Source organism: Anomaloglossus baeobatrachus, chromosome 1 (genome assembly GCF_048569485.1).
Source record: "Anomaloglossus baeobatrachus isolate aAnoBae1 chromosome 1, aAnoBae1.hap1, whole genome shotgun sequence".
Classification (NCBI taxonomy): Eukaryota; Metazoa; Chordata; class Amphibia; order Anura; family Aromobatidae; genus Anomaloglossus; species Anomaloglossus baeobatrachus.
The window spans coordinates 147,516,167-147,588,255 of NC_134353.1; positions in this window are offsets into that span (position 1 = coordinate 147,516,167).

The window sequence follows — 72,089 nt, forward strand, 5'->3', positions numbered from 1 at the left end:
GGCGCAAAAAATAAGCTGTCACTGAGCCATAGATCCCGAAAAATGAGAACACTACGGGTCACAGAATATGGCGTAAAACGTGCGCCACTTTTTTCGGTCAAACTTCCGATTTTTTTTTTAACCCCTTATATAAAAGTAAACTTATACAAGTTTGGTGTCTACGAACTCGAACTGACCTGAGGCATCACACCCATACATCAGTTTTACCATATAGTGAACACAGTGAATAATATATCTCAAAAACAATAGTGCTATCGCACTTTTTTTGCAATTGTTCTGCATTTGGAATTTTTTTGCCGTTTTCCAGTACACTATATGGTAAAACTTATGATTTCATTTAAAAGTACAGCTCGTTCCACAAAAAATGAGCCCTCACATGACCATATTGACTGAAAAATAAAAAAGTTACGTCTCTCAGAAAAAGAATGGCAAAAAAAAAAACCGGAAAGCGAAAAATAGGCCAGTCATGAAGGGGTTAAGCAATGAGGTAGAAAAAACGAACGAGCACTCACCAGTTTTGCTGTATGATGACCAAAGTATTTTATTCATACTTGGAGATTACATGCTGCGGCAAGCGGGGAGGGGGTGAGACAGGACAGCACGTTAGACGACGGCCGTTTCGCCCCTTAGGGTGGACCTTCGACGGGTCTAACCTACTTTAGAGCTATTAATACAATACAGAAGTTCAATAAACCCATCTTTTTGAATACCTTAGGACTCTAACAACAGCTTCAAAATACAACAGACTTGAGTCAGTATAAAATTATGCATATTTTTATTTTATTTATCAATAATATATACAGAATGTTTTTTTATATTCCTTTTTCAGAGAAAAATATTATTATTAAAATATTGTGCTCAGTATTATAGTAGGTTAATCCCAGTCAAAAAACAAGGCTAGTCCATGGGGTCCATTATAAAAACTGCTCAAACCATCAGTGCATACAAGTAAGCACAAGGGATAGTTGTGGTAAGAGGAATGACATTACTTAAGTCCTCTACCCATAATCCCTATGGTGGAGAAAAGTCTATATCTTAATTAGTAAAGGGATTATTCCAACTCTAATTGTCATCAGTGTTGGATTTATATATGAAGTTCCAAGCGTTTCCTGGATCAAACAATGGTGGTGATGCAAAAATACCGTGAATTAAATCTCCAATTGTTATTTTTTATGAATTCATCTAATTAATCACATCAAGGGCATCAAGGTATTCACAACACCAGTAGATCAACTAAGATATTATAATTTTTCTAATCCCCTGCTGCTCATATTGTTTCCTGAACAATGGCTTGTATGTCATGCACATATCACCTCATGTCCCAGGTGTAGCAGGGAGTGGAATCAAGGAAATCCCCCTGCTTCCAAAGTGCTAAGTGCACAATGCATACAGCCAGAGTCAGGTCACTAATTGAGTCAATACACAATAGCGCTCATATGCATATGAGGATTAAACAGTTAAATAATTGAAATTCAATAGACTTATTATTTACCCATAGTGGAGGTGGACCACCCGGACAGCTCCCCGACACATGTTTCGCAACTCGCTTCTTCAAGGGGGCGTGGTTTCTGGGCGTTCCCTCCCTGTCCTAAATACAGCGCTGCATAGTGCCATGTGACGTCCTCCAAACAATCCGTTGTGTTATATCACAGATGTGCGGTGATTAACATGAGTCATGCATTATACATGTATTCTATTGGATGGAGGAGGTCACATGGTGGTGATGATGGTGATGTCACCACTCGTGCATGTTAATGTATGAATACACGCAATTTCCGCCAACCGCGCCAACCAGAGCATGCGCAGGAGAGAGTAAATACTGCCCTCCCACTCCATGGTCCGGAGGCGCGGAACTCCCAGAAAAACCACGCCCCCTTGAAGAAGCGAGTTGCGAAACACGTGTCGGGGAGCTGTCCAGGTGGTCCACCTCCACTATGGGTAAATAATAAGTCTATTGAATTTCAATTATTTAACTGTTTAATCCTCATATGCATATGAGCGCTATTGTGTATTGACTCAATTAGTGACCTGACTCTGGCTGTATGCATTGTGCACTTAGCACTTTGGAAGCAGGGGGATTTCCTTGATTCCACTCCCTGCTACACCTGGGACATGAGGTGATATGTGCATGACATACAAGCCATTGTTCAGGAAACAATATGAGCAGCAGGGGATTAGAAAAATTATAATATCTCTGTTGATCTACTGGTGTTGTGAATACCTTGATGCCGTTGATGTGATTAATTAGATGAATTCATAAAAAATAACAATTGGAGATTTAATTCACGGTATTTTTGCATCACCACCATTGTTTGATCCAGGAAACGCTTGGAACTTCATATATAAATCCAACACTGATGACAATTAGAGTTGGAACCAGGGGCGTAACGACCGCGGTCGCAGCGGTCGCCACTGCGACCGGGCCCGCAGGGTTTTAGGGGCCCGGCAGCCGCTCTGCACAGCCGGCTCCTCTCTGTAACAGAGGAGATGCGCTGTGTAGTGGCCGACTACGCGACCGCCAGGGGGCCGGCCTGTGAGTCAGGGGGCCCGGTGTCAGCAGGGGGCAGAGGGGCCCCCTGACCTGGAGAGACCCACCAGGCGTTTCTGAGCTGCGGCAGAGCAGAAGCGCTCCTGCACAGCAGACGAAATCCATCCTTCCAGGACCTGCGATGATGTCATGCCCATGTGAGTGTGTGGGAGGAGACACAGGATTGCCGGGCAGAAAGCATCAGAAGATACGGATTCCTGAAGGAGACATGGACACATGATGACTGGTAATGAGAAAAGAGGGGGCACGAGGGGGAGGGGAGTGCAGGGTGAGTGGCATATGAGGGCTGCAGACTGTGACAGAAGGATGTGAAGGGGTGCAGAGTGTTTGAGAGGGGTAAGTTGGGGTACAGGCATGGTGAGATATGTGGGGCAGGGTGTGTGACATATGGGGGTGTAGTGTGTGTGCTATGGGGGGTGCAGGCTGTATGGGGAGCAGTGTGTGTGACATATGGGGGCAGGGTCATAACTACCGTGGTTGCAGGAGTCAAAAGGAGAAGAGAGGTACTTGTTTTTTTATTTTGCTGGCTCCATGACACATGGAGGCCTGGAGGGGCCTTGCTGCATGACACATTGAGGCCTGGAGGGGCCTGGCTGCATGACATGGAGGCCTGGAGGGTCCTGGCTGCATGACATGGAGGCCTGGGGGCCTGGCTGCATGACACATGGAGGGCCTGGGGTGGCTGGCTGCATGACACATGGAGGCCTGGAGGGGCCTGGCTGCATGACACATGGAGGCCTGGAGGGGCCTGGCTGCATGACACATGGAGGCCTGGAGGGGCCTGGCTGCATGACACATGGAGGCCTGGAGGGGCCTGGCTGCATGACACATGGAGGCCTGGAGGGGCCTGGCTGCATTACACATGGATGCCTGGAGGGTCCTGGCTGCATGACATGGAGGCCTGAGGGCCTGGCTGCATGACACATGGAGGCCCTGGAGGGGCCTGGCTGCATGACACATGGAGGCCCTGGGGTGGCTGGCTGCATGACACATGGAGGTCTATGGGACTGCATAAAAAACATGAAGGACACCTTATACATGGACTAGGGGTACATTATACATGGAGGAGTATGGGGCTGCATAATACAATATGAAAATTGATGGGGCTGGATTATAATACATATAGGACTATGGGGGCTGCATTATAATATATGGAGGACTATGGAGGCTACCTTATACATGGACTATGGAAGTGCATTATAAAACATGGAGGACTATGTGGTGCAGTATAATATATGGAGAACTATGGGGTGAATTTTAATACATGGAGAACTATGGGAAATGCATTATAATTGAAGGGCTACTTTATACATGGAGGATTATGGGGGTGCATTATAATATATGGAGGGCTATGTATCTGCATTCTAATATATGAAGGGTTATGTGAGACCCTTTATACAATTATTTGGAAGGCTATGTGGGGGCTGTTATAGTATTTTGAGAACTTTATACAGGGGGGACAAAGATACAAGTATGGGATGGAAATGTTTTGTGCTGAGGGAAAAAGGCTCTTTCCCTCAGCAGCCAACTTTCCCATGCTCTGCTATACATCTCTCAGCACCCAGCTTTCCCATGTTCTGATATACATCTCTCAGCACCCAGCTTTCCCATGCTCTGATATACATCTCTCAGCACCCAGCTTTCCCATGTTCTGATATACATCTCTCAGCACCCAGCTTTCCCATGTTCTGATATACATCTCTCAGCACCCAGCTTTCTCATGCTCTGATATGGGAAAGCTGGGTGCTGAGGACAAGATAAATATCAGAACATAGGAAAGCTGGGTGCTGATAGAGGGATTTCAGGGTGCTGTGGGTGAGAGCCAAGTGTCAGCGTCATTATCCTGTACCCCGAGTGTCAGTGTCATTATCCCTTACCCCATACCTCCCAACCGTCCCGGATACAGCGGGACTTTCACGCTTTACGTTGTTTGTCCCGTTGCCACGATCGGGACGGCCGGCTCCCGGGCTCCGCCCACCCACTCTCTCTCCGCCTCCCTGCTTTTCCCTCCTACCATCCCAGTAGACGTGGCATAACAGAGAGGAGCGCTGCCTGTGCTGCTGCTGGTACAGTAAAATCTCGCCAGCGCTGATTTCCCTCCCTCCCCCCCCCCTCACCCCCGGCCGGAGCCTCTCTGTGCGGTCGGCCGGCCGCCTGTCTGTGCGGTCGGCCGGCCGCCTTTCTGTGCGGGCGCCCCCCGGCCGCCTGTCTGTGCGGGCGCCCCCCGGCTGCCTGTCTGTGTGGGCGCCCCCCGGCCGCCTGTCTGTGCGGGCGCCCCCCTGCCGCCTGTCTGTGCGGGCGCCCCCCGGCCGCCTGTCTGTGCGGGCGCCCCCCTGCCGCCTGTCTGTGAAGGCGACCGGCCACCTCACTGTGTGGGCGACCGGCCGCCTCACTGTGGCTCCCTGCGTGTCCATGCTGGAGGCCCGCCGGCTGCCTGCGTGTCCATGCTGGAGGCCCGCCGGCTGCCTGCGTGTCCATGCTGGAGGCCCGCCGGCTGCCTGCGTGTCCATGCTGGAGGCCCGCCGGCTGCCTGCGTGTCCATGCTGGAGGCCCGCCGGCTGCCTGCGTGTCCATGCTGGAGGCCCGCCGGCTGCCTGCGTGTCCATGCTGGAGGCCCGCCGGCTGCCTGCGTGTCCATGCTGGAGGCCCGCCGGCTGCCTGCGTGTCCATGCTGGAGGCCCGCCGGCTGCCTGCGTGTCCATGCTGGAGGCCCGCCGGCTGCCTGCGTGTCCATGCTGGAGGCCCGCCGGCTGCCTGCGTGTCCATGCTGGAGGCCCGCCGGCTGCCTGCGTGTCCATGCTGGAGGCCCGCCGGCTGCCTGCGTGTCCATGCTGGAGGCCCGCCGGCTGCCTGCGTGTCCATGCTGGAGGCCCGCCGGCTGCCTGCGTGTCCATGCTGGAGGCCCGCCGGCTGCCTGCGTGTCCATGCTGGAGGCCCGCCGGCTGCCTGCGTGTCCATGCTGGAGGCCCGCCGGCTGCCTGCGTGTCCATGCTGGAGGCCCGCCGGCTGCCTGCGTGTCCATGCTGGAGGCCCGCCGGCTGCCTGCGTGTCCATGCTGGAGGCCCGCCGGCTGCCTGCGTGTCCATGCTGGAGGCCCGCCGGCTGCCTGCGTGTCCATGCTGGAGGCCCGCCGGCTGCCTGCGTGTCCATGCTGGAGGCCCGCCGGCTGCCTGCGTGTCCATGCTGAATGGGTGTGGATGGGGAGTGGATATGGGCGTGACTGTGAAATGGGTGTGGTTAGGGGGCGTGGCCTAAAAATTTGCCGCGGCGCGCTACGCGCGCCGCAAACTTTGTCCTTCTTTTCCTTCTTTAAAAGTTGGGAGGTATGCCTTACCCCAAGTGTCTGTGTATGTGGAGGGGGGGCCCAGGTCTAAACTTTGCACCGGGGCCCATCCAACTCTAGTTACGCCACTGGTTGGAACAATCCCTTTACTAATTAAGATATAGACTTTTCTCCACCATAGGGATTATGGGTAGAGGACTTAAGTAATGTCATTCCTCTTACCACAACTATCCCTTGTGCTTACTTGTATGCACTGATGGTTTGAGCAGTTTTTATAATGGACCCCATGGACTAGCCTTGTTTTTTGACTGGGATTAACCTACTATAATACTGAGCACAATATTTTAATAATAATATTTTTCTCTGAAAAAGGAATATAAAAAAACATTCTGTATATATTATTGATGAATAAAATAAAAATATGCATAATTTGATACTGACTCAAGTCTGTTGTATTTTGATACTTTAGAGCAATGGTGTCTCCTGCCATGTATGCTGACATCTTTTTCTGGATTCTTACCTACTGATCACTGTCATACTTTATCATTGGATGTTTGTACTCATGTTTTAATTCCTTTTCAATAGAAATGCATTTTAAATATATATATTTTTTCTGATTAATATACTGGGATTTTTTTTCTCCTAGTGTTACTGTGGGGTTTTCCCCTCATTACATTTGATTATTAATTTTTGTTGCCCGTCATATTCCCTAACTGTTTATTGATTTTTATCCTTTTGATATTTTTTAATCATTGTCTATTGTCTGGTGTTTATTTTATATGATGGTAAGGTATACATTCAGACAATTAAATTAAATTTGAAATCTATGTAGTGAGTGCAATTCTTCTCTCTGGTTTGTAAATTTTCCAAACAAATAAAAGTTTAATTTACAAAGAAAGAAAAAAACTTTGCCAATGTAGTTTCCAATTTCACACAGATAGTTAAGAGGCAAAACTTCATTAGTCTTCTTACACATGTTCATCAATCCATAGCATATATACAATAGTGATAAAAGGGCACATCTTTCCTGTACTCAGCTCATTTTGGGCTGTCAATTATTCAATAACGACCTTTTTTTAAGCGATATGTCCTATACATCCAGAAGCAGCACTCTGCAGCACAAAATGAGATGAAATGTTATTTATTTTAATTAGGTAATTCTGCTATGCTGAGATTAATTAAAAAATAATGATAGGAGGAAATTGCTAACTATTGTACACTAGCTGTAAAGATTATTTGAGAACAGCGTATCATTTAGTTTATTAGAAAATAAAGTCTGTGACCCACATGAGGAGCAACGTCTACAGTATAATCTCTGTTTATTGTTAGCTAGTTTCCCGTTTCCAAGAGAGACATTCTTTTCTATCTCATTGTGAAACATTCTCCTTCCAGAGCTGCTAAAATTTTGGCTGCTTTGTGCACTGAAGTATTAAACTCAAAGCACAATGAAGGATTGTAATATACAGTTTGCGGGCACATTTCACCCATTGCTTCTGAATCTTTACAGCTAGGAAAAATGTTCTTGATTTCTTTAAAGGTCAGCTTGCCATTTTTATTAAAGGCGACAATGTCCAGCCATGTTTTTTCCTTGCAATTTGCAAATAAATGAAGAAACACAACAAAAGTATGGCATAGAGTGTAAGCCTTACTGTTGAAGCAAAGATATTGGTTTAGCCATATTCAGCTTTTTCAAAGCAGTGAATCGATTTCTGATGCTTACGTTTTTGTTACTTAAAGGGATCCTGTCTCCTCGGAAACACTACCTTCAGATATAGGGCTAATCTGCAGGTGGATGGTGTTACAACGCTGTGTGGTCGTTTTATTGGAAATGCATCTACTGGGAGAAAATAAACTTATTTCCCTTACTCCACCTATTTCCTTTCAGGAGCTGCTGGCTTTTAGTCATTGGGGATTTCATATAGCAGCTACAATTACTCCGATGACTGTACGCTCGCAGTGTCACTTTGACTGACAGCTGGCTCTACAGAATTTCTCTGCAGAGCAACATGTCAATCAAAGTGCTGGCACAGCATTGTAAAGCTTTTTATTTGCAGATTAACTATGTATTTGTAGGAAAAATTGTTTTTTCCCAAGTGACATTTCCTTTGATACCATCTTCTCACTATAAGAGGTTATATGCTGTTTCCAGTAAAGTAAGATATGACAAACAATTTAAACAAATCACTATATAAATACATTACATAAGTCCATTCAATTGTAAATTAGGAGAGTACTAGAAGAAAATAAGGATTTATTTGACCTTTCTTTCATGTCACTTACTATATGAGGTTTCATGATCCAGGATCGGTATGCCCCGCTCCAGGGTTTCCTAGACCCGGCCTGGTCATGTCAGGGGTTAACTCCCATCAGCCTTGTTCTGATTTCAGGAGACACTATATCTGGGCGCTGCACCTGCATTCCAGTGCTGGTTATAGTTTTGCTCTGTAGCCTGTGACTGGCTCTGGTGTGATTTCCTGTTTAATCTGACTCCCTGATACTGTGTCCTGACTTGTACCCTACCCCGTTCGTCCGTCTGTCCCAGTCCCTGACTTCCCTCTCCTGTCATTTGTTTACCCATCCTGGTTCATCCTCCCTCCAGTGTTTGTGTCTCATCAACCTCCGATCTTGCCTTCTGTTCCCTGTGCCCTTTGTGTTCCCCTCTACATACCTAATCTCCCAGACCGACCTCAGTTCTGTTTTATGACCTGATCTTGATCCTCCCTCTGCACTGACTTGACTTCTTGGCTAGACACTGACTGCTTGACTACTCTCTTGCCCCCTGGTGGTTCGCCTGTGAACTGCCTGCTGAAGTTACTCTGCTGTACTTCAGCCTCCTTTCTGTTAAAGTGTTTCTTTGACTCTCCTTCACTACACTGCTGCCACCTAGTGGGGAATATGCTGTACTACTTCTCACCAGCCCTTTGTACAGCGTAATATGAGGGCTTGTGTTTTACATGGTGATCTTTTTTATTACCAATTTGGGGTATATTTTTTAGACACGTGAATTAACAAAAAAAAGGCAGAAAAGTTCAAAGATTAAATCAGCTCACTACTCCTAGAAAGTCTTGTTGCAGTTGCTGCATGGAATGTCCAGTTCGGCTAACCAGCTTGATATGAGTCAATTCAAAACAGGCAAGGATGAATCTAGCATTCATGGCAATAGGAATCCAGAAAAATAGATTACAAGCCTGTGAGCTCGAAACGCGTAGACTGTGTCTACTGCCAGGTCGTGAATTTTTTCCATTTTAAAAACTATCAATGAATGTGATGTCTTTAATCTATTTTTCTGGATTCCTATTGCCATGAGTGCTGGATACCTCCTTTGCCTGTGTTAAATTGAAAATCTAAATGTCAGGACTGAGGTTTCTTGTTGTTCATATATATGTATAGCAAATTCTGTAAAGGTTAATTCCTTTTATGTTTTGATACTTTTGAAAGACTGAATTTTTAGGTATTAAGCGATACCGAATATGTTTATATTTCAAATTTCTTTAGTTTAAATGTTGGACAGGAAAAGTTAGTCGTATTTTTATATTTTTTAATCAATAATTAAAAATGTATCTGTAACTTTATTTTTTTGGTCCACTTATTGTACTTGAGCATGTTGTCATCTGATAGGTTACATATAGAATAAATCACATTATCCTATAAAGCTCAATAAATACTTACATAGGGCCAAAATATATTAGTGGCACTCCCAAAAGACAAAGAAACCCAAAGGAAATAGAAGCAGAAAGCTTGAATAAAATTTAATGACGTCTATTTATGTTTCAAATCATTTTTCTTTTGAAATTTTCTTAAAGGGAACCTGTCACCACTTTTTTGGCGTATAAGCTGCGGCCACCACCACCGGACTCTTATATACAGTATCTTATAATAATACAATATACTCATGTACCATCACCTCACCCTTCCTTTCTATATCCCACACTGGTCCCAAATTTTCCCACACTCCATCTCTAATGATATTTCTTAAAGGAAACCTGTCACCACTTTTTTGGCCTATAAGCTGCGGCCACCCCCACCGGGCTCTTATATACAGCATTCTAACATGCAGTATATAAGAGCCCAGGCTGCTGTGAGAACATAAAAATCACTTTATAATTCTTACCTAATGGTCGTGCGGTGAGCCTTATGGGCGTCTCCATTCTCTGGTGCCAGCGCCGCCTCTTTTGGTCCTCCTTCTTCTCTAGCCGCAGTGCATGACACGTCCGACGTCATACACACTCGCCGGCAATCAGGTACTGAGCAGGTGTACTTTGATCTGCCCTGAGCAGGGCAGATAAAAATATTGTAGTGTGTCTGAACAGGATCGGTTAGTGTGTATGACGTAGACGAGTCATGCACCGCGACTAGAGAAGGACGAAGATGGCCGAAAGTAGAGGCGCCGGCACCAGAGAATGGAGACGCCCATAAGGCCCACTGTACAACCATTAGGTAAGTATTATAAAGTGTTTTTTATGTTCTCACAGCGGCCTGGGCTCTTATATACAGCATGTTAGTGTGACGCCCTGGGCAAGCCAGGGGTCACAGGTCATAACACCACCACACCCTACACCCCAGTTAGGAACACCAAGGCTAGCCTAAAATCCTTGTTGCCTTCCTCCAGGGGCTGATGTCCACACCAGGGGGTGGGCCAGGTGGTTGGCTCCGCCCACCGAGGAGTTCACAGCCCTGGAGGCGGGAAAACCAGGCAGTGAAGTTTAGGAGGAGGAAGTAGAAGGAAGTGGTAGAGGAGCTAAGGAGAGAAGCTGAAGTAAAGGGAAAGCGGCAGTTAAGACAGCCTGAAGCTGGTCCGGGTGTGTGCCCCGGACTGAGACAGCAAGGTCAGCAGACGGCGGTGACTGTCTGCAGGGGTGGCTGTTTGGAGGTTGCCGAAAGGACCGCGGACGGGTGGTGGCCCGGCGGTACCGGAGCGGTATACGAAGAACAGTCAGCACCAGTGGCAGGGGCCTTTCGGATCCCGGCAAGGCTAGGAGTCGCCGTGAATTTGCCAAATCCGTTAGTGAAGGGGACCTCTGGGTCTCCCAACAAGCAAGTCCCGATTGAAGGCAACAGTACAACCGTTACAGAGAGACACCGCCACCGCCAGGGCACCAGTTTCTCAGGGCCAGCGCTTGCGGGCAAAGTAGGGCTCCTCCGGCACATATCCAAGCCGGGGAGCGGGTTACCGGTGGGAACCCATCGAAACCATCATCATCTTAGGTGCAGGAAAAGGGAGCGTCACCGTCACCTACTGGGGAAAAGCAAGTGCAGCCGTCCGTTGGAACCGTCTTTCCAGCCGTGTGTTTTACCGAGAACTGTGTCATAGTCTCAGGCTGAGTGAGTACCACAGTGCCGCAAGGCACAGCGCTGCCCCCGCGTCCCTGCACCCCACCAAGCCCTGCATCACCCACCTCATCACTGGGCCCCGGGACAACAACCCCCTACCCACGGAGGGGAGAACCAACAACTTTGCTGCTCCCTGTCATCAGTCCCCGGGATCCCCATACAGAGCAGCGGTGGTGTTAACAAATCACCACAACCGTGGGTGGCGTCACGGACAATAAACTATCCCAAAAACCAATCCCCTTTCACTCACGGGCGAGGAGCGCTGCTGGAGTCCCCGGGATCCGGCCCATCGCTCGAGCCACTGAGTAGCAGCAGCAGGCCGCAGCAGCCGCAGCGGCAGCCGGACCCGAGCAGTGGGAGAGCGCGACGTCCCCTCCTCCGCCCGCGACATTAGAATGCTGTATATAAGAGCCCGGTGGTGGAGGCCGCAGCTTATAGGCCAAAAAAGTGGTAACAGGTTCCGTTTAAGAAATATCATTAGAGAAGGAGTGTGGGAAAATTTGGGACCAGTGTGGATATAGAAAGGAAGGGTGAGGCGATGGTACATGAGTGTATTGTATTATTATAAGATAGTGTACATATTAATGCTATTATAAACTAGTAACTGTTTAAAATCAATAAAATCAAATTTTCTTAAGGCCATGTGCACACACTGCATTTTTTATACAGCTTGGGTCCAATTTTGTCACAAATCTGCATGCCTATTCTTATGCCAGCAAAGTCAATGAGAATTCTGAAGTGCAGTGCACACGTTGTTTATTTTTCCCTTGCATATTTGGTGCAGAAAATAAACTGCAGCATGTCAATTCTTTAGTCATTTTTGCAGTGTTTTTCCACCCCAAATGCATTAAAAACACATTGAAAACGATGCAAAAACACAACAGAAAAACGTGCGTTTTTCTTCTGCCATGAGATGCAGATTTAGTGCTGAAATTTCTGCAACCAAATACTCGGCATGCGCACACAACCTAACAAGTGAATTCCTAGACGGGTTGATTGCATAAAATATTCAAGTGGGATCAAAAATGTTTTGCTTGGAAGAGAATAATTTGAAGCAAGGGGAAAATATTTTAGAATATGTCTCCAAGGAGTTGTTTCAAAGAGAATTATTATATTCATAATGAATTGTTTGAATGTGAATTGATAACTTTTCAATCAGACCAGAAAAGGCTGGGGATTCTTTTTTTTTCCAGTTGGTCACTATCAAAATTCTGTCTAAAAATAGTATATGAGATATTAAAGCACCACTTCGGTATTTTTTTTTCAGGTTGGTGCTTTAAATCTAAGGGGTACTTTGCACACTACGACATCGCAAGCCGATTGTAGCAATGCCGAGCGCGATAGTACCCGCCCCTGTCGCAGCAGCGATATCTTGTGATCACTGCCGTAGCGAACATTATCGCTACGGCAGCTTCACATACACTCACCTGCCCTGCGACGTCGCTCTGGCCGGCGACCCGCCTCCTTCCTAAGGGGGCGAGTCGTGCAGCGTCACAGCGACGTCACACGGCAGGCGGCCAATAGAAGAGGAGGGGCGGAGATGAGCGGGACTTAAACATCCCACCCACCTCCGTTCTTCCCCATAGCCGGCGTGAGCCGCGGTGACGCAGCTAAGCTGATGTTCCTCGCTCCTGTGGCTTCTCACACAGCGATGTGTGCTGCCGCAGGGGAACGAGGAACAACATCGTACCGTCGCTGTCTCTCAATTATGAAAATGTCGGACACTACACCGATGATACGATGACGATGCTTTTGCACTCGTTAATCGTATCAAAAACACTTTACACACTACGATATCGACAGCGACGCCAGATGTGCGTCACTTTCGATTTGACCCCAGCGACATTGCAGCTGCGATGTCGTAGTGTACAAAGTACCCCTTAAGGCCCCTGTCCCCATTCTTTTACTCACTCTCCAGCGGCCTCATCCATTTTCGGCATCATCTTGTGCCAGTAATTTCTGACTGTCAGGAAAGCAGAAGTTACATCACAAGCGCTCAATGCAAGTCTAGAAGAATCAGGACGAGGTTCTCATAGAGTTACATTGTGTTGTGACCTCCGACACGCTCCCTGAAACACTGGAGCTGCTTGCAGGTCGACGGAGACCGACCGGAGCAAAGTTGGAAACAGATGAACATGACCGCAGGTGAGCATAAGACCATGGGCAGGGAACTTACATTTAAAGCAACAATCCAGTCATGAAATAAAAAACGCTGGAGGGTACTTTAACTGTATTAGATCCTTACCACCAAGCAATACAATGCAAGCCAAAACATATAAGAAAGAATTTTTAAATATTTATTATCAAACATATAAAAACCAGATAAAACAAATGGACCGACCCAAGTGACGGATGGAATTGATAAAGGGGACCCAGCACCAACATTATAATGATAAAGGACCCACAAGTCTTAAGCTGATTAAATTATATAAGTAACAACCAAAGAATAGATGCAACAATAAAGGACCTATATCAAATTAATCAATAGGATATACGTTATACATTCACTAGTGTGAGAGCCTATGTAGGCAAAGGTAAGGCATCATTCATTATACAGATAGTAATACAATTACCAGCATGCAAGGTCTAAGTAAAGTGACAGTGCGTTGTCCCCACGCACTGACGCACGTTTCGCAACAACCGTGCTTCATCCAGGAGTGATCAGATGGTAATCCAGAGTTGGCGTTGCATGTGACAAATGACACAAATCTGGTGTATGTTAATTGTATCCGGGGTAACGGATGAAGCAGTCCTGATAGGTTATGTCCAGTGAGGGATCATGTGACATCTCAAGTCTCCAATATCATAGTAAACCCCGCATCAAAGTATTAGCGCGTTGCTAAGGCAACCACCCGAGATCACATTGGAAAAGTGGGATGAGAAAGCCTGAAACGTCACATCTGGAAATCAATCATGTGATGTCCCAATCTCCAAGTAATGGTAAACCAGCGTAATATGTAACCGGGGTAGTCGTACGTTGCTGTGGCAACCACCTGAGATCATATCTAGAATCACAGGATAACATAACCCCATACGTCACATCCGGGATTCAATCATGTGATATCCCAGGTTGCCAAGGCAACAGTACACAAAACGTCTTACCAGCATGATGTGTAAAGGTAACGTGCGCTGTCATCATAAGAGTAAAATGCAACATCCGATTCACAATACTAGCTGGTAAATAGTAGAAAAAACATATTAAAAGATAGTTATGAATTGATTAAACACCAAACACAAAACCCATATATTCATAAACCCCTACTAAATCCAGAACACATAAAAGTAGAAGTTTTTATATATATATATACAGTGGGTACGGAAAGTATTCAGACCCCATTCAATTTTTCACTCTCTGTTTCATTGTAGCCATTTAGTAAATTCAAAAAAGTTAATTTTTTTTCTCATTAATGTACACTCTGCCAGAAAAAAAAACAGAAATGTAGACATTTTTGCAGTTTTTTTAATCAATAAAAACTGAAATATCACATGGCCATAAGTATTCAGACCCTTTGCTCAGTATTGAATAAAAGCACCTTTTGAGCTAGTACAGCCATGACTCTTCTTGGGAATGATGCAACAAGTTTTTCACACCTGGATTTGGGGATCCGTCAGGTTGGATGGTGAATGTTGGTGGACAGCCATTTTCAGATATCTCCAAAGATGCTCAATTTGGTTTAGGTCAGGGCTCTGGCTGGGCCAGTCAAGAATGGTCACAGAGTTGTTCTGAAGCCACTCCTTTGTTATTTTAGCCATGTGCTTAAGGTAATTGTCTTGTTGCAAGGTGAACCTTCAGCCAAGTCTGACTGAGGTCCAGAGCACTCTGGAAGAGGTTTTCATCTTTCCTTAAATTTCAGCCAGTTGTCCTGTCCCTGCAGCTGAAAAACACCCCCATAGCATGATTCTGCCACAACCATGTTTCACTGGTGGGATTGTAGTGGGCAGGTGATGAGCAGTGCCTTGTTTTCGCCATACATACCGCTTAGAATTACCACCAAAAGTTCTATCTTCATCTCATCACACCAAAGAATCTTATTTCTCATAGTCTGGGAGTCCTTCTTGGCGTATTCTTCACGGCGAGTGTTGCTGTCACTGCCACTCCCTTACAAAGCCATGACTGCAATAATGGAACTAGTTTCAAAAAGATTGCAATCAGTCCTGCTGAATCACGGTTTATATTAGGATATATCTGGAATTCTTATTTTATGTCCAGAATGGCATAGTAGACTGTGTTATTCTTTCTACGATAAAGTAATTGATACTCAGTGGAACAGAAAGTGACAATCATTTATATTACAGTAGCTCAAGATTTTACAACAGTCAACCATCCTTTGAAATATCAATGGAATTACCTATGTAGATGACAAAACTTTAGGAAGATGTAAAAAGATGTAAATGCTAGACAAGTGAAAATTAGTTGGCAAAAGCATTGATTCTAAATTGGTTCTGAACAGTTAGGCGGGCTTTGCACACTACGACATCGCAGGTGCGATGTCGGTGGGGTCAAATTGAAAATGACGTACTTCCGGCATCGCATGCGACATCGTAGTGTGTAAAGCCTAGATGATACGATTAACGAGCGCAAAAGCGTCGTAATCGTATCATCGGTGCAGCGTCGGCGCAATCCATGCTGACGCGACAGTCCGATGTTGTTCCTCGCTCCTGCGGCAGCACACATCGCTGTATGTGAAGCCGCAGGAGCGAGGAACATCTCCTACCGGCGTCACTGCGGCTTCCGTAGGATATGCGGAAGGAAGGAGATGGGCGGGATGTTTACATCTCACTCATCTCCGCCCCTCCGCTCCGATTGGCCGCCTGGCGTGTGACTTCGCTATGACGCCACACGACCCACCCCCTTAACAAGGAGGCGGGTCGCCGGCCAGAGCGACGGTCGCAGGACAGGTCCATGTGAAGCTGCCGTAGCGATAATGTTCGCTACTAGTGATGAGCGAGCATGCTTGTTACTACTCGGTACTCGCACGAGTATCACTGTACTCGGTCTACTCGGCGGGGACCGAGTAATCTCGCGATACTCGTGCTGTACTCGTGGTCTTCATCCCTGCATGTTGGCGCTCTTTTGAGAGCCAGCCCTCATGCAGGGATTGGCTGGCAGACCACTGCAATGCCACAGCCCTGTTAGTTGTGGAATTGCAGTGATTGGCCGGCCTGCACAGCGTGACCGAGCCTTTATACCGGCGGGCGCGCTGTGCTCTGCTCACAGCTATCCAGACAGTCAGTGCAGGGAGAGTGTCGCTGCTTCAGGGAAAGTTTTGCGGCCCTTTATAGCTATTTCCGTATCAGGGCTGCAAACAGTGTGACCAAAAGTCCTTCTCAGGACTATTCTAGTTGTATACAGGCAGGCAGGGTATAGCCAGGTCGGAGTACAGTAGCAGAGTCCTTCTCAGGACTATTGTTGCTGTATACAGGCAGGGTATAGCCAGGTTGGAATACAGGCTAGTGACCAAAAGAGTCCTTGTCAGGACTATTGTAGCAGTATACAGGCAGGCAGGCAGGGTATATAGCCATTCCTAGTGGTGACCGTATACCAGCCTTCATCATATCTGGGGCTGGTGTACACAGTCTAAAACAGTCCTGATAGTGTCAGACTTCTCAGCAATTGTCGCTCCTAAAACCTGTTAGGTTCTTAGTGCGTCCGTGCTTGCATTTAAAAACCGCACGTGTGTGCCTGTCGGTGGCAGCGTACAGGTGCACTAGTGTGCGTTTTTACCAAACTATTATATAACGCACAAGTGTAGTGTATAATACACGTCAGTCAGCAGTGGCTGATAGTGTCAGAGTTCTTAATTTTTGCTCCTAAAACCTGTGTTAGGTTCTTAGTGCGTCCGTGCTTGCATTTAAAAACCTCACGTGTGTGCCTGTTGGTGGCAGCGTACAGGTGCACTTGTGTGCGTTTTTACCAAACTATTATATAACGCACAAGTGTAGTGTATAATACACGTCAGTCAGCAGTGGCTGATAGTGTCAGAGTTCTTAATTTTTGCTCCTAAAACCTGTGTTAGGTTCTTAGTGCGTCCGTGCTTGCATTTAAAAACCGCACGTGTGTGCCTGTCGGTGGCAGCGTACAGGTGCACTTGTGTGCGTTTTTACAAAAATATTATATAACGCACAAGTGTAGTGTATAATACACGTCAGTCAGCAGTGGCTGATAGTGTCAGAGTTCTTAATTTTTGCTCCTAAAACCTGTGTTAGGTTCTTAGTGCGTCCGTGCTTGCATTTAAAAACCGCACGTGTGTGCCTGTCGGTGGCAGCGTACAGGTGCACGATTTGCACAAACTTTGATATAACGCCCAAGTCTAGTGAATACACGTCAGCACAGCATTGCAAAATGCGCAAGGGCGTTGGCAAGGAACAAGGAAGTGGACGTGATGGTGGTGCAGGCAGAGGCCGAGGTCGTGGGCAAGCTCTAATTTTGCCACAACAAAGGGCCACATCTAGTCGCTTGCACGTCCTGTCCCAAATTCTTGGGGACCGCAGCAGTACACCGCTCTTGAACCAAGACGAGTGTCAACAGGTTGTTAGTTGGATAGCGGATAATGCTTCCAGTCAGATTGGCACCACCACAAACACTCTGTCTTCCACACGGTCAAGTGTGAGTAGCCGTGATACTGCACCGCACATTTCAGAACCTGATCCTCCTTCCTACCACAAGGCTGAGTACACGTCCTCGGACATTAATGATCCCACACTTGGACACTCGGAAGAGCTGTTCACGTTTCCATTCGCACATTCTGGCCTCTCGCCAGCTCATGTTGAAGTGGGTCATGAGGAGATCGTATGTACAGATGGCCAAATATTTGAGCAGCCACGTTCTCACGAAGTTGGCAACGTGTCTCAACAAGGGGTGGACGATGATGAGACACAATTGTCAGGAAGTCAGGAGGAGGAGCAGGGTGCGGAAGAGGAAGACGACGTGGTGGATGATCCAGTAACTGACCCAACCTGGCAGGAGGATATGCAGAGCGAGGACAGCAGTGCACAGGGGGAGGGAGGCGTAGCATCCCAACAGGCAGTAAGAAGCAGGGTGGTGGCTCCAGGCAGAAGTCAGGCAACCGTTCCCCGGAACAACAACACGACACAAGGTGCCTGTACAAATGTTAGGTCTTCCCGAGTCTGGCAGTTTTTTAAGTTGGATCCAGATGATTCTAAAAAGGCCATTTGCAACACCTGCCGTGCCAGCATCAGCAGGGGTACCAAAACTAGCAGCCTGACCACCACCAGCATGATCAGGCACATGTCAGCCAAGCACCCGACTTTGTGGGAAGTACAACAGAGTCGAGGAGCAGTGCTTGCTAATGTCACTGCTACGTCTTCTTTGGTTGTGCATGCGAGCCAATCCCCTGTCCATGCTGCCTGCTAACAAGCCTCCTCCGGTCCTGCACCTGCAGTTGCCTACGCAGAAATAACACCATCATCAAGCACGTCCTTGTCCCAGCGCAGCGTTCAGTTATCCATTCAGCAAACCTTTGAACGCAGGCGCAAATACACTGCCAACACCCCACATGCCACAGTTCTAAATGCTAACATTTCGCGACTGCTTGCGCTGGAAATGTTGCCTTTTAGGCTGGTGGAGACAGGAGCATTCCGCGACCTGATGGCGGCAGCTGTCCCACGTTACTCGGTCCCCAGCCGCCACTATTTCTCCCGGTGTGCCGTCCCCGCGTTGCATAACCACGTGTCACAAAACATCACACGTGCCCTGAACAACGCTGCTTCACCCAAAGTCCACCTAACCACAGACACGTGGACAAGTGCTTGTGGGCAAGGCCGCTACATCTCGTTGACGGCACACTGGGTTAATATTGTGGAAGCTGGGACCCAGTCTGAGCGAGGGACGGAACACGTCCTTCCCACACCAAGGTTTGCAGGCCCTACCTCAGTCAGTGTTTTACCCACACTCTACAGCTCCGGAATGTCATGCTCTTCAGCCTCCTCCTGCGCATCCTCATCCACTGTACCCTCCACACCAGTCCCAAGCTGGAAGCACTGCAGCACTGCCTCGGCGAAGCGGCAACAGGCTGTGCTGAAGCTAATCTGCATAGGTGACAAACCCCACAATGCAGAAGAGCTGTGGACAGCTCTGAAACAGCAGGCAGATCACTGGCTCACACCTCTGAACCTAAAGCCAGGAAAGGTCGTGTGTGACAATGGCCGGAACCTGGTGGCGGCTTTGAGGCGAGGCCAGCTGACACATGTTCCATGCGTGGCCCATGTGCTCAACCTCGTGGTTCAGCGGTTTCTAAAGTCATACCCAGAGCTGTCTGATCTGCTGGTAAAAGTTCGCCGCCTGTCTGCACATTTTCGAAAGTCACCTACTGCTTTAGCCAGCCTTGCCGGCTTTCAGCGCAGTTTGCATCTTCCGGCTCACAGACTGGTGTGTGATGTCCCCACGCGTTGGAATTCAACTCTGCACATGTTGGTCAGGATATGTGAGCAGAAGAGGGCAGTTGTTGAGTACCTGCATCACCTAAGCCGTCGGGAAATGGGTCAAACTCCACACATAACACCTGAGGAGTGGAGATGGATGTCCGACCTATGTACCATCCTCCAAAACTTTGAGGACTCCACCAAGATGGTGAGTGGTGATGACGCCATTATTAGCGTCACCATACCGCTACTCTGCCTTCTAAAACGGTCTCTGCTCAAAACCAAACATGATGCATTGCAGGCGGAGCGCGATGAGTTGCAGCAAGAAACAGTAGTGGGTGTGGGTGATAACACACAGCCCAGCCTCGTCTCATCACAACGTGCAGTGGAGGACTATGACGAGGAGGAGGATGAAGACATGGAGCAAATCTCCGGCCAAATTGAGGATATGACATGCACACCAGTCATATCCTCGGTTCAGCGTGGCTGGCCAGAGGACAGGGTAGATGAGGAGGAGGAGGAGGAGGAGGAGGAGGAGGACAGCATGTTCAGTCAACGTGTTGGTCAGGCTACTGAAGTCCTGGCTGTTAAGAGTCTGGCGCACATGGCTGACTTTATGGTAAGCTGCCTGTCTCGTGACCCTCGCGTTAAGAACATCTTGGCCGACAATCATTACTGGTTGGTAACACTGTTAGACCCACGCTACAAGGAGAACTTTATGTCTCTTATTCCCGAGGCGGAGAGGTCAACCAAAATGCAGCAGTTCCGGAAGGCCATAGTCACGGAAGTAGGCAAAGCATTCCCCTCACAAAACGCTAGCAGCATAGGTCAGGAATCAGTGGACAACCAAGGCGTACAGCCGAGAGAGGCACAAGTCCAATCCGCCAGAGGTAGGGGAACAGTCTTTAAGATGTGGGACAGTTTTCTCAGCCCCTCACGTACCACAGCCCCTGAGGTGCGGGGTAGTGCCACAAGAAATCCTAAGTTTGCCCAGATGCTCAAGGAGTACCTTGCAGATCGAACAACTGTACTCCGACATTCCTCTGTGCCTTACAATTATTGGGTATCCAAGGTGGACACGTGGCATGAATTGGCTCTCTACGCCTTGGAAGTCCTGGCCTGCCCTGCCGCTAGCGTTTTGTCAGAGCGTGTTTTTAGTGCCGCAGGTGGAATCATTACAGATAAACGCACCCGCCTGTCAACTGAAAATGCTGACAGGCTGACTCTGATCAAGATGAACAAGGGTTGGATTGGGCCAGACTTCACCACACCACCAGCAAATGAGAGCGGAATTTAAAGTTTGTAACGGGAATTTGCCATGTACCTCCAGTCACCCATGGGTACACACTTCTGGACTTTGGATAATCGCTGGACTGCTCCTCCTTCTCCTCATGCGCCACCATGATGACCGTTACAAGAGTTAGGCCTTTGTTTCAGGTATACCCCCAGTGGTAAATTTTTTCGCCCATTCTTTGCAGAATGGACATTACAACGACAGGAGACCCGCTCCTTTGCAATGGGAACAATGTTTTAAAGCCCTCATGCACGTCTCTATGCAGGGACAACGTGGAGCCTCCCAATTTTTGGCTGCCCTGCCTAAGGGCTATACTACAAAAGACCCACTTCCTTCCAATGGGCACTTCAGGTTTACAGGCCCTCATGCACGTCTCTATGCAGGGACAACGTGGAGCCTCCCAATTTTTGGCTGCCCTGCCTAAGGGCTATACTACAAAAGACCCACTTTCTTCCAATGGGCACTTCAGGTTTACAGGCCCTCATGCACGTCTCTATCCAGGGACAACGTGGAGCCTCCCAATTTTTGGCTGCCCTGCCTAAGGGCTATACTACAAAAGACCCACTTCCTTCCAATGGGCACTTCAGGTTTACAGGTCCTCATGCACGTCTCTATCCAGGGACAACGTGGAGCCTCCCAATTTTTGGCTGCCCTGCCTAAGGGCTATACTACAAAAGACCCACTTCCTTCCAATGGGCACTTCAGGTTTACAGGCCCTCATGCACGTCTCTATCCAGGGACAACGTGGAGCCTCCCAATTTTTGGCTGCCCTGCCTAAGGGCTATACTACAAAAGACCCACGTCCTTCCAATGGGCACTTCAGGTTTACAGGCCCTCATGCACGTCTCTATCCAGGGACAACGTGGAGCCTCCCAATTTTTGGCTGCCCTGCCTAAGGGCTATACTACAAAAGACCCACTTCCTTCCAATGGGCACTTCAGGTTTACAGGCCCTCATGCACGTCTCTATCCAGGGACAACGTGGAGCCTCCCAATTTTTGGCTGCCCTGCCTAAGGGCTATACTACAAAAGACCCACTTCCTTCCAATGGGCACTTCAGGTTTACAGGCCCTCATGCACGTCTCTATCCAGGGACGACGTGGAGCCTCCCAATTTTTGGCTGCCGTGCCTAAGGGCTATACTACAAAAGACCCACTTCCTTCCAATGGGCACTTCAGGTTTACAGGCCCTCATGCACGTCTCTATCCAGGGACAACGTGGAGCCTCCCAATTTTTGGCTGCCCTGCCTAAGGGCTATACTACAAAAGACCCACTTCCTTCCAATGGGCACTTCAGGTTTACAGGCCCTCATGCACGTCTCTATCCAGGGACAATGTGGAGCCTCCCAATTTTTGGCTGCCCTGCCTAAGGGCTATACTACAAAAGACCCACTTCCTTCCAATGGGCACTTCAGGTTTACAGGCCCTCATGCACGTCTCTATCCAGGGACAACGTGGAGCCTCCCAATTTTTGGCTGCCCTGCCTAAGGGCTATACTACAAAAGACCCACTTCCTTCCAATGGGCACTTCAGGCTTACAGGCCCTCATGCACGTCTGTATGCAGGGTCATTGGTGAACCTCAAAATTTTGGACTGCCCTGGCAAAGGAAAATACTACAAAGACTCAGTTCCTCAAAATGGGCACATTAGACTCAGAGGCCTTTATGTACGTCTCTTCTCAGGGACATCGGAGTCCCTCCTTTGCAATGGGAACAATGTTTTAAAGCCCTCATGCACGTCTCTATGCAGGGACAACGTGGAGCCTCCCAATTTTTGGCTGCCCTGCCTAAGGGCTATACTACAAAAGACCCACTTCCTTCCAATGGGCACTTCAGGTTTACAGGCCCTCATGCACGTCTCTATGCAGGGACAACGTGGAGCCTCCCAATTTTTGGCTGCCCTGCCTAAGGGCTATACTACAAAAGACCCACTTTCTTCCAATGGGCACTTCAGGTTTACAGGCCCTCATGCACGTCTCTATCCAGGGACAACGTGGAGCCTCCCAATTTTTGGCTGCCCTGCCTAAGGGCTATACTACAAAAGACCCACTTCCTTCCAATGGGCACTTCAGGTTTACAGGTCCTCATGCACGTCTCTATCCAGGGACAACGTGGAGCCTCCCAATTTTTGGCTGCCCTGCCTAAGGGCTATACTACAAAAGACCCACTTCCTTCCAATGGGCACTTCAGGTTTACAGGCCCTCATGCACGTCTCTATCCAGGGACAACGTGGAGCCTCCCAATTTTTGGCTGCCCTGCCTAAGGGCTATACTACAAAAGACCCACGTCCTTCCAATGGGCACTTCAGGTTTACAGGCCCTCATGCACGTCTCTATCCAGGGACAACGTGGAGCCTCCCAATTTTTGGCTGCCCTGCCTAAGGGCTATACTACAAAAGACCCACTTCCTTCCAATGGGCACTTCAGGTTTACAGGCCCTCATGCACGTCTCTATCCAGGGACAACGTGGAGCCTCCCAATTTTTGGCTGCCCTGCCTAAGGGCTATACTACAAAAGACCCACTTCCTTCCAATGGGCACTTCAGGTTTACAGGCCCTCATGCACGTCTCTATCCAGGGACGACGTGGAGCCTCCCAATTTTTGGCTGCCCTGCCTAAGGGCTATACTACAAAAGACCCACTTCCTTCCAATGGGCACTTCAGGTTTACAGGCCCTCATGCACATCTCTATCCAGGGACAACGTGGAGCCTCCCAATTTTTGGCTGCCCTGCCTAAGGGCTATACTACAAAAGACCCACTTCCTTCCAATGGGCACTTCAGGTTTACAGGCCCTCATGCACGTCTCTATCCAGGGACAACGTGGAGCCTCCCAATTTTTGGCTGCCCTGCCTAAGGGCTATACTACAAAAGACCCACTTCCTTCCAATGGGCACTTCAGGTTTACAGGCCCTCATGCACGTCTCTATCCAGGGACAACGTGGAGCCTCCCAATTTTTGGCTGCCCTGCCTAAGGGCTATACTACAAAAGACCCACTTCCTTCCAATGGGCACTTCAGGCTTACAGGCCCTCATGCACGTCTGTATGCAGGGTCATTGGTGAACCTCAAAATTTTGGACTGCCCTGGCAAAGGAAAATACTACAAAGACTCAGTTCCTCAAAATGGGCACATTAGACTCAGAGGCCTTTATGTACGTCTCTTCTCAGGGACATCGGAGTGCCACACAATGTTTTACGTAAAATCTTTCATGTATTGATCTCAAAAAGTAACATACATTAGCTCTATCTCACTATTGGGTATGAGCCCTTAACATTTCCGCCATGAAAATTCATTTTGGTGTCATTTTGGAAGGTTTTCTGGTGAGTCCGTAAAAATGGCCTAAAACGCGGACAAAATTGTTCACAGCTGTGACTTTTGAGTGATAAATGCTTCAAGGGGTCTTCCCCATGCTGTTGCCATGTCATTTGAGCACTCTTCGGAGACTTTTGTGCCATTTTTAGGGTTTCTATCTGCTGCCGGTGGTCATTTCACAAAAATACTCGGGTCTCCCATAGGATAACATTAGGCTCGTTGCTCGGGCCGAGTACACGAGTATCTTGGGAGGCTCGGCCCGAGCTTCGAGCACCCGAGCTTTTTAGTACTCGCTCATCACTATTCGCTACAGCAGCTATCACAAGGAAATCGCTGCTGCGACGGGGGCGGATACTATCGCGCTCGGCCTGCGATGTCGCAGCGTGCAAAGTACCGCTTAGAGTATGTCCACAAGTGACTTATCACATGCTGGTTTTGATGCACATTTCAGTCTATACATTGTAAAGGGTGAAACCTCTAGTAAAAATCTGCACATTTTAAAACTGCACTGTATGCCACTTTCTACATGTAATTTGTTTCCTAGTATATAGAGCAGGGGTGGGTAATTAATTTTCCCATGGGGCCGCATGAGAAATTGGGATTGGTTTAGAGGGCCGGACTAATATAATTACCTCAGTTCTACCCAATATACTACATTACTACACCCCCTCCATATAGTACACCTGTAATATACTACATCACTACATCCCTATATACTACACCTGTATTATACTACACTCCCTCCATATACCTGTAATATACTACACCCCATATACACCTGTATTATACTACACCACTATATAATACACCTCCGATATACTACATCATTACACCCCTATATACTACACCTGTAATGTACTACATCACTACATCCCTATATACTACACCTGTATTATACTACACTCCCTCCATATACCTGTAATATACTACACCCCATATACACCTGTATTATACTACACCACTATATAATACACCTCCGATATACTACATCATTACACCCCTATATACTACACCTGTAATATACTACATCACTACACCCCATATACTACACCTGTAATATAGTACACCTCCATATAGTACACCTGTAATATACTACACCTCCATATAGCACACCTGTAATATACTACACCTCCATATAGTACACCTGTAATATACTACATCACTATACCCCATATACTACACCTGTAATATAGTACACCCCCATATAGTACACCTGTAATATACTACACCTCCATATAGCACACCTGTAATATACTACAACTCCATATAGTACACCTGTAATATACTACATCACTACACCCCATATACTACACCTGTAATATACTACATCACTACACCCCATATACCACACCTGTAATATAGTACACCTCCATATAGTACACCTGTAATATACTACACCTCCATATAGCACACCTGTAATATACTACACCTCCATATAGTACACCTGTAATATACTACACCTCCATATAGCACACCTGTAATATACTACAACTCCATATAGTACACCTGTAATATACTACATCACTACACCCCTATATACACCTGTAATATACTACATCACTACACCCCATATACTACACCTGTAATATAGTACACCCCCATGTAGTACACCTGTAATATACTACACCTCCATATAGCACACCTGTAATATACTACACCTCCATATAGCACACCTGTAATATACTACACCTCCATATAGCACACCTGTAATATACTACATCACTACACCCCTATATAGCACACCTGTAATATACTACACCTCCATATAGCACACCTGTAATATACTACACCTCCATATAGTACACCTGTAATATACTACACCTCCATATAGCACACCTGTAATATACTACACCTCCATATAGCACACCTGTAATATACACCTCCATATAGCACACCTGTAATATACTACGCCTCCATATAGTACACCTGTAATATACTACACCTCCATATAGTACACCTGTAATATACTACACCTCCATATAGCACACCTGTAATATACTACACCTCCATATAGTACACCTGTAATATACTACACCTCCATATAGCACACCTGTAATATACTACACCTCCATATAGCACAACTGTAATATACTACACCCCCATATGTCACACACCCTGCTCCCCATACAGCCTGCACCCCCATATCACACACACTACACCCCATACAGCCTGCACCCTCATATCACACACACTACACCCCCATATGTCACACACCCTGCCCACATATCTCACCCTGCCTGTACCCCAACTTACCACTCTCAAACACTCTGCACCCCTTCACATCCTTCTGTCAGTCTGCAGCCCTCATATGCCACTCACCCTGCAACTCCATCTTCCCACATATGCCACTCACCCTGCAACTCAATCTTCCCACATATGCCACTCACCCTGCAACTCCATATTCCCACATATGCCACTCACCCTGCAACTCCATCTTCCCACATATGCCACTCACCCTGCAACTCCATCTTTCCTCATATGCCACTCACCCTGCAACTCCATCTTCCCTCATATACCACTCACCCTGCAACTCCATCTTCCCACATATGCCACTCACCCTGCAACTCCATCTTCCCACATATGCCACTCACCCTGCAACTCCATCTTCCCACATATGCCACTCACCCTGCAACTCCATCTTCCCTCATATGCCACTCACCCTGCAACTCCATCTTACCTCATATGCACTCACCCTGCAACTCCATCTTCCCTCATATACCACTCACCCTGCAACTCCATCTTCCCTCATATGCCACTCACCCTGCAACTCCATCTTCCCACATATGCCACTCACCCTGCAACTCCATCTTCCCACATATGCCACTCACCCTGCAACTCCATCTTCCCTCATATGCCACTCACTCTGCAACTCCATCTTCCCTCATATGCCACTCACCCTGCAACTCCATCTTCCCACATATGCCACTCACCCTGCAACTCCATCTTCCCTCATATACCACTCACCCTGCAACTCCATCTTCACACATATGCCACTCACCCTGCAACTCCATATTCCCACATATGCCACTCACCCTGCAGCTCCATCTTCCCTCATATGCACTCACCCTGCAGCCCCCCTCCCCTCATGTCCCCTCTTTTCTCATTACCAGTCATCATGTGTCCACATCTCCTTCAGGATTCAGTATCTTTGCTTTCTGCCCGGCTGTGTCTCCTCCCACACAGTCACATGGGCGTGACATCATCGCAGGTCCTGCAAGATGAATTATTCTGTCTGCTGTGCTGCTTCTTCTCCTGCCGGGCGGGAACTTTTGAAATGACATACGCAGTGCAGTACTGACAACGTCAGAGCGCGCGCGTGTGTCACTGACAATTAGTGCCGGCAGGGAACAGAGGAAAGACTCCTGCGTTCCGCTGCAGGATCTGACTGTGCGGCGGACCTGCACAGGATCTCTCCCTGCTCGGCACGCTGCAGCCCGGCTCCACTGCACCGGCTGAAGACGGGCGGGCCGGTCACAGAGAGCAGGCGGGCCGGATGTGGCCCGCGGGCCGCCCCTTGCCCAGGTCTGATATAGAGGATAGACTTTTCCCATGTTGCTGCTACTGTAGTGCGCTGTCGATGTTCCGCCTGTAAATAGAAATGGATAATAGTGGTTAATATAGATTGTTCAAATCAATACACAGAACCAGGTCTATTGGTCACGAATAGGGAAGATCGAATATCGCAAATATTCATCAATATTCGGTTTCACGAATATCTGACAAATAGTTTGCCGCTATGCAAATATTCAATGCACAATGTAAGTCTATGGGAAGCCCGAATAGTTGCTATTCGGCAACTATTCGGGTTTCCCATAGACTTACATTGCGCATCAAGTATTCGCAAATCGTCAAATAGCGGTGACCTATTCGGCGAATATGGGCATTGCTGAATATTTTCAGTATCCCTAGTCACGAAACTAATCTGTGGCCAATGGACAGGTGCCTTGAGAACCGTCTCCTACCTGTCAGTATCACCAGCTAATCTTTTGATTAGTCAAATTGATGCAATCTCAAGTGACATACGTGATGTCATACCCGGCTGGCTGATAAAACGAAGAGTTACATATGCTGACAGGTAGTAGGAAGATTCCAGGGCTCCGATTGACATAACCCCTAGACCAGGTTCTGTGAATTCATTTCTGGTTAAGTAAGCAAAGTTTCATCACTAATGGTGTCGTTAATAATAACACTGATTACGAGCTTGACTGTGTTGTCTTCAACCAGAGAGACCCTAACACACATCTTCTTGAGAATGTGCAGACAGCCATTGCTCAGATTTGGCCTGATCTCTCTTTTCTTATTTCGTTGGAGATAAAATGGTGACAGATTCTCTTGATCTAATTTATACAATTGAATTAGTTATATTTATAAATCAACTCAAATCTTTTGAAAAAGTCTGAAAATATGAGAATAGATTGAAACAACATTTTCTTCTCTGAGGGTGGCCAAGCTGCTTGTATATATACAGTCAAGAAGCTCAAATAAAAATATTTCCTGTTGAAACTTTATCAAAAACTTTGCCAAGATTGTGACTCATTGCATAATTTCCATTTAAAATGTTAGTAGCAGTCTGACTCATGTGAATTTTCTTCTTGAAGGGAATAGGGCTTGATTAATACAGAACGCTATACAAAGCTTAACACTGCATAGGGCATATTTAATGTGAAATGTGATGTACATCTAAAGTTCAAGTGAACTTGTTACTTACTTACAGATGTAAAGTTTTGCAGACATACCACAAGAAGATTTAATGTTTGATGCTGATTATGTACATTGAGAAAATAGGAACTTTGACCTGCACAGCTATGTAAAATAAAAAAAAAATGGGAAAAAAGAGCATAATCAAATAGTTAGCAAAGTTGAAAAAAGACACCTGTTCATCGAGTTCATCCTGGGGAACAGAGATGTTACGGAATGGGTATGGGTACATTTTAGAAGTTGTCTGCCTCATTTGTATCTGTAGGTAAAAAAAAAAACATACAACATGGGGTTTGAAGAGGGGTTGTCAATGATCATTATTAGTTTTGTGGTTCTTCGATGGTATGGTATCCAACTACAGGGAATCTTTAACCAGCACCCAAAAGTATGTTGAATATTCCAGATGATGCCACACTATGGTTTGGGAAGTGGTAGTATTACGTCACTATCCAGTGAGTTTATTCTTCTTTTTAGAGATAACAGTATCTTGCTCACCTATCAGTTGACTTGCATTGTAAGTGGTCATTTAATGCACTAAAGTCAGCAAAATAACCATATTTCAATGGAACCAGCTAGCCATCCAAAGTACGCAGAGTGCTCCCAAAGGATCAAATGTACAAGGTATCTTACATTAGAATTCTTTCATATCCCCACACAAAACATATGCATGTTTAATTAATGCAGCAGCCAGGGTCACCTATCTGGCTAACCGCTACTCGGATGCCTCTGCTCTGTGCCAGTCATTGCACTGGCTGCCCATATATCATAGGATCCAATTCAAACTGCTTGTTCTCGCCCACAAAGCTCTCCACAGTGCAGCACCCCCCTACATCTCCACCCTCCTCTCTGTCTATCAGTCCACCCGTTCTCTACGCTCTGCAAGCGACTTTAGACTAACATCCACACTAATTCGAACCTCCCACTCCCGGATCCAAGACTTCTTCCGAGCTGCACCAACCCTCTGGAACGCTCTACCCCAAGAAGTTAGGACAAATCACAACTTACTCAGCTTCAGACGCACCCTAAAGACGCATCTTTTTAGGGCGGCCTATCACACTCCCTAATCAGATTCGATTCACATAGTCCCTCTACAACCTCTCACAACATAGCTCCACATCAAACTCCATGGCACCCAAAGGCATCTCAAGGCTCGGGCCCACTGGTCCAGGAAACCATTATCCAGCCCCATTTCCGTGAGATGGTTGGATTGTCAGTGTAAATAAGCACTTGAACCTTGCCTCTCCCCCCATCTCATTGTAGATTGTAAGCTCTCACGAGCAGGGTTGTATTTTTTTCCCCTCTAAATATTGTATTTCTATAACTGTTACTTGTTTGTATATGATCCTCCTGAATTGTAAAGCGCTACGGAATATGTTGGCGCTATAGAAATAAAGATTATTATTATTATTATTATTATTATTAATTGCTCATGTATGTGTAATGTGAGATCCGAGGTAGAGATGAGCAGATCGATCCACACAGGATAGAAAAGAACTATGTGTTTAAGGCACCCTCCCATTAGGAGAGGTGCCTATGCAATGCCTTAAGTTAATAAGTCTACCAGCACGCTAGTTAGTTGTTAGGTCCCATGCTTTTGTCTCTTTACCTGTTCGTGAGTCCGCCTTCCCATACCAATCTGTCCCTGCCGTGCCTACCTTACCTGTCAATACCCGCTTACCCTGTCTGTCTCAGAGATCCGGCCTGTACCTGCTTGCTTCTGTTTCCTTACCTGTGCCTTTCTCCTGTCCTGGTGGTCAGCTGTCATAGTCCCGGTCATTGCCCTGGGAGTAGTACTTGGCATCTGCCTTGCGGCAGGAACTTACTGACGCCCCTCCTATTAAAGGATAAGTCCAGGTCCCCCCTGTGGTCCAGTGGGTCCACTCCCACTCACTGCCTCATCACCACCAGCAGCGAGCATTACAGTTTATATAGGCCATGAACTCTTCTGACTCCAATAACCCTTTTGCTGCCAGTGCTATACCATCTGATGTCACAGATTCGGGAACAGCAAGAGCAGAGACTGTTCTTTCCGCAGACTGTCAAGACCCATCTGAATGACCTGGGTCAGGCTGGTTTTTTTTGGCATCCGTCCAGACCGCAGCTCTGGCACTAAGAGAATCCTGGCCATATTTGTCTGCTCCACTACGTTTTCACATCAATCCCAAGCAATGCTGAAGGTTCATTAATCAGTGCTGCTTGCACTTTGAACATTTACCACATAGGTTCACTTCAGAGAGGGACAAAGTAGCTATCCTAATGTCAAACCACGGCAGTTAGGCTCTTGCTTGGAATAATCCCCTATGGGAGAGAAGAGATCCAGTCACCTCCAACATCCTAGATTTTCTGCAACGCTTCCGGAAAGTTTTCGATGAACCGGGTTGGATCAAGTCGCTGCAGCTGCATCCTCCCCTCTGCAGTTTTGTCAAAGTTTAGCTCTTCACCCTCTCCTCGGAACTGGGTTGGTATAACCGGTATTGGTGGCTGCCTTTTGGAAAGGCTCATCCAAAATAATTATTAATGGACTGTCAGGCCGTAATATTCCTGCTATTCTGGATGACCTGATTTTCTTGGCTACTCGGGTCGACCTTAGATTCCAGGAGTGATCCATGGAGGTCAAAGGTGATAGGGGTCCTGTACATCTACATCTAACTCCACCCCTCCAGAAGCAGCTGTGTCCCAGTTTCCAGTTGCCACTCCTGCTCCAGAACCCATACAGGTTCACCATGTCAAGATATTTGAACAATATTGAGACTATCATCGCCATGGGTCTTTGTTTCTACTGCGGAGGTGTGGAACACTTCGTCCATGTGTGTCCCGACCCCCTTGCCTCAGATATAAAGAGAAGACCTCAGATACACTTTGTTCATTCGACCAAGATTCACTATTACAACATGATCAAGAAGCACAAAAGAAAGCTATAATTGATACAGCAGCAAGGCTGATTATGACCAAAATTAAAGAGGAGATTGTGTCTGATATTAATTTCTACCCAAAGGTCAGGATCTGACACTCCACTCTGCACTCTAATTGATTCCAGAATTATTACAAAACCTCTTGAACAAAATATATGTGGGAAAATATATTCAACTGAAAGTTGCCAGCATAGGGCAAACCATTGTACAAACAGCAAGACCGAGAGCTGTCATTGCACCATTGCCAATTGGTTTACCAGCACAGATGCACCACCAACATCTAATTTCCTCTTTGATATGCTTAGTAAGATGGGGTATAAGTCATCGTATAGTAAACTCTGATTTTAAAGGAATGCCGCTGGCTGTGGTGCATCAGACTCATTTTCCGAAGGTAATTAGCTGTTCAACTCTTCTTGGTTGTTTGCTGGTGACAATGTAGATCACAATGCTATGACATTAGACGGTAAAGGAACATTTTATAGGATGGACAGAATTGCTGCATTGACACCAGGAATAAAGTGACCATATATTGTGAATAGGAAAAATTTCGGGAGTCCAAATAACAGAGACAACAGATATTAATCTAATAGAGTGCACTTTTGGCAAAAATACATTACGAGCCATAAAGTTTAAAGATCATGCATTTTGATTGTAACATTACAGCTGAAATAGATATTTTGTGTAAGCTTTCATTCAGTTTCAAGCAGCTTGTACCAAATTGGCAATGAATGATACCTGTAATTCACAAGGGGAATACTCATGCTGGCCAATCCTCCATCTTCTTTATGACCGTGATTGATATGTCACCCGGTGACAAAACTTGCATTTTATCAAAATTAGAATTCATGAACAACTTAGCCAACAAACATCATGTAATTCCTATAATAATTTTTGATCAAGCCCTGTAATGGAACACTAGCAAAATCATCAAAGCTGCTCGCTCCTCAGGATTTAAATACTATACCACAAAAAGAGGAATTAAATCCCCCCCCCAAAAAAAAAAAACAAAACAGAAAAATTCACAGCAACAAAGGGCAACAGTGTTTACCTTCCCAGGCCACAGAATCAAATGCACTAACAGGTTACAGCAAAACCCCTTAATAAAGATAGAGGCAACAGATGCAAAACACTGATGGAGCAATCACTCACACACTACCAATGCATGATTGCTTACTATTAAAATTGAACACAAATGGCTTGTACAGGACGCCGTTCACAGATGTAGGAGCACATTGTTTGTCTTACAGACTATTTGATGACGTCCATACTATTAGACTAGGCGGGCTACCCAGAACTATATAAGTTTACCACACAGGAAGGGAGATCATAGTTTACAAGGCCTATATTAATGGACCTGGCTGCATCCTGTATAAAGATATGATAAGTGCAAAAAAAGATATATAATATATGAGGTATTAGTTGATATTTTGGCCAAAATACGGATTCTCGCAACCCAACGTCAACGGTCTTCATGCTTGCGAGTCCCTACACAAAATTGAAATGCTAAACTACAAAAAAGGAATTACATTTTCCTCCAAAAAATCTGAAAAATTCACAGCAACAAAGGGAAACAGAGTTTACCTGCCCAGGCCACAGAATCAAATGCCCTAACAGGATGCAGCAAAACCCCTTAATAAAGATGAAGGCAACAGGTGCAAAACATGGAGTAACCACTCACATACTGCCAATCTTTGGGAAAAATGTAATTCCTCTTTTTGTGGTTTAGTATTTAAATTTAGTGTAGGGACTCACAAGCATGAGAACCCTTGACGTTGGGTTGTCAGCATCCATATTTTGGCCAAAATATCAACTAAACTCTCAGGATTCCCATTTGAAAAAAATCGTACTTATGCGGGAAATTGGTAGTTTCCACACTTTTATGAATTTGCTTGGAGCCATAGGTAAAGTAATGGATGGGAAAGGTCTGACAAACATTTTAGAAGTGGTGAATGGTGAAAATGCTGTTTTGCATATGCTTAGTGGTAAAGCAGTTGCAAGGGGTTTCAGAGGCCATCTTCTACTGGATAAATGTCTTCATCAACTTCTTGTGCAGTCTATTCTAGATGACAATCGTGAACTCACTGCACTAATAGATGAAACTGAAAATATGTATTCATGTCTCATATAGGGAGAAACCACTATTGAAGCTGTTGTCACATCCAGAACAGTAAATAAAATCATTCATATACTTAACAAGAAGAAAACTGAAGTTAGTGAAAAATCTAAAATTAGTATGTTGTGGCTAGCATATCAGCATATGATAAGTACTGTTCAAGCGCTGATGAAAGCAGATCTTACTGGGTCTTGGATAAATCATTTTAAAGCGATTCACCATACATTGCTAATATTTGCAGCAGAAGGGCACTACAATCTATCTGAAGTCATCACATCTGTACCTTTTGGAAATGTGTGAATTGCAAAAGAATAACCCTGAGGTCTACAGGATGTTTCAAAATGCATTGCATGTCAACCATCAAACAAATCAGTTTTGGGCTGGACTAGATTGTGATCTCGAGATTGAACAAACACTTATGAGGTCACTTGAAATTTCTGGTGGTTTAACTCATGGAAGCCAGATGGTGGCAGATCAGCGAGCATTGTAGACTATGTCAGCTATGGATGAGTACAGCTAACAAGATGAATTGTGTGGATTTGTCACATAGAGTTGTGCACAAAACTCGCCAACTGTCACAGCGGCGTCAGACTCTGTTCACATTGCAGTGTCTGACAATCCTTCCAATGGTTTTTCTGGTGTTTCTGATCAATTCAGGTAAACTAGACCCAAGTGTCGACCTGCTGTCTACTCCTTCATAGACAGGCTAGCAAGAATTAACCTATGCTAGCTTGCTCTTTAGGCTTCTTTGATCACATGTTGTAAGGATGCCAATCACTTTTGCTGCTCTCTTTTTTGGGCTGTAGGAAATCTTCTACCTACTATAACTATAGTGTATGCTGTGTTGGTCTGTGAGTTGAGGTGTCCAAGACTTGCTGGAGAAAAAGTTGCTTTATACTTGGTGTTGTTGTGGAATTACCTGTCATGTTGTTTTCAAACTGCTCTGGTATTCCTCCTAATCTCTCAATGTTTTATACCTCTGTGAGTGCATGCAGTGTGACAGAGTTTCGGTTTCCCCTGTTTGTCTATTTTTGGGGATTAAATCACACTCCTATCCCGGCCCCCATTGCGGGAGGTGGAGGGGTTGTAAGATCAGGGTGGGTCAGGAACAGGGCCAGGAAGGAGACTCAGACTTCCCCACCATTAAAAGTATATGAGAATAGAGATAGCACGGGGCTCCCTAGTCTGAGGGTCAGCTTATGGGCCCCGATTTCCCCCTATCCCCATAGTCCCTCGTGAAAGACCAACTGAATGCCAAGGAAAATGGTACACAGAAATTTGGCGATTTGAAAGTGTATAATTTCTTATTCTCAAACTAATTTACACTTTGACATGTTTTTCACAGCAAATGGAGCAGAGGAAATGCATGGGGTACAGAAATGTATTGAAATGAGATATTTTAATGTCTTACTTTTTTAAGTGAGGATACACTTAATTCTGTATTTCATTCTAAAGTGTTGCTTACAGAAGCATAGTGTGTAGTAATGTAAATGGGAAGGAGTCGCTTCTATCACCTTCATGAGAAGATGCAAGTAAGCAGTGATTAGCAATTTATAATTATTTCTTTACAGGAACAGGATAGTGCATTAAAACAGATATAAAATTCTAATGAAAAATAATTTAAAGCTTTGTTCCACTTTTAAACTTCCTTTTCAGTTTAAATTTACATATAAGATTAAAAAACTTTGAAGATACTTTTCTTTACTACAGTGTTACTAATCTTAAGACTTTAATAATGTCTAACACATGGGAATTGATTTTCTTATCATTCACTATAGACACGTTTTTATGAAATATTCCACCAAAGCATTTTCTTTACAGTAATAAAATGAATAAAAGAAAAGACTTTAATTTTTTATATAATATAACTTTATGCGGATTTTCACCTTTCGAGATTTTTTTTATCTAAATGCATATAATTTTTCCTAAAAATAATTGACAATGTTGGGCTTCAATAAAAATGCTGCACTGTTTATTTTTATATAGACTCTGTTTTCACTTTCTATCAGAGCTGCCACCAGGAATTATAGGGCCCCATATTGGCAAAATTTTCAGGCCCCCTTGAGACTCTGCCCAGGCTCCACTACAGCACCACCTCCACCCTTAAACCTTCCATAGTCCCACAGCCACCCTTGGAAAAAATCCACTTCTGTACTACATCTTACCAATCACATATTAATAGTTCCCATCAAACACCATCTGCTAGATGAAAATATTATTTACATAACATACATATATATTTAGTATAGAGGCTTTTGGCTGTGTATATATAAATTCTAATGTATATATATATATATATATATATATATATATATATATATATATATATATACACACACACAGTCATAGCCGAAAGTGTTTAGCACCCATGAAGTTATTCCAGAACATGAAGTATCTACCTCAGAAAATTATTAACAATAATAATAATAATACACCTCCTACATCGCCCCTCTCCATAATACACCCCTTACCACCACCCCTATTCCTAATAATTGTCCCACTGCTTTTATGTATAAATGTATAATATGCACACACACATTGCCCCTCTTGTTTAATATCCCACACACACAAACTGCCTCTCTGTATGATATCCCCCAAACACACTGCCCCTCTATATAATATACCCCCACATACTGCCCTTCTGTATAATATACCCCCACACTCTGCCCCTCTGTATAATATCCCCATACACACACTACTCCTCTGTATAATATCCCCCTCACACACACTTCTCCTTGCAACACTTTGTTCAAAAATAGTGGGCACCACAAGATAATAAATATAAATAAAGGGAGGGGTGCTAACAAAAACTATGCAAAAAACCTTAAGTGTAAGATGAAAGGAAAAAAGCTGCATAGTAAAAAATGTGCACACCCAGTTATATACAGTATGTATAAACATGGTTTTTATTGATACAAAATATAGAAAGATGACAAGAACAAAGGTTAAAAACAATTAAAACATGATTAACAAGAGAAAAAAAATAAATTAAATAATTTGGGGATGGGGATGTATATAATAATCCTGTACTGATCCCAAATGAAGTATCAGGGCTCTGATAATAGAATGCAAAAGAAGTAATTAAAGAAGGCAGATAAATAATATAATCCCAAAACACACAATACCTGGCTGCAGAGCTCCACCTTAAAGGTAATGTGGCAGTAAGTCACAGTAAATGACACACATCCAGTGGGTGCTAGGGTCGGTGGGCCCCTCCACCACCCCTGGCCCCTGCAATCATCTCGCCCCTGTCTTCAGCTCCTCCATGGAGTGCTTAAAATTCCCCACCAGCTGCCACACCCTTGCCACCTCCATGGCTCTGTGTTGCTCACAGCAGTGTGATGAGATCGTAAAATGATGACCTCAGCATGCTGCTGCACGCTGGGCTGTGGGATGACGCGCCCTGCTCTGCCGCACTGCCTTTGGTGCAACCGCATGGCTAATTTGCATGCGATGTGACGTGCCCAGCTTCAGGGCCGGGGGGTACTCATTACCGAGCCAGACTAGTCCGGTGATGTCGCGGTGGTGTGGCCCCGTTCTGTGACCCTGGCGGTCTCTTTCAATAATAAAGGGATGATGATTATGATGATGGGAGTTTCAGTTAAAAGTAAAAGTTTGTGACGCTACCTGTGGTACTGCGGCTATGTCGGCTGCCGCTGCGCTGTGTATTTCCGGGGCAGATATGGATGGAGATATTGCTCCCCACAGGTATAGCTTGAGGCCCAGGGATCATGAGAGGGTGTGGGAAGGACATATATGTCACTGGAGGTTGCAGTCAAAGTCTTTACTCGCGGTATGCTGGGATCAACCGTAATGGGCTCCCACCAATCCCGGGCAGCTCAGAGGTCAATACCGGTGCACCCCTCAGATGTGCCTTTCCTAGTCGTCTCTACTGTGCTGACTCTTGCCCTCCTGTCCCGCACCTCTGCACACAGTGCCCTGAGCCAGGGGCCGTGGACCTTCAACGGATTTTTTGCCTGCTTGGCCCCCTGATCTTCTGTGGCACCCTTCAAGTGGATTTGTGTGCTGATTTTCAGCCCTGGATGACTGTGTGTCGCCCCCGTGGAAGCAGCCGAGCTGCTCGGATCCCGGTTCTCAGTGGCTCGAGGGTCTCCAGACCCGGGGGTCGTGCAGCCAGCTCACATGAAGGGGATATTTACAAGGGATTATAGAGTTTGTGACACCATCCGTGGTGTGTGGTAATTAGGAGTACCACCGCTGCAGTTGGGAGTAACTGTGGATCATGGAACGGGGCAGCAAGGTGTTAGAAACCTCCACGGGTAGGGGGGAATGCCCCGGGACTCAGCGTTTGGGGAGTAAGGCCGTGGGATGCAGTGATCACTCTTGTACTCACTCAGTCCATGAAGCAGACACCGACAACCGAGTACACCAAATCTCTGGACACCGCTGCCACTAAGGGGAGCTAGTTCGGGTCCCGTCCCCAATGGTGCTGCCTGGTGATCCGTATCCTGCCTCCTGGCACTACCTTTACTTCTCTGGTGGTCTCGGTAGTGTGAAACTTGCCAGGTCCCGCTCCCCACTGTGGCTTAAGCCTGCTTTACAAGTTACGATTAAGCATACGATATCGTATGCAATTGTAACCGCCCCCATCGTATGTGCAGCACGTTCAGTTTGTTGAACATGTTGCACAAATGATTATTTGCTGTCACACGTACTTACCCTTCCATACGACCTCGATGTGGGTGGCGAACGTCCACTTCCTGGGGTGGGAGGGACGTTCGGCGTCACATCGACGTCACGCGGCAGCCGGCCAATAGAAGCGGAGGGGCGGAGATGAGTGGGACATAAACATCCCGCTTACCTCCTTCCTTCCGCATTGCCGGCGGGAGCCGTGGGACGCAGGTAAGATCTGTTTATCGTTCCCGGGGTGTCACACACTGCGATGTGTGCTACCTCGGGAACATTGAACAACCTCACGTTCAATTTTTAGGAATTGAACGACATGCGTGTGATGAACGTTTTAACGTTCAATCGCAATCGCACGTAGCTGTCACACTTTACAATATAACTTACGATGCCGGATGTGCGTCACTTACGATGTGACCCCGCTGACACATCGTAAGATATATTGTAGCGTCTAAAGCCTGCTTAAGTGTGGGAGCTTGCTCTCAGGGCTCATGCTTGGGATTTTCTGGACCGTTTTTGAATGGAAAGTCCTATCCTCCTCATTGCGCTAGTGTCCAGATTTTGGAGCAGTTGGGAACGAATCTTGAAGGCTCCGTTTTCCACTGGTAAATTATCGGGTTGCATGCAGCTACTCCCCGACCTAGGGTCCACGTACCCCGTCGTGCCTTGGTCCCAGCCCGGTGATGGTGCAAGGCTGCCGGCTGTCCTGCTCGACAGACCCGAGCCCCTTGCCACGATCCCCTGCGACCGGGGGTCCAACTCCTCTAGGCCCAGACCACCGTCTGCCACCTAGACAGTCTCCTTATGGGAGTCCCCACTCCCGACCTCCTCAGAGCTCCTCACAGCTTGAGGGCTACTCTCCAACTCCCACTCCCTGACCCCCCAAGTGAGTAACTCTATTCCACTCAAGCCGTCCACTGGTGTGTCTGGTGGGTGTGGTACAGGGTGTATCTAGGATTTGATTAGCTGATGTAGGAAACACCATTTGGTTAGGGAACCATAACCAAGAGGGAGGTGGATACTGCACAGAAAGGTAGACTGTGCAATACCCTGTGACGACCTGATAGTCCAGGGGCGTCACACTTGCAGCCACACAGGCCCCCGGTGTTTCTAAAGAGTACATTAGTTTTCTTTTAGTCTAGGGACCCAGTCCCATTTTGCGGCCAGCTCCTTCCACCCAGTGTGCTGTAGAGCAAGCGCACAGGTGCTTTCCACACTTCGGTGTCTCTAGGATCTCTTCTTCTGTGTCACCCGAGTCGAGCAGGACCCCCTGGTCTCTACTCTATGGTCGCCTCCTCACCACACGACTAACTGACACTGTCAACTGTCAAGTCCAGCTGCACTAGGCCCTAACCACAGTTTAGTGGAGCGTTCTGATGAGTCTGTCTGTTTTCGTGTGTCGTGTGAATCGGTGTATGACCCCCTCCTTATCCTGGAATGGGATACCACACCTCTGGATGAAGTGCAGTACCTCTGTGGTGACAGAAGCCTCAGGGGTTCCACAGATGTACCTGAAGCGCATATCAATTAGCTACGTGATAACAAGCACTCATCTAAAGTTGCTGGAGCAACATGGCCGACCCTTCTGCTGCAGCCATACTACAGGCTGCGGCTCTGACTGGGTGTTGGCCGGGGCTTAATAAAACAAAGTAATTACCCCGGTCGGGCCCAGGATTCCCTCTTCACCTGACCCCATACACTGGTAAGGGCAATAATGCCCTGATGGCAGCCCTGCTTTCTATTACTAGCTGCAGAATGAGTTCACTGAGAGTCTTTAAATAAGCTATGACAGTCTGATGGAAATTTTGTAATTTTTATAAGCTGATTTATGAAGACAGACCACATTACAGTTGACTACAAAGGAAAATAAAAAGTATGTATGTAGCCAAACAGTGAAACATTTTTAATAAAAACACAATTGCAAAAATTATTTTAGCCCCAGATATATACATTCAATTTAAAAAAAATCCCCAAATGTTAACAATCCCTTTAAGATTACTTTCTGTCATTTTTGTTCATTAATTAGTTACTAATTCATTCATGACACAAATTTGATTTGCCAGTAAGAAAGAACTTTTTGTGTCTACAAGTTTAATTTCTTCATATATTAATCAATTGATTTTGGATTTCAATAAATTAATTGACTAACCAATTTATTATAAGGGACGTTGGTGTCACATAATATAGATGGATAAAAATGTTATGCCCTTCACTACACTGTCCTGAGACTATTACTATTAATTGGGGTGGTTGGTTTACACTCTTCAATTTTTAATATTAATGAGCATATGCAATCTAATTTAGTATTCCTTTGAATATAATATTAATAAAAGTTATATTGTAATTCGCATTCTATTCCTCCCTTGCTTCTCCATTCTTTATGTCATAAATTATCTGGCTAAGTGGTGTCCACTAATGTGAAGTTATTTGTTTTCTTTCATAACCAAAACATATACTACATTATTAAATAGATCTGTTAGATCTGATGAGACTGTGAACAAACATTTTAAATCCATGTCAGACATGCTGTGTAATCTTGATATTAACCCCTTCAACTCCCTCGGCAATTTTTCATTTTTCGTTTTAGTTTTTTTCTCCCATAACTTTGTATTTTTTCCATCAATATTGCCATACGAGGGCTTGCTTATAGTTTTGAATGAAACCATTAGTTTTATCAAAAAGTGTACTGAAAAGCAAGAATAAAATTCCAAGTCCGCTGAAATTGCAAAAAAAAGAGCAATTCAACGATTTTTAAGGGTCTTTTATTCACCCTGTTAACTATAGTCTAAAACTAAAATGTGTGTATGATGCCTCAGGTCAGTACAAGTTTATTGATATCAAACATGTATACTTTTACTTTTATATAAAGGGTTAAAAATGAATCATAAGTTTGTCCAAAACTTTTGTGTCTTGAGCTGCCATTTTTCAATTATACCATTTTGCTTAGTTGTGTCGCTTTGATCGCCTGTTATTACATTTTAATGTGGTGACCAAAAAACGTAATTTTAGAGTTTGGAATTTTTTTCTTGCTACGCCGTGTACTGATCAGGTTAATTGATTTTATATTTTGATAGATCGGGCATTTCTGAATGCTGCAATACCACACATATGAGTATATGTTTTTTTGTATTATTGTTTTATTTTAAATAGAACAAAAAGAGGGTGATTAAACTTTTAGTTTTTTAAAAGTTTTAAAGTTTTTTTTTATTTTTGTTATTGATTTTACTAGTCCCTTAGGGATTTCTGTTGATCAAAGCAGCATCGGTCTGATCAGCAGAAATGCAACGTTCCTGTGACTGCCTCCACTCTGTCGGCTCTCACAGTAAATATGTCATGGTAGCATCAGGGATCATCAGCTGACCCCACGTTACCATGCCAACACCATAGCACTCCGTGATTGTGTGCTACACCCACACCTGTAGCAGCCGGGCTGCTCGGATCCGGACCCGCTGTGTGGCTCGAGGGATCCTCCGGACCCGAGGGTCACGCGGACACGCCAAATGAAAAGGGGGACGTAGTTGTATGGGCTTGGCCGTATTCAGTTTGTGGTACCATCCACAGTGTGTGGTGAAAGGTGGCACCACCGCTGCTGTTGTGGGACACCCCGGGGGAGATGTAATAGCAGCTGGATGTTAACCCCTTCGTGGGTAGGGATGGTTGCCCCGGGGCCCAGTGGCTCTGTACAGGGGATGGCGATGACAGGGGCCTGCGCGCCCGGACATACCAGGGGATGTTTGGTTACTCACAGTTGAATAAATCCCACGAGTCTTTTGGTAAACCAAGGTGCTGGTGGCCGGCCACCACGGCCGGTTGTACTCTGGTCCCCCACCCGGGCTGGTGGTTGCCGTCTTTTTCCTCTGCACTGTGTTTGCTTGTGTTGGACTTCCCGGTATGGAACACGGGAGTCCGCTCCCTGCTTGTTGTGTACCTGAGGAGCCGTGCCCGCTGACGCTGACCCGTGGGATCTATCGGGCCCTGGTGGTTGCCCTATCCCTCTCTGTGGGTGGTTGTCTGCTTTTGGGACTTTGGTTGGGACAGAACCTATAATCCTGCCCTCAATCGGTTGATTAGCTACACCATTGGTTCCGGTCCTGGCTTCAGGGTCCGAGTACCCCCTCTATGCACGGTTTCCGGTCGGGTTTCCGGTGTCGGTACTGGCGGGCTCCAACCCTGTCCCGGTCCACCTCAGATCTGCCGAGCCGTCTTCCCGTCTCTTGCGGACAGAGACCACCGTCTGCCACCTAGCCAAGCTGTCAGGGCACCGACCCTGGCACCGATCAACTTGAGCTTCCCCTCCGCTGGAGCTACACCTAGCCCCAGCCTCCACTCCTCTCAACTTGAACACTAGACTTAATCTAATCTGATCTGATCTGCCTGTTTTCCCGCCCCGGGCTGTCTAGACCCCTAGGTGGGCATTTCCTAACCGCCTGGTCTCGCCCACTGGTGTGCCTGTCTTGCCCTGATTGGGGTGGGTAGGGTTTCAGGTCGGCTGTATGTAACCTAGGTGAGGGAAGGTGTTATGCGGGGGCCTCTTGTGTGACTACCTGGTTTTGCCAGGACGTCACAATTGCGTCACAGGGCTGCCGATGGTGGCCAGCAATGGCACGATCTCCGCTATGGCCATTTAAATCGCTCTGTCAGATTTTTACAGTGTGATCTAAGTGGTAAGCGGCACAGGTGGGTCTCTGATCTACCCGCACCTGTTAGCCACACATTGCTGCTAATTGGAACAGCACACATGTGCGGTGATTACTGCTAGCTCACCACCAGAGCCCGAGGTTACTGGGGGAAACAACCTAGGACGCATATATATCCAAATTCGTGAAGGGATTAAAATGAGCATTTTCTGATTCCAACTAAGAAGTGAGAAAACTGAGATGTAATTCAATAATTAGCTTGCAGTCAGACCAAGTGGGCAGAGAGAGAGTTTAAACTTTCAGAAAGGAAATTCTGATATACATTTTACACCTCTTTCATCAGGTAGAAGGAATCTATTTAAATTCTGCATCAGCCACACGTGTACATTGGATGTTCGGTGTGTGTCGCACTCAAGAGTTGTGTTATATAGTCACCACATTCCTATAATAGTAGCAACAAGAGTTCTGATGTTTGCTGTTTAACACTAGAAGTCCCAGAAATTTTGAGCTCCCCCCTGAAGTCCTAAAAGAGGGTCAAATGACCAATACAATAAACTGAATAGAACTAACTAGAAACTAAATGGCTAAACTCAATGGAAAACAACAACCTCCTGTGGTGCGACAGTAATGGCCTTAATTACAGAACAAAAAGTACGGTGATTATAGGATGTTAGCTAAAATCCTTCAGGTCATTCCACCCATCTCTGGGTTCCAAAGGTAGAAATGTTAAATGACCCCTCTCTGGGATTTCTAATGTTAACAACTCAGATGCCACTGTGAATCAGTGACAGTTAGTGTGTGCATGGTAGTGACTGGATTTTACTGGAATGTACAGATGTTTCCAAAAGAATGACCCTTTTCTGACATCACTTCCTGCTCTGCATCCAGTGGCTGAGGCTTCACCCTATAAACCTCCTACTCTGCCAGCCCCTTGCTCTTCTCACATACAGTAATAGTGGTAACACTGAAAGCTCTTCACCCCTGTCCGGTTATGCAATGTGATGCCCCAGGGCTGTGGGGTCCTCGGTCCCGGGCTTGTGGTGCACAGTGGGGGTCAGTCGTGGTCGCGGTACGGTACCATGGCCCTTAGGGTGCCGTTCCTCAGAAAAGAAAGGGTTTTTTTTTGGTAAAATTAAAGATAAGGGTAATATAAAAGAAAATAATAAAAGAGTTCTCGACTATGCCACTTGCGGTGTGCGGCCAGGTTATTTGGGACCGCTGCTGCTGTTTTTTTCTGGGGTTGATGGAGTGATGCAGCCTGGATGTTTGGAGCCCTCTGCTAGCAGGAACAGGTCCCAGTGGTGAATGATGGGGATAATAGTGGGGAACTGTCTGTGTAAGTGCACGGCCATTAAGGAAACAGTCCACAAGAGTATTGCAGTTTCAACTTGCCTTGTTTATTTTGGTGCTTGAACCCGCGGGTGCCGGTTCCAGGTCTACCTGCTCTCCTTATTCTCTGTGCCAGTTGTGACCTGGGTTGGCTGACCTCCGTGCACACTTGTTGTGGTTGGACTCCCGTGGCCTGGAGCTTCTTGGAAGTCCCTTTTTTTACTTTGGCCCTATTGTAGGCAGCCTGGATTATTAAGTGGTTCAGTCCTGAGTCCCCTCTTTGCTGCTTGTGCTTCGGGCTTGTTTGGTTAGTGATGGACCCTGGAGATCTTCTCGCCCGGCAGAGTTAACAGCTGACCATAAAATGTCCCACTGTCCTAGGGTCTGCACCCTGCCTTGTGCTGAGTCTTGTGAGCCTTGGTTCCAGACTTCCACAGGCATCCCATGGTTCCTGGAGTTTTGCACTTCCACAGGTAACCCATGGTGCCTGGAGTCCTGGTTCCATACTCCACAGTCCCTCATTCCTTTTACAGCACTCCGGTGGTTCTTCAGGTCAGTTTCTGTACTTTCCTCTCTTTTCTCCTCTTAACTCCTCTACTTCACTTCTCTTTCCTTCCTCACTCGACTGACTATTACTCCCGACTACTCACTACTTCCTGCCAGTTTCGCAACTGACCACTCACCCTTCCCCCTCGCAGGGTCTCTCCCTACAGATTGCGTGGCTACCCTCCAATCAGTGCCCTCCCCTTTTACCTGTTACTAGGTAGTCTCCCAGTCTGGTGCTGGGGTTATGTATGTGGCCTGAAGGTGCTGGTGTACTTGCTGGCATGGGTATTCCGGGGTTTGGGTTTCAACAGGTTACATTTGCGGCACCTGGTACTGCAGGGGTGCTACACAACATTTCAGGGGATTGCTCCTATGATGTTATGTCTAAGAAAGGGGATGGAGTTCCCAAAATCATAGCATTAGTGGGTGCATGGTAGTGACTGGATTTTACTGGAATATACAGAGGTTTCCAAAATAATGACCCTTTTCTGACATCACTTCCTGCTCTGCATCTATTAGCTGAGGCTTCACCCTATAGACCTCCTACTATACCGGCCCCTTGCTCTTCTCACATACAGTAATAGTGATAACACTGAAAGCTCTTCAACTCTGTCCGGTTATGCAACCTATGCTGTGAGTCCAATGCAGGAGAAAAAATATAAAATGGAGCAGAGAGCTCTCCATATAATCATAAACAAATATACATACTGTATCTGTAAATATTTTTGCAAGTTAGCAAAGTAATTTTACATACTGTATACTGAATTATATCTTTGTATTTGGCCCTAATATAATAAATTTAACTATCTAGACTAGTTACCATGAGAACTATTACTTTCTCCATTGGCATTTCTTTACATAAATATCTCCAATAATGATAATCAGATGTTGTGTTTAATAAGAGAAGTATGCCAATTTTAATCTATATAAAATAGATACAGCTGCACACTAAATGCCATCAATGTATAAGGGAACTCTGGTACTGCATTACTGCTATATGAAAAAATGAGATTTTTATTATTATTATTGTTTATGAATTGGCCAATGCATGTAAGCCCGGAAACCAACGGCAAGGTAAATCTCAATATTCCGGGTACCTAACTAAAATGCCACTAGGTTAAAAACATCTATGTCTGGGCAGCTAGACTAAAAAGAAAATCTAACTTGAAATGCCACTTGAAATGCCACTATCTGGACTAACCTCCATGTTTGGGCAGCTAGGACTCCTGGTATAAGGATCATGAACACAGCCTGGTTTATAGGGCGGAGTGCTCAGTCAGAAAGAAACTCCACATGGCCTGAGTGAGTACGCTCACTTCCCCTGAATCTGCCTGCCCGGCCTGCCCCATGCTCTCCTATACCTCCACTATCCAGAGTCCCGGGGTCTCCCCTACCCGTGGAGGGAATGTCAGCTGGCTGCCCCACTCCATTCCCCTCGGGTACTCCCATCAGCAGCGGCGGTACTCCCCTTACCGCGAACCATAGGTGGCGTTACGAACACTAATCCCCTGTAAATAGTCCCCTTTTATTTTCGAGTGGCCACAAGCTCCCGGTTCATCAGCTGTGAGCCGCGGGACACACCTCTAAAATCGGAGCAGTTCACGGAATGAGGCTGCATTGCTCTCTCCTCTCTCTCTCTCTCTCTTTTTCTCTCTCTCTTTTTCTCTCTCTCTCTTTTTCTCACTTTCTCTTTTTCTCTCTTTTTCTCTCTCTCTTTTTTCCTGTTTCTTTTTCTCTTTTTTCCTCTCTCTTTTCTCTCTCTTCTCTCTCTTTTCTCTTTCTTCTCTTTCTTTTCTCTCTTCTCTCTTTTTTCTCTCTCTCTTTTCTCTCTCTCTCTTTTCTCTCTCTCTGTTCTCTCTCTTTTTTCTCTCTCTCTTGTCTTTCTCTCTCTTTTCTCTCTCTCTCTTTTCTCTCTCTTTTCTCTCTCTCTCTTTCTTTCATTCTCTCTCTCTCCCTCTTTTCTCTCTCTTTTCTCTCTCTCTTTTCTCTCTCTCAGATCTGGCAATGATCAGCTGATGCAGTCACCTGACGGAATCAGCTGACACTATAAGTCGAGCGGTGAGGCTGGCTTTTTACCGCCCGGCCGGCTAAACTATCAGCTGCTGCTGTCGGACAGGAGTCTGCACAGAAGTGTTTAGTTTTGTGGGTTTTTTTGCACTGACGCATCAGCTGATTGTATAAAAGCCATTTATACAATCAGCTGCTGTGTCATGTGATTCAGGCCCTTGAACCTGACACATCATCTGATCGCTTTGCCTTCCAGCAAACCGATCAGATGATATTGGATCCGGATTGGATGGTGCGGGACCCAGGATTACTGCGGAGGGGGGTTCTTTATTTCAATACAGATGGAGTCACTAATTGTGTTGTGTTTTATTTCTAATAAAAATATTTTTTGTGTGTTGTGTTTTTTTTTATCTATACTAGAAATTCATGGTAGCCATATCTAATATTGGGGTGCCAGCATGAATTTCGGGCTTAGGGCAAGTTGATAATATACATCTAGCCCTAACCCCGTTAGTACCCAACGAGCCACCAGTCACCAGGGCAGCTGGAAGAGTTTGATACAGCACCAGAAGAGGGTGCTTCTATGAAAGCGCCATTTTCTGGGGCGGCTGCGGACTGCAATGCGGACTGCGCTGCGGTCTCCAATCGCCAGCTGCCTAGTTGTACCTGGTTGGACACAAAAATTGGGCAAAGTCGATGTCATTTTTTTTTTTAATTATTTCATGAAATTCATGAAATAATTAAAAAAAAGGGCTTCCCTATATTTTTGGTTCCCAGACGGGTATAAACAGGCATTTGGGGGTTGGGGAAGCCCATATCTGCCTGCTGTACCTTGCTAGCATACAAAAACATGACAAAGCCCACGTAATTTTTTTTGGGGGAAAAAAACTCCTGCATACAGTCCGGGATGGAGTATGCTGAGCCTTGTAGTTCTGCAGCTGCTGTCTGCTATCCTGCATACACTAGTGGATGAAATATGCTGAGGAAATGTTTACCCCCACCAAAAAATGATGTGGGCTTCGCCATATTTTTGTATGCTAGCCAGGTACAGAAGGCATCTTCGGGCTGCCCCCAACCCACAGCTGCCTATTTGTACCCGGCTGGGAACCAAAAATATAGGGAAGCCCTTTTTTTTAACTATTTCATGAATTTCATGAAATAATTAAAAAAAAATGACGTGGGCTTCGCCCAATTTTTGTGTCCAGCCAGGTACAACTAGGCAGCTGGGGATTGGAATCCGCAGCACAGGTTAGCCCGAGCTTTCTGGGCCCCTCTGCTGCAAATTGCAGTCCGCAGCCACCCCAGAAAATGGCGCTTTCATAGAAGCGCCATCATCTGGTGCTGTATCCAACTCTTCCAGCAGCCCTGAATCCGGGTGGTTTGCTGGGTAATCAGGGTTAATACTAGCTTTGTTTTACTAGCTAGTATTAAGCCAGAGATTCTTAATGTCAGGCAAGTTTGACCCAGCTATTAAGAATAAAGGGTTAAAAAAAGACACGACACAGAAAAAAAATACTTTAATAGAAATAAATACACAGACACACTTAGAGACTCCATGTTTATTACCCCCTCTCAACCCTCCACCATCCTGGTCTTCTGTCTTCTTTCTCCTTCAACCCATGCAACTCTGCTACATCAGACAGCACTGCAGTGGAGGAAGATGCTGCTGCTCCCGTGCAGTCTAATCACTCAGTGAGTGAGCAGAAGTTGCGGGTTGTAAGCGGTGAACAGGGAAGCTGACCATGTACCCAAGCATCTCGCCGATACATGGAGATACACAAACGAACACCACGTACCGGAGAGATGCACTGACAGGACCTAGCATGACATCTATCCATGTGACCAGTCTGTAGCCAATGAGATAATAGACACGTGACTGGTCACATGCTATGACGACGTCACGGAAGGTCCTATCATCAGTTCTACTTAACGGGAGGACGCAGTGATTATCGAAAGGAAAAGTGTCGGGAGACCGAGTGCAGGACGTGTCGCGAGGACCTGTAAGTGTAATGGCAATGTTTATTAACTGTATGTGTATATGTATAATGTGTTTTTATGTGTTTCTGTTTGCCTGCCATTGTTTTCAATGGGGTTTGAAGGTGTTTGTCGAACGTTCGCCGAAATAAGCCGCCGTTCAACGAACCAACCCGAACTCGAACACTTGAGGGGTGGCTCAACACTAATTGATAATAACCATTATAAGACAATAAAGTATAATAACCCCTATACATTAGTCCAAGGCAGATATATAAAGAGCCATAAATAGATTACAAAATGTCAAAAAATGTAATACACATGCATATTTCAAATATAAGCATCATATACAACTACATATAAAGAATCCCTAGATCTGTATGTTAATAAGATATGCTGTCAATATTTGTTACTATAGAAGAGAGAAATATATAGGAAAAAATATGATGCAAAAGGATGTATTGAGAATAGAAGCAAAAGTTACCTAGAGTTCATTCAATAACACGTAATTAGATCCTGCCTCTTATTCAGACCATCAGGCATGCGGCTGTCTAAAGTAAAAATCCAAAAACTTTCTCTGTTCAGCAGCTTACATTTATGATTGCCTCCTCTCAAAGGTTGGAAGACTTTCTCTATAACCATGAAATAGAAAGTAGTTGTATCTCTATTATGTTCCATTAAAAAATGCCTTGAGGCTGCAGAAATGCTGAGCGCAGTAGTACTACTAATATCGGATAAGTGTTTGCTTTTTTAAGGGTCCTGTAGTGCAACCAATGTATTGAACCTAACATTCTGAACATTCTAATGTCAGGATCAATACATTGGTTGCACTACAGGACCTCTAAAAAAGTGCATCCGCAAACACTTATCTGATATTACTAGTACTACTAGTACTACTGGTGCAGAAATGGTGCAGAAATTCTCAAGCATCAAAAACTCACAAATAGCTCATCCTAAGGACATAGCCTTAACTCTCCTCTATAAATTTACAATGGCACTTGCTCATTATCGGATTAAGAGACCGAGTCCTATTTAGTCTCCTTGGATGATAGAATAACTAATAAAGAAAAATACGATCTCCATCATTTCCCAGTAGAAATTTCTGAACATTTTCAGCTTACGTCAGCACACCATGACAGAGCAGAGCATTGTAATTTACAGCTCATAATATTACATCTGCAATTAACTTTCAGCTTGCCTGCATTATCATATCCTTTGGACTTTTAACTTTCAACAAGTCAAGAAGCAGAAAACGCTCAAGGCAATGCTGCAGGCTTTCTCACTACATGATACAAGACTACAAAACCCAACGTCAGTTACCCGATCTGACCTCATCGCATGGGCTGAAAAAGATTACATCAAAGGAAAGGCATTATGTAATATCGCTAGAGTATCTAGATTTTTACAAAGTTTACAATGCCAAGCATGTCTCCATTTTTCAACTGACTGATCAGAAACGCTCAAGAAAACATTTAAGATAATGGTCTAAACTGTGCTCTATTAGGCATCCATGTTTCCAATACATGTGGTGTCCGTTTTCAGAAGTACTGGAGACATGTTCACACGTGTAGATAGGTCATTGAAATCAATGGGGATCTTGACAACTTCGTATTTTCACATGGATCATTTGTCCATGTGAACAATGCACATGTCCGTGTGATCAACACGTAGACTTGTCCATTTTTTACCGGCAGCGCGAATGAAACATGTACAGCACACAGATGGCATTGGTGTGACACGTACCGAAAAAAACGCATGATGCAGAAATGATTGGTATTTTATGTGTTAAAGATGTGCAAATATAGACAGATTTAACAGCTAATAACCAAATAAATAATTAAATGAAAAAACAACATGGGTCCCCCCCATTTTTGATAACCAGCAAAGGTAAAGAAGACAGCTTTGGGCTGATATTATCAGGCTTTAAAGGTCCATGGTAATTGGGTCCTTCCTCCTTCCCAGACTAAAAATAGTAGTCCACAGCCCCCCCAGAAGTGGCGAATCACATTAGATGCGCCTGTGCCGCTCCTGTGCCAGCAGCTGGGCTGCTCGGATCCGGATCCGCGGTGGCTCGAGGGGTCTCCGGACCAAGGGGTCGTGCGGCCACTCAAATGAAGGGGGTATTTACAGGGGATTGTAAAGTTTGTGATGCCACCCGTGGTATGTGGTAATTTGGAGTACCATCGCTGCAGTTGGGAGGGTGATGGAATTGGGAAGCCAGGTGTTAGAACCCTCCACGGGTAGGGGGGATGCCCAGGGACTCAGTGGTGGTGAGGGGGAGTGCCGTTGGGTGTGAATGGGTCACTTGCGTACTCACTCAGTCCATTAAGCTGACAATGACAACTGAATAAACCAAAGTTCTGGATACCCCTGCCGCTGAGGGGAGCTAGTTCGGGTCCCATCCCCAATGGTACTGCCTGGTGATCCGTGACCTTCCTCCTGGCACAAAGTTTACTTCTCTGTTGGTCCCGGTAGTATGGAACTTGCCGGATCCCTCTCCCCACTATGGCTAAGTGTGGGAGCTTGCTCTCAGGGTTCACGCTTGGGATTTTCTGGATCATTTTTGTGGAAAGTCCTATCCCCCTCGTTGTGCTAGTATCCCAATTCTGGAGCAGGTGGAGAGCGGATCTTAAAGGCTCTGTTCTCGTCGGGTAAATTGTCAGGTTGCCTGAAGCTACTCCCTGACCTGGAGTCAACGTACCCCGTCGTGCCCTGGTCCCAGCCCGGTGATAGTGCAAGGCCGCCGGCTGTCCTCCTCGACAGTTCCGTGCCCCTTGCCACGATCCCCTGCGACCGGGAGTCCAGCTCCTCTAGGCTCAGACCACCGTCTGCTACCTAGATGGCTTCCTAGGGGCCCGGCTCCTGACCTCCTCTCTCATTCACCTCCAACACATTTCACTCTCTGACTACTACTGACTCTCCAGACACTCCTGACCTCCCCTAACCAACCCCCCAAGTTGGCAACCCTATTCCACTCAAGCCGTCCACTGGTGTGTCTGGTGGGTGTGGTGCAGAGTGTACCTAGGACTTTAATTAGCTGATGTAGGCAACACCATGTAGTTGGGGACCCATAACCAATAAGGAGTTGGATATTGCATGGGAGGGCAGATTGTACAATACCCCGTGACGACCTGATAGTAGATGACGTAGTGACGCCGCCATCACTACTGTCACCACTACTCCTCCCCAGGTCTTCACCTACAGGGGCATTAAATTTCCATAATTTCCTCATTTCCTGACCTTTGGTCGAACTTGATATACTGCAAAAGTGTGGCATCTCAAAGCGTGACCTTGATGGCAGTCCGCCAGTGACCCATGTCGCCTTTCCTCTACCTACATGCAAAACCTTGAAAAAGGCTGCAGTAGCCGAAACATCAAGTGTTTTGCTAAATTACTTGGTGCACTTTTTTGCAGATTATCAAAATAATACTAATATAAATATTCAAAATTACCATATTTGTCTACTATTTGAGTGCTTGGTACCTTACACAGCTGACAACAACCAAAAAAATTACCCGATTTCCATTGCACCAGGACAATCAGGACGAGCCGAGCAAAGTGCCAGAATTGACACATCTAATGGATGTTTTACTTCTGGGGTAGCTGTGAGCTGCTATTTTTAGACTAAGAAGGGCCCAATAATGATGGACCTTCCCAGTCTGATAATACCAGCCCTCAGCTATCTAGTTTATCTTGGCTGGTTATCAAAAATGTAGGGGACCCCATGTCTATCTATCTCTCTTTCTATCTATATATCTATCTATCATTTATCTATTGTTGAACACCTGTTACATATCTAAACCATTAATTTCAATGTCATGCCGTTTGTTTTTAGTACCTGTCACACAGATGACATACAGGCATGTAACCTGGATGACACACGGATGACACACAGATGGAAAAAATGGACCTTGCAACATGTGAGTTTTATAAATGGACTTCTGAAGTGAGCTTTGGGCTTACATATGCCTGTATACAGTAAATTACAGGTCTTGTATAGGTTTACATGCACCAAATGAATCCAAAAACAATCTTACACACGCGGACAAAATTTTTGGTACCCTTCTATAAAAAGTAAGAAAAATCCACAATGGCCTCTGAAATAACTTGAAACCGACATGATTAATTTTCTGAATATCAACAAATGAAAATCAGACATTTCTTTTGAATTGTGGTTCATCTGAAGGGTCGCAACAATTTTTAGTCCATGTGTGTATAACCTTGTAACCTTGCAGAGCAACTCTTAGGCTATGTGCGCACTTTGCGTCGAGGTAGTTACAGTTCTAAACGCATCCTCTGGCAGAAATTGTCTTTGTCAAATTTTGTGTTGCACACAAAAACGCAATAAATAAATACGCTAGCGTTTTTACAGCGTTTTAGCCGTGTTATTACTAGAGATGAGCGAACTGGCCGTGGTTCGGCTTGAGCTCGGTTCGCCGAACGGAGGTCTCGTTTGAGTTTGGTTCGTCGAACGTTCGACGAACCGAACTCGAACCAATAGGCTGTAATGGGAGGCAATCACAAACACATAAAAACGCATTATAAATGTACACATACAGTTAATAAACATTGCCATAACACTTACCGGTCCCCGCGATCCCTCCTGCACTCTGTCTCCTGCCGCTATTCCATCCGATGATCGCTGATTCCTTCCGGTGACCGGCACTGCCAGCAGTGATGCAGGACCTATCGTGACGTCAAAATAGCCATGTGACCAGTCACGTGGCTATTATCTCATTGGCTACAGACTGGTCACATGACTATGACGCGTCATGTAGGACCTGCGAGTGCATATCTCCGGTACACGGTGCACATTTGTCTATCGCCGTGTACCAGCGACATGCTGTAGCACACGGTCGACTCCCCGTTCCGTTAGGGACCGGATGACACAGCCGGTCCTTTAACGGAGATCACCGTTGCCATAGCAACGCAGTTAGCGGTGACGTCACCGCTAACCGCGGCTCCGGGAATCACATGATCGGAGCCCTGTTGCTAAGGTAACGCGTCTGTCACCGCCAGCAGCCAATAGCACTGATCTCTCACTCCGTGAAAGGCTGCATGCTGCTTTCCGTGCAGCCTTCACGGAGTGATTTCTGCACGGGAAGCAGAGTCTTCCCCCATGCAGCAGTGATGGATCAGAGCTGCATTTGTTGAACGAGAAAGACAGAAGACCATGGATCGTGGAGGGCTGACAGTGGGTAATAAAGATGGAGTCTCTAATGTGTCTGTGTATTTATTTCTATTAAAGTATTTTTGCTCTGTGTGGTGTCTTTTTTTAACCCTTTATTGGAGATTCTTAATGGCCGGGTCAAACGTGCCTGACATTAAGAATCTCTGGCTTAATACTAGCTAGTAAAACAAAGCCAGTATTAACTCATGATTACCCAACAAGCCACCCGGCTCCAGGGCTGTTGGAAGAGTTGGATACAGCGCCAGATGTTGGCGCTTCAATGAGAGCGCCATTTTCTGGGGCAGCTGCGGACTGCAATTCACAGCAGAGGCGCCCAGAAACCTCGGGCTAACCTGTGCTGCGGATTCCAATCCCCAGCTGCCTAGTTGTACCCGGCTGGACACAAAAATGGAGCGAAGCTCACGTCGTTTTTTTTTAATTATTTCATGAAATAAAAAAACGGGCTTCCCTATATTTTTGGTTACCAGCCGGGTACAAATAGGCAACTGCGGGTTGGAGGCAGCCCGTGGCTGCCTGCTGTACCTGGCTAGCATACAAAAATATGGCAAAGCCCACGTCATTTTTTTGGTGGGCAAAAAACTTCTGCATACAGTCCTGGATGGAGTATGCTGAGCCTTGTAGTTCTGCAGCTGCTGTCTGCTCTTCTCCATACAGACAGACAGCAGCTGCAGAACTACAAGGCTCAGTATACTCCATCCAGGACTGTATGCAGAAGTTTTTTGCCCCCTGAAAAAATTATGTGGGCTTCGCCATATTTTTGTATGCTAGCCAGGTACAGCAGGCAAGTACGGCTGCCCCCAACCCCCAGTTGCTTATTTGTACCCAGTTGGGAACCAAAAATAAAGGGAAGCCCTTTTTTTATTATTTCATGAATTTCATGAAATAATTAGAAAACAAATGACGTAGGCTTTGCCCCATTTTTGTGTCCAGCCAGGTACAACTAGGCAGCTGGGGATTGGAATCCGCAGCACAGGTTGGCCTGAGCTTTCTGGGCCCCACTGCTGCGAATTGCAGTCTGCAGCCGCCTCAGAAAATGGCACTTTCATAGAAGCGCAATCTTCTGGCGCTGTATTCAACTCTTCCAGCACCTGCCTGCTATACCTGGCTAGCATACAAAAATATGGCGAAGCTCACGTCCTTTTTTTGTAGTTTTTTGGCAAAAAAAATAAAAAATGCTTCCCTGGATTTTACATTGTCAGTGAAGGTAACACCAAGCAGTGGGGGTTAGCAGCCAGTAGCTGCTTGGATTACCCTTAGCTAGCAATACAAAAAATGCAGCGGGAGCCCATATATATTTTTTTTAATTATTTATTTAAATAACTAAAAACAAAATGGGCTTCCCTGTATTTTGATTGCTGGACATCACAGTACTGTAAAAATAAATCTTTAAAAAAAATGACGTAGCGCTCCGCGGTATTTTTGATTCTCAGCGCAGATAAAGCAGACAGCTATGGGTTGCCACCCCCATCTGCCTGCCGTTACCTTGGTTGGCAATCAAAATACAGGGAAGCCCATTAATTTTTTCTACTTAAAAAATAGTTAAAAAAAAATGACGTTGGGTCCCCCCATTTTTGATAGCCAGCTAGGGTAAAGCAGACGGCTGTAGCCTGAAAACCACAGCTGGCAGCTTTACCGTGGTTGGGGATCCAATGTGGAGGTCCCCCCAGGCTCTTTTTTTATAATTATTTTATAAATATTAATAATTACACAAAAAAAGTAGGGTCCCCCCCAAATTGGATCACCAGCCAAGGTAAAGCGGACAGCTGTGGTCTGGTATTCTCAGGGTGGGAAGGTCCATAGTTATTGGGCCTTCACAGCCTAAAAATAGCAGGCCGCAGGCACCCCAGACGTGGCGCATCCACTAGATGCGCCAATCCTGGCGCTTCACCCCAGCTCATCCCGTGCCCTGGTGCAGTGGCAAACGGGGTAATAAATCAGGTTGATACTAGCTGTAAGGTCACCTGACATCAAGCCCAGCAGTTTGTGATGTCATGGCGTCTATTAGATACCCAACATCATAAACTGTCAGTACTAACAAAAATAAAATCGACAAAAGAAATTTATTTGAATAAAAAGTCCCCAAAACATTCCCTCTTTCACCAATTTATTGTAAGAAAAAAAATAAAGGGGTCCCATGACGACTCTGGACCGTCTAGAATATGGGGGGGAGACACTCAGGGAACGTATCCCCAATTTTCTAGGAGTGCAGACCCTTCATGTGAGGAGTGTGGGTGCAATGAATCTGCACTCACTCTCCCCGGGTCCACAGCAGCAGAGTCCATGTCGTAATGGTTGCTACCAAAGCTGCAATGCCCTGCTCATGAGGTAAGGGCATGCCTAATCAGGAGAACTATTCTACATTTCCAAATATTGGTATTTGCTGATATTATTGCTATTCCACCTACTATATATTGGGGATAGGATCTTGGAGATGGAATACCCCTTTAAGTCCAGTTATCCAGCTGAATGAATACTTAACAACAGAGCTCGCTATTTAGATGTGTTTTCTTGTGGCGTATAATGGACTCTCATGTTTGGTAGTCATTCAGCAGGGCAACTATAAAAGCAAATCCCTCCATTTGGAAATGTAGTATAGCTCTCCTGATCAATTATGTTCCTTACGTCATGAGCAGGGCATTGCAGTAATAATAATAATTTTTTCATTTATATAGCGTTATTAATTCAATAGCGCTGTATGTCTTTGGAGTGTGGGAGGAAACTGGAGTACCCAGAGGAAACCCATGCAAACACAGGGAGAACATACAAACTCCTTGCAGATGGTGTCCTTGGTGAGAATTGAACCCAGGACCTCAGCGCTGCAAGACTGTAGTGCTAACCACTGAGCCACCGTGCTGCCCATTTAGCTTACAGATGCATAACCACCACTCACTGTGTCTGAACACAGGAAGCTGAGCTGACAGCCGCTCTGTGCATTCGGCAGCGTCTATTGTGAAGGAGAGGGCCGCGGGGGATCAACGCTGCACAGGTACCGTGGGACACAGGGGAACACCAGTGGGGTTATAGGGAGTGACCTGGCAGGGCCTGGGGAGGAGTTTTCTGTCTCATGTGTCATGGCACATGCGACAGAAATCAGAGGAGTAGGGTGAATGCGGCTGGCGCGCTGCTGTGCGCGCGGCCATCTTGGATTTCTGGGAGGGCATCAGGGGGGGCACTTTGGCGACACCCGGGGACCGGAGGGGACCGGGCAGGAAATTTATCATGTTTGTTCATGCCAGATGGGAGATAAATAATTTTTTACCGGCGCTGTCATTTACTGTAACGTGATCATCGGTGTACGGTGTATACCTGTGATCACGTGAGCGGGGACCGGAAAAACTGTCCTGAATCATGATCTCCAGGGTCTCAGCTAGTCCTGAAACCCCAGAGATTTTCTGATGCTGGGGGGCGCTTTTCACTTATTTCTGCCTGCTGTTTATAAATGGCAGATCAGAATAAGGCTACATTAACACGACCGATCAATTTTTGCCGTCTGCAAAAAACAGTCCATTTTTTTTCACGGGTGCATCTGTGTGGCATCCGTTTCCGTTCCGTAGACGGTCCGTATGTCATCTATTTGTCATCCGTGTGCCTTCCGGTTTTTTTGTGTACTGCAAAAAAACTGAAGGAGGGAAAATACATATATTTACCCAGGATCCATAGCTTCAACCTACATGAGGTGGTCACATGTTCACTCCAGTGCCATTTTCTACTGCTTTTCACAGCGTAGAGCGCTCTGGTGATTTTCTTGTGCTTGTACACTTCATATCAGTCTTTTCTGTCATTATAATGGCAGAAAGACACATAATGTCCCACTCTCCTGCATTTTGTAATTTTGCACCCTTTGGTGCCTTTCATGTGGCACTAAGGGGTGCTTAGCTTTGTATTTAGCCAAAAAAATGAAAAAAAAATGACGTAGGGTTCCCCCTAGTTTTGTAGCCAGCTAGGGTAAAGCAGACGGCTGCAGCCTGCAGACCACAGCTGGCAGCCTCACCTTGGCTGGTAATCCAAAACTGAGGGCACCCCATGCTGTTATTTTAAATTAAATAAATAATTAAAAAAAAAAAACACGTAGGGGTCCCCCCAAAATTGGATCACCAGCCAAGGTAAAGCAGACAGCTGGGGTCTGATATTCTCAGACTAGGGAGGTCCATGGTTATTGGACTCTCCCCAGCCTAAAAATAGCAGGCCGCAGCCGCCCCAGAAGTGGCTCATCCATTAGATGCACCAATCCTGGTGCTTCGCCCCAGCTCATCCCGCGCCCTGGTGCGGTGGCAAACGGGGTAATATATGGGGTTAATACCAGATGTGTAATGTCACCTGGCATCAAGCCCTGGGGTTGGTGAGGTCAGGCGTCTATCAGATACCCGACATCACCAACCCAGTCAGTAATAAAAAAAAATAGACGACAAACACATTTTTATTTGAAAAAACACTCCCCAATACATTCCCTCTTTAACCAATTTATTAGAAAGAAAAACAAATCCAGGTCTGGTGTAATCCAAGGGGTTGCCATGACGATCCACACTGTCCCAGTCAATGAAGAGCAGGATGTTCCCCATTGGCTGGGAGAGCAATGCAGTGACTTGAGCTAACATCAATGGGTCAGCCCAGGTCACTGCAGGGCATGACAAGTGCTGCTGTCAGCGAGGTACATTACCTGCGCTGATCTCCTGCACACTGACAGCACCTGTCACTGAGTTCAATGACCGCCGCCTTCACAGCCAAGTATCGCGAGAGGCCCGTGACGTCACCGCTAGTCAGTCTCGGGTCGGAAGCGAGAGAAGATGATGTGACAAGCAGCGGCCATGGAGGACAGTGACAGCACTGAGGTCGGGATGGCGGGACTTCATCACCGCAGGTAAGCCGAGCGGGACCATGTGTGCAGAGTGCAGTGTGTGTGTGTGTGTGTGTGTGTGTGTGTGTGTGTGTAAGTGTGTGTGTACATGCCACGTGCAGGAGGGGGCAGAGTGAGCTGAGCGGGGAAGTGTGGGCTTCCTGCACGTAACTAGGATAAACATCGGGTTACTAACCAAAGCGCTTTGGTTGGATACCCGATGTTTATCTTGGTTACCAGCTTCTGGCAGGCTGCCAGCGATGGCTCCTGCACACTGTAGCTGTAAAAAGCCCTGCTTTTTGCTGCTAGAACCATTCTTGAACGTATCTAGAACTATCGAGCTTTTAGCAAAAAGCTCGAGTTCTAGTTCGATCTAGAACAGCCCCCAAAATCACTCGAACTGCGAACTGGAGAACCGCGAACCGCGCTCAACTCTAGTTATTACTGAGATTTACATGCTTTTTAAGTGCTTAAAGTCAGATGCGTTTTGACTATAAATCCAATGCTAAATAAAGTTTAAACAGTCAAACACTTTGAAAAAAATGATAAATATCAATATGAAAATCATAAAAAAATATCTTATTTTATTAAAATGATAACTGTGTGCTAATATTTATGCATGAAATTACATTTATTTATTGATTTTCATACATTTAATTGTCGGACTATGTGTGTGTGTAAAGGGACATATCATACCATTAATATTTTGTCAAAAACGCATGCATTTAATTGGTCCAAAAAGAATGTTTTCTGCATCAAAAAAGCATGTTAAACGCTAGAATTTGGAAGTAGATTGCGTTTTGCAACTTCCTTGACTTCAATGTTAGCAAAACGCAGCCAAAATGGCAAAAACAATTGACATGCTGCTTCTTTAAACGCTGAGTTTTTGCCAAAATTTCTGCAACTGAAACGCAGCGTTTAGAACTGCAAAGTGTGCACAAGAAATCCCTATATCCCATTGACTTTGCTTGAAAATCAAAACGCATGCATTTTGGCATTAAAACTCTGCAGTTCAAAGCGGAAACACAGGTAAAAACGCTAACTGCGCACATGGCCATAAGGCTATGTTCACACAAAGCATTTTTTCAGTGTTTTTTTTAAACCAAAAGAGATTTTTTGGCAGTAAAAAGGATGCTTTCTAAATGCAGGTGTTGCTGCATTTTTATGGCTTATTTTACAATGTTTTTAAAGCATTTTTATAATGCGAATTACATGTATCATTAGTTTACAGCACATGTTTAAGAATGTTAATTTATCCATCAATAAATACTGTAAAAATGCAGCAAAATCTTTTTACCACGTTTTTGCACTTACTCTTTGCTTTCTATGGGTGAAAAAAATGCTGTGAAAATGATGAAAGAATTGACATGCTGCAGATTTAAAAAAAAAAATGCTGCAGTCCTCAAATTCAGTCAGGATAAAACAACCAAACGTGTGCATAATATTTCTGAAATCTTAGAACTTTTGCTGGTACTGTAAAAGCAGTCTCTGATTTCCATAAAAAAAGCTCCAAAAACACTGCGTGAACATAACCTTACTCTAAAATTGTTGATAGCACACTGTATGTATATATAGAGGAATGGAAAATATAGCACCTTGTAACAATTTGCAAAAAAGGCAATGTTTTCAATCTTTGAACTATAGGCTTTGAAGTTTAGACATTGCTCCGGAAAAGCAAATTTCTAAGGCTGCTTTCACACATCCGGTTTTTGCTGTGCGGCACAATCCGGCGCTTTGCAGAAAAACCGCAACCGGTTTTTTTGCCGCCGGTTGCGTTTTTTTTTGCATAGACTTACATTAGTGCCGTATTGTGCCGCATGGGCTTGCGTTCCATCCGGCTTTTGCCGCATGCGGCAGATTTAGCCGATGCGGCGGCCGGATGGAATGTTGCCTGGCACATTTTTTTGTCCAGCAAAAAAAAAACGCATTGCGCCACATCCGGCCGATGCGGCACGATTTGCAATGCATGCCTATGGATGCCGCATGCGGCGTCCTGCGGCAAAAACTGCATCCGGCCGCTGCATGCGTTTTTTTCCACTGCACATGCTTAGTAGCCTGCCGCAAGCGGCAAAAAACGGACGGGCCGCATGTAAAAAGCTTATGCAAAGGATGCGGTATTGTCGCCGCATCCGTTGCATAGGTTTTAGAGCCGGATTGGCTGGCTCTGCTAAAACCGGAGGTGTGAAAGCAGCCTAACCAAAATGTAAAAGTGGACAAACATTACTGTAAGAAGATTAATAGAACATGCACTTTTGCAATCAATTTCTTTCTCTTCCAATATTTACAATTTAAAATGATGCAAGTTTTGTAAATTTGGGGTATCAGTGTTTTCTATTTGTGATAGTTTTTGGCTTATATTAAAGCATGGTTCCACTTGCGCATAGCTTCAGATGCGAGAGTGATAGGCTAATGATCATCTGCTGCGAGCGTGAGCCGAGGGTCATGTGACTGTGATGCGATCTTCCGATCATATCACAGCTGCGGGAAATGAGGGAGGGAGCACTTTTCTCCCCATCTCCTCTCCGGCCTATCTCTTCGTATATCACACTGCAGTCGGATGACATGCGAGTGCAGTGCGATGTTTCACATGCTCCTATAGACTTGTATGGGGGTGCGTGAGCCGAGACTCGCTGCCAAATGCAGTATGCCGCGATCCATTCTGCATGAGAAATCAATCGCAGATGGACACTGCCCAATGTTTTTGCACTAGAGTGAGAGCAATCCGATGTTTTATGGGATTGCACTCGTCAGTGCAAAACGCAAGTGGAACTGAGGCTTTATAGCAAAAAATTTAGCAAATTTGCTTTACTAAAATTGCTCAGAATGTCATCGTTTGATAAATCTGCATAAAAATACTTAATCTTTACCTACTGTTATTACTGATGGTTTGCTATACATAATGATTTCCAGCAAACTTTTATTTATTTAAACCCAAATAGGATAGTGATCAAAACGTCTGTAAAGCAGAGTAGAAAACGTTTGCATTCTATAAGCATTAAACAACCATAATAAATAAAATAAAAGGCAAGTGTAGTATGATAATGACCAACATGTCTTGTGTATAACTTCATAGTATAGATTTCTCAGGGACAGAATATGATTCTCCGCTGAGTTTCCACAACATCTTGCATATAATCATTGTAAATTCTCTTAGCTGTTATCAATTTCTACAGCTTTCAACAAAATTATTTCAGCAATGCAGGAATGTCTGAATTTCAGTCATAGTAGGATTCCCTTATGGTAGCCATATGCTGATTACAACACAACCAAGAACGGTGCCACATAACAGGAAATAGCAGAAATTTCCAACATATCGCAAAACAATTTTCTCAGTTACATGATTCTTCTCTTAAGGACAATCTGCACATATGTACGAAAAGCCGTAAAACAGATCTATTGCTAGATTTGACAAAATCGATCTCTTGATGAGGCTGGTGTACTCACTTTGAAAATAAAATCCCAATTCAAAAAAAGTTTGGTCGCTGTTTAAAATGTGAAAAAAAAGGATGCTTGTAACTCGGCAGCAAACAATTGACATGCTGCGGCTCGGAAAGTCGCACTGCAGCTCAGTGTTTGCTGCAAAAAAAACAAGCACAGTGGGCATAGGATTGGTAGAAATCCTGTCTACTATGTGTGTACTGTACATTGCAGCATTTTGGACACGGCTGAAGCATGCTGAATCCAAAACGGTGCAAAAACTGATTATGGGCACGTTTCCTAAGGATCTGGAAAGTGAGAAAACCAATTGCTTTTGTTTTCGGATTGGAAAGTTGTCCCATTCTTGTCTGATGTAGGATTCTAACAGCTCCATAGTCCCGTTTATTCTTTGGCAGATTTTTCACTATTTAAATTGTACTGTTGTGATGGATGCAACAAGTGGTTTAGTATTATCTTGTTGAAATATGCAAGACCTTTCCCTAAGAACAAAGCTCTATAGATCACTTGTGGTCAATGCCAGACACAGAAATTTTCACGAATGTGTGTGTGGTCTATGAACACACACTGGAAAAAATAATTGATTTGAATAAAGATTCTCCCCACTCCCTTGTGCACCAATTTATTAATTCAAGGCCCCACATGACCTTGAGAAATTCCATGCCTGCGGCTGACCACAAGTGACCCATAGAGCCTCGCCATGAGCATGAGGCTTCAGGATTCGATGGACGTCATGGGACACTACACCACTGAATTACATCAGAACTTCAAGGATTTTTTTAAAATTAATAAATTGGTGAATGAGAGAGTGTGGGGGAGACTTTAATAAACTATGTCTTCTTGTGTGTGTTTTTTTACTTTACACTTACTGGGTTAGTAATGGTGGTGTCTAATAGATGCCTCTTCATTACTAACCCCTGAGCTTGATGCTAGATGTTAATTCATAGCTGAAATGAAATCCAAAAATATTAGCTCAATTCCTATGTCACCAGGGCAATCAGGAAGAGCAAAGCATCAGAATTAGCGCATCTATTGTGATGCACCACTTCTGGAGCGGCTGCAGGCTGCAATTTTTAGGCTTGAAAGGGCCAAAAACCATAGGCCTTCCTAGTCTGATAATATCAACCCTAGCTGTCTACTTTACCTTTGCTGGTTATCAAAAATAGGGGGTACCCCATACTGGTTTTTTTTTAAGTATTTTTTGTTTATAAATAAATAATTTAAGGGATCCCCTCTGTTTTTGATAGCCAGCCAAAGTAAACAAGACAGCTGAGGTCTGAAGCCTGCAGCCATCTGCTTTACCATGGCTGGGTGTGAAAAATAGAGGGGACCTCAAGTCATTCTTTTTTTGTCAGGCGGAGTTTTGCACAAACTTTGCAGACTGTCTTAGCAGCATTGGACTCTGTGCAGATTGAAAATTCTAACACTCCATCCGATGGTTTCTCTGGTGTCTGGGATCAACACTCATAGCATCAACCTGCTGTGTGCTGATTCATAGGCAGGCTAGCAAAAGTTCAGTCTGCTTGCTCTTTTAATCACATGTTGTGGGGAGACCCATCACAACTGCTCCCATCCTATTTATACTGTTAGAATCCTTCTACCCATGCCAGGTATAATTTATTTTGTGTTGGTCTGTGAGGTGTGGTGTCCCAGACTCTCAATAGTGAAAGTATTAGTGATGCTAAATTAGTGGTGCTTTTTCCTTGGTGAGGATGGGGAGTGTACGCCTGTTGTTTTGTACTTCCTTCCTGCTCTTGTTTTCCTCCTGAATATCTTATTGCCTTATCGTGTGTGTGTGTGTGTGTGTGTGTGTGTGTGTGTGTGTGTGTGTGTGTGTGTGTGTGTGTGTGTGTGTGTGTGTGTGCTGTTTGACAGAGTTTTGGTTTTTCCCTTGTCTGTTTTATTCTTTTGGTTTCAACACACTTCTGTCCCGTCAATCCCTGGGAGAGGAGGAGGTGGAAACAGATCAGGGCTTGTCAGGAGCAGGGCCAGGAAGGAGACTCAGGCCTCTCAACTATTAGGAGTATCCCTGAGAATACGGATAGCTTAGGGTCCCTTAGCTTGAGAAACAGCTTAGGAGCCCTTATTCCCTGTTATCCCAAAGTCATCATGACAGTTTTGTTCCCAAGAGCATCAAGGCATCTTCTCAATGCCGAAAGCTGGTTGATTGGCTATGCTGCAGCTTTTCAACAAACTTTATTCACCATTGAACAGCATGTGAACTACGAGCTCAGCCATGGACATTCAGACTAGGTGTCTTTATAGTTTGGTTTCACCCATCCCTATTCATGACCCCAGTGTCTTCAGTCTCCACTCACCCAGACTGAATGACAGATGTGCCTTATGCTTGGCAGTTTGAGATTTTAATAGAAAGAAAGACAATGATCACTCAAAACGTATTGATTTGAAAAAGGAAAGAAGATGACTGACTCATACCATATTGCATTGTATTGATGCATCTATCGAGCCTGTAAAAAGATGATTGTGAAGGGAAGGAGCAGGTTTAGCTGAAACATCACCTACTGAGATTGGTGGGTTCTGTGTTATCAGCTGTGTATAGAGCTGTTACCTGTCACTGTAATCCTGCCAATAGAATTAATTAACCTGCTTAAAACTTTTACTAAAAGGTGATGAAGTAAAATAGCCCTAGTGGCCACTTTAAAAATTGCAAGAGCAAGATTACTACTATTGGGTTTTTTAATAAAAAATGTGATATGAAAAAAATAATTTATTTAAAAAAAAAAAATGCTCGTAACACAGAAACCTGATTTAAACAATAGGTTCTGATGACACATTACCTTACAGAATGAACAGATTCAAGGGAAAAGTAGAGAAGGGAGAATGAGGAACTTTTTGTATTTGGATTTTATTAAAAATGATTCACTATTAAATAGGTTGTTTGTTTCCCAACACATTTACAGTAACTTTCCTGTGGTCTGTAGCTGTAAATCAGCTGAAAAGGGCAAAAAAACAAACAAAAATAGATAAAAGAGTTACAAACTGTCTTGACATGCAATGTGAATGAACGCCCTAACAGATAACTCATTCTGCAGCCAACCCACGAAGAGGCTCTAAAAGTTAAATAATGCCACATTTTTCTTGAAATCCAATTGCAAAAACTATTTTTAGTCACAAATGCATGTATTAAAGTAAAACTAATGCGGGCGTCACACGAGACGATCTATCGTGCGATGCATCGTCGGGGTCACGGTTTTCGTGATGCACATCCAGCATTGTTCACGACGTCGTCTCATGTGACACCTATGTGTGATCGCAAATCGGTAAAAAATCATCAATCGTGTACTCGTCGCTTATTTTTAAAAAATCATTTATTCTTAATAGCGCAGGTTGTTTATCGTTCCCGTGGCAGCACACGTCACTCCGTGTGACACCACGGGAAAGATGAACACAGCTTACCTGCGTCCCACGACACCCGCCGACTATGCAGAAGGAAGGAGGTGGGCGGGATGTTTACATCCCGCTCATCTCCGCCCCTCTGCTTCTATTGGGCGGCCGCTGTGTGATGTCGCTGTAACGTCGATCGTCCCTCCCCCTTCAGGAAGAGGATGTTCGCCGCCCACAGCGAGGTCACTCATCAGGTAAGTACGTGTGATGGGGGTTAAAAGACTTTGTGAGACACGGGCAGAGATTTGCCTGTGACGCACAAATGACGGGGGCAGGTACGATCGCTCGTGCAATCGCACGATAGATCGTACCGTGTGAAGCCCACTTAAATGTCTCTAAAGGTAGACAACCCCTTTAAGTTTAAAGTTTTAAAAACTATTCTAGTCATTCAAACATAGATTTTCAAAGTCAATACTGCAGTCTCATCTGGTGTATCAGAACTTTTTAATAATGTATGAACTTTGTATTGTGTAATCTGGTGGCAGATCCATTTTAATGAGCATTAACTTACCAAAATATGCTTCACTCTTCAGATAAGAAAGTTTTCATATTGAAAGGGTTATTCCCAAATTAGTAAATTTCTCCTATACTTAAGAGAAGGGGTCTGTGGAGCCGGTCTTGAAAAGATCAGTGATCTTATGAGAAATCTCCACTCCATTCACATTCATTCCCTACCAAACTGTCAGTAATAGTGGAATGCAGTAATCCATTTCCCTGGTAGTTCCATAAACAAAGAATGGAGTGGAGGCTGAGCTTGCATAACTACACTGTGTAAATGACGGCATAAACATCAGCATATTCATAAAGATATATCTATACATGTATATATATACAGTTAGGTCCAGAAATATTTGGACAGTGACACAATTTTTTTCGCGAGTTGGGCTCTGCATGCCACCACATTGGATTTGAAATGAAACCTCTACAACAGAATTCAAGTGCAGATTGTAACGTTTAATTTGAAGGTTTGAACAAAAATATCTGATAGAAATTGTAGGAATTGTACACATTTCTTTACAAACACTCCACATTTTAGGAGGTCAAAAGTAATTGGACAAATAAACCAAACCCAAAAATAATATTTTTATTTTCAATATTTTGTTGCGAATCCTTTGGAGGCAATCACTGCCTTAAGTCTGGAACCCATGGACATCACCAAACGCTGGGTTTCCTCCTTCTTAATGCTTTGCCAGGCCTTTACAGCTGCAGCCTTCAAGTCTTGCTTGTTTGTGGGTCTTTCCGTCTTAAGTCTGGATTTGAGCAAGTGAAATGCATGCTCAATTGGGTTAAGATCTGGTGATTGACTTGGCCATTGCAGAATGTTCCACTTTTTTGCACTCATGAACTCCTGGGTAGCTTTGGCTGTATGCTTGGGGTCATTGTCCATCTGTATTATTAAGCGCCGTCCGATCAACTTTGCGGCATTTGGCTGAATCTGGGCTGAAAGTATATCCCGGTACACTTCAGAATTCATCCGGCTACTCTTGTCTGCTGTTATGTCATCAATAAACACAAGTGACCCAGTGCCATTGAAAGCCATGCATGCCCATGCCATCACGTTGCCTCCACCATGTTTTACAGAGGATGTGGTGTGCCTTGGATCATGTGCCGTTCCCTTTCTTCTCCAAACTTTTTTCTTCCCATCATTCTGGTACAGGTTGATCTTGGTCTCATCTGTCCATAGAATACTTTTCCAGAACTGAGCTGGCTTCATGAGGTGTTTTTCAGCAAATTTAACTCTGGCCTGTCTATTTTTGGAATTGATGAATGGTTTGCATCTAGATGTGAACCCTTTGTATTTACTTTCATGGAGTCTTCTCTTTACTGTTGACTTAGAGACAGATACACCTACTTCACTGAGAGTGTTCTGGACTTCAGTTGATGTTGTGAACGAGTTCTTCTTCACCAAAGAAAGTATGCGGCAATCATCCACCACTGTTGTCATCCGTGGACGCCCAGGCCTTTTTGAGTTCCCAAGCTCACCAGTCAATTCCTTTTTTCTCAGAATGTACCCGACTGTTGATTTTGCTACTCCAAGCATGTCTGCTATCTCTCTGATGGATTTTTTCTTTTTTTTCAGCCTCAGGATGTTCTGCTTCACCTCAATTAAGAGTTCCTTAGACCGCATGTTGTCTGGTCACAGCAACAGCTTCCAAATGCAAAACCACACACCTGTAATCAACCCCAGACCTTTTAACTACTTCATTGATTACAGGTTAACGAGGGAGACGCCTTCAGAGTTAATTTCAGCCCTTAGAGTCCCTTGTCCAATTACTTTTGGTCCCTTGAAAAAGAGGAGGCTATGCATTACAGAGCTATGATTCCTAAACCCTTTCTCCGATTTGGATGTGAAAACTCTCATATTGCAGCTGGGAGTGTGCACTTTCAGCCCATATTATATATAATTGTATTTCTGAACATGTTTTTGTAAACAGCTAAAATAACAAAACTTGTGTCACTGTCCAAATATTTCTGGACCTAACTGTATACCATAAATGCATAGGAGGACTACAATACATGGACCAAATCGCTGAGAAGAGACAAAACAACCAAGAAAAAAGGCGATCAATTGGTTCAAAAGATATTTTTATTGTTAATTATTGCAAACAGGTGAGAGGGTTAAGGCAGAGAAACGGATTACATCACCACAGTTACAAGGTAAAATAATATATATAATAGTGAGTAGCTGGCAAGGCAGTGCATAAAAGATGTATAAGTTAAACCTATATTACTGTGTGAACCATCCGATAATTTCCATGATTAAGAAATGTCTATAAATATAGAATACGGATGTATCACTAACACATCAGCAACATAGGATTAACACCACGAACACACTTATATCAAAAAATTGTGCATTACCTATAAGGCATACAGGTCCAAAATGGGCAATATTAAGCATGTGTCTATGCTTGTGACTCAAATCAGCACAACCACACTTATATTATGAATTATCCATTGCTCCATGGGCAAACAGATTGACTAAAAGAAATACTATGACATGTGCCCATGTCTACCACACAGATCGACACAACACATGACACATGATGGAGCATTCATAGAAAAATCCATATTTTAATATACTAGTGGAAATAAAACTATGTTGCCACTAAAAATGTCAGACTGATGCTCCAACAGGTCAGCGTGATCAAAAAAAGAGAGACAGGCAAAAGCACATATCACCCTATATCACTACATGCCCATGAAAAGGATTCAAATGCTTCAAATGCAGCATAAACACATGTGTGTCAAGGATCATTAGTTACTCCATGGGTAGGAGGATCAACCATGAAGAAATTTAAGCCACATGTCCGTGTCCGCTACACAGACCTCATGATATATGGTGGAACACACATGAGACACCTCCATATATATATATGCTAATAGAGATACAGCCTAAAGTAATTCATCCACTGTAAAATTACAGCAGGTGTCTAACTAGTGTTCCAGCAGATCAATGCGGTCAAGCAACGGACCAACATATATCTCCACATGCCCATAAGAGAAACAGACAATCAAAGTGTAGCACATGCGGCACCGAGGTGCCATAGATACAGCCGCATACTTAGGAATTATTATGCAATGGTGCAAGATAGAAACAAACCGCACTGTTACCCATAAGCCAGCACAAAAAGTATTACCTAAATGATAGTAGTCGCTGTGGTGGTAATGCGCCCATTACCACCACAGCGACTACTATCATTTATGTAATACTTTTTGTGCTGGCTTATGGGTGACAGTGCGGTAACAGTGTATCTCTATTAGCATATATATATATGGAGGTGTCTCATGTGTGTTCCACCATATATCATGAGGTCTGTGTAGCGGACACGGACATGTGGCTTAAATTTCTTCATGGTTGATCTTCCTACCCATGGAGTAACTAATGATCCTTGACACACATGTGTTTATGCTGCATTTGGAGCATTTGAATCCTTTTCATGGGCATGTAGTGATATAGGGTGATATGTGCCTTTGCCTGTCTCTCTTTTTTTGATCACGCTGACCTGTTGGAGCATCAGTCTGACATTTTTAGTGGCAACATAGTTTTATTTCCACTAGTATATTAAAATATGGATTTTTCTATGAATGCTCCATCATGTGTCATGTGTTGTGTCGATCTGTGTGGTAGACATGGGCATATGTCATAGTATTTCTTTTGGTCAATCTGTTTGCCCATGGAGCAATGGATAATTCATAATATAAGTGTGGTTGTGCTGATTTGAGTCACAAGCATAGACACATGCTTAATATTGCCCATTTTGGACCTGTATGCCTTATAGGTAATGCACAATTTTTTGATATAAGTGTGTTCGTGGTGTTAATCCTATGTTGCTGATGTGTTAGTGATACATCCGTATTCTATATTTATAGACATTTCTTAATCATGGAAATTATCGGATGGTTCACACAGTAATATAGGTTTAACTTATACATCTTTTATGCACTGCCTTGCCAGCTACTCACTATTATATATATTATTTTACCTTGTAACTGTGGTGATGTAATCCGTTTCTCTGCCTTAACCCTCTCACCTGTTTGCAATAATTAACAATAAAAATATCTTTTGAACCAATTGATCGCCTTTTTTCTTGGTTGTTTTCTAACTACACTGTGTGCAGAATTATTAGGCAAATGAGTATTTTGATCACATGATACTTTTTATACATGTCCTACTCCAAGCTGTATAGGCTTGAGAGCCAACTACCAATAAGTAAATCAGGTGATGTGCACCTCTGTAATGAGGAGGGGTGTGGTGTAATGACATCAACACCCTATAAAAGGTGTGCTTAATTATTACGCAACTTCCTTTCCTTTGGCAAAATGGGTCAGAGAAGAGATTTGACAGGCTCTGAAAAGTCCAAAATTGTGAGATGTCTTGCAGAGGGATGCAGCAGTATTAGAGTTTAGACTCAAGGTCTCGGGAATATGGTATCAGCAGTGATTAATTCATTATTCCCATATAAAATATCTTTATTTATTAAAAAATAGTAAAAAATCACACCACAGTGTAAATATATAATAAATAACCAAACGGTCAATTCAATGTGTCACGAACAGTGCATAAAAACACAATGCATATTTTGACAATACAGGGTTCACATGACAGGTTAACATGGCTAGCCAAACTTAGGCGGGCTTTGCACACTACGACATCGCAGGCCGATGCTGCGATGCCGAGTGCGATAGTGCCCGCCCCCGTCGCAGCAGCGATATGTGGTGATAGCTGGCGTAGCGAAAGTTATCGCTACGCCAGCTTCACACACACACTCACCTGCCGTGCGACGTCCCTGTGGCCGGCGACCCGCCTCCTTGTTAAGGGGGCGGGTCGTGCGGCGTCACTGCGACGTCATACGGCAGGCGGCCAATCAGAGCGGAGGGGCGGAGATGAGCAGGATGTAAACATCCTGCCCACCTCCTTCCTTCCGCATATCCTACGGAAGCCGAAGTGAGGCCGGTAGGAGACGTTCCTCGCTCCTGCGACTTCACACACAGCGATGTGTGCTGCCGCAGGAGCGAGGAACAACATCGGACCATTGCGTCAGCGTAATTATGGATTACGCCGACGCTGTACCGATGATACGATTACGACGCTTTTGCGCTCGTTAATCGTATCATCCAGCCTTTACACACTGCGATGTCGCATGCGATGCCGGAAGTGCGTCATTTTCAATTTGACCCCACCGACATCGCACCTGCGATGTCGCAGTGTGCAAAGTGCCCCTTAGCTTAGGGACTGTGATCAGAATGTGCCATATACTGGATAATTCATTAAACTGTGCAGTCCATAGGAAGTCCAAGTTGCCATATAGGTCCAGGCGGTTATATGCTAGAACTGTCCATTTATCTTTAATTGCAGCGTGAACCATCAATCATCATATAAAGTCTCCACCTCGACGCGTTTCCCCACGTATGCAAACGTGGTTTATCAGGAGGCCATTAAGGTATAACATCAGATATGCAGGTCCATGGCACCGGATCATCAGAATCCGCAGCGGTGCAGACAATGCTGCAAAGATGAACACCACCACGGTCCACAGAGGCGTCATGAGGGATGCAACAGTCTTGAAATTGGCAAACTTTTGAAGCGTGATCACCGAACAATCAAGCGTTTCATGGCAAATAGCCAACAGGATCACAAGAAGCGTGTTAGGCAAAAAAGGCGCAAAATAACTGCCCATGAATTGAGGAAAATCAAGCGTGAAGCTGCCAAGA